The sequence below is a fragment of the Amblyomma mixtum genome, chromosome 3, assembly GCF_055824585.1.
Source record: "Amblyomma mixtum isolate Tamu chromosome 3, ASM5582458v1, whole genome shotgun sequence".
Classification (NCBI taxonomy): domain Eukaryota; kingdom Metazoa; phylum Arthropoda; class Arachnida; order Ixodida; family Ixodidae; genus Amblyomma; species Amblyomma mixtum.
This window is the reverse complement of record NC_143014.1, coordinates 331,618,676-331,685,111: the sequence shown is the minus strand read 5'-3', so window position 1 is coordinate 331,685,111 and position 66,436 is coordinate 331,618,676. Positions and strand designations below refer to the sequence as shown.

General features: G+C 47.7%; 1 protein-coding gene across 2 annotated transcripts; it reads left to right on the top strand.

Annotated features, from left to right (window-relative positions):
* The first annotated feature begins 6,259 nt into the window (after positions 1–6,259).
* LOC149355954 (uncharacterized) lies at positions 6,260–36,784 on the top strand. 2 transcript variants are annotated; one of them, XR_016291586.1, is made up of 4 exons: positions 6,260–6,597; positions 8,423–8,540; positions 24,744–24,954; positions 36,624–36,784. XR_016291586.1 is itself a non-coding variant. In XM_089584053.1 (3 exons), exons 1-3 carry the CDS (start codon positions 6,342–6,344, stop codon positions 14,327–14,329), a joined length of 435 nt encoding a protein of 144 aa, XP_089440179.1. In that variant the 5' UTR covers positions 6,260–6,341; the 3' UTR covers positions 14,330–14,402. The 2 variants fall into 2 exon arrangements, 1 of the variants encoding a protein (XP_089440179.1); XM_089584053.1 differs by lacking the exons at positions 24,744–24,954; positions 36,624–36,784 and adding an exon at positions 14,269–14,402.
* The last annotated feature ends 29,652 nt before the right edge of the window (positions 36,785–66,436 follow it).

The window sequence follows — 66,436 nt, the reverse complement described above, 5'->3', positions numbered from 1 at the left end:
ATTTATGAGCCAAGTTCTTAATGCTCTAACGTTCTCCTAAGCAAATAAAACTGAAAATTGTGATAATTTTGATAATGCTTTATGGAGCAACACTACCAGGACGTGGTAAATAAACAAAAAATAAATTCTTTGATAAAGGCCTGTACGCTGCACTTGTGCTGCTCATTTATTTCATGCTGTCCATTTTCTCAGTGCAGTGTCTTCTTTGATATGCATATTTCTGGCTCATTACATACTTTGCTTCGGTTCACAATTCTTCTTTTAGCTATATTTCATCCACTTTCCTGCCATAATCTCTATTCAAACGTAATTTGTGTAATTTTGCTTTGTCCGGGCTCCTGCAATGTTCTTTTTATTTTTATTTTATTTAGAACATACTGCAGGCCTACAGTAGGCCCAAGCAGGAGGGGCGAATGCATAATATATGCAAAAAAGAACAGGTTTAGCAAAATTGAAAAATGTTAAATACAAGTTGTAACACAAAATACAGCAATAAATACAAGGCTCAGATGCAAAAGTATATATGAATGATGTGAAGACCTGTTTCAAGCTGTTGCACTATAATTCAGTCTAACCTCCTCGATCACGATCACCTAAGCCTTTCCTTATCTGTTGCCATACTTTTTTATGGAAACACTTAAAAACAAAGCACCATGGTCTATTTCAGTATTGTTTTATTTGCCGATCTAACTTTTTCGAAGATAACATGGGATACCAACTCCCCTTTAATGTCCCCGTTCTCGTCTCGAAGTCGCGAATTTTTAGATGTGCGCTCAGTATTCTCGTTAGTGCATTTGTGCTCACAAGGGACTATAACAGCCAACGCGGCTAATACGCTAGATTTAATCCTGACAAATCGATCTGACATAGTCTCACCTATTACATACCTGCCAGGCATCAGCGACCACTTGCTAATGCACTATGACATTAATCTAGCCACTCCGAACACTAACAAAAAGAAAAAAAATAATAATACGAGACTACAATGGAGCAAATTTTCAGGCGATAAATAATGAACTATTTTTTTTTATCGATGCTTTCCCATAGCTTTGGTGTCCGCAGCATTCAAACCAACTGGAGCATGTTCACAGCTATAATCACCCAACTCACAGAACAATACACTCCTGAACGCACTGCTACCACCCACTCAATAGCTCCCTAGTGTAATAATCACATTAAACGTTTATCTAACAAAAAGAAAGCCTCTACCGCATCGCAAAGTTCTCGCCAACTAGTGAGCGATCGGACTTCGTATTCAGCGGCTTCCAACATGTATGTTCAGGCGCTCAAAAGCGCTAAAAGCACTTCCACTCACATGTAACCACCAATGTCAAAAATTCTGGCGGGTCATTAATCCTTCCACCGACGATAGTTTTGCGTTATCTGACCCGTTAGGCGACCTCATCCCTTCCGACGTTCGCGTCACGATTCTTAACCGCGTAATCACTGACAACTTTACACCCATATCTGATGTATACATATGCCTACAACTCACCACTTCAACTATGTTTTCATGCCACCTATAACTGTTGCTCCTACTGGTGTGAATAAGCTTATTGATGGACTCAGTGTTCATTCCGCTCCGGGTTATGACTGCGTTACTTAAAAAGCACTGCAGCTTATTCGCCCATTATACTAACCAAACTTTTCCAGCATTGACCAGTCAACGCTGCTACTGAGTGGAAGATCGGAAAGGTGGTTACAGTCTACAAATCCGGCAGCAAAGCATCCCCTATTAATTATCGTCCCATATCCCTTACCAATACTTGACCCAAAAGGTTCAAACATATAATATTCACCAACCTTGTTAACTTCCTTTCATTGAACAACTTTTTATGTCAGCGCAACATTGTTTTCGAAAACTTTACTCTTGCGAAACACAGTTAATATAGTTTACACATGCATTGCACTGTATTCTAGACCTATCATCACTAACTGGCTGTATATTTCTGAATTTTTCAAAGGCTTTCGACGATGTATGTCACAACCTTTTGGCTCACAAACTAAAACATCTTAATATTGACTGTAACTTATTGAAATGGATTGAATGTCTACTTAATCGCTCACAATTAGTTATTGCTTACGGTTATAACACCTGTTTTACAGAGGTGTCTTCCGGAGTTCCACAAGGTTCAGTTCTTGGACCCTAGCTACTGTTCCTGATCTAACATTAATGATCCCCGCTCTCTTATGGATTCTCATATTCACCTATTCGCTGATGTTTGCGTCATTTTTAGAGAAATAACCAACACTAACAACCTTACATTACTTCAGTCAGTGGCGGTCACAGAGAGTGGTTTTAGGGGGAGCGGACAGACTGCTGTATATAAAAAAAGAAAAAATAGAAACAACGATTTTTCATTTTATTTGCACAAAAATTTTTTTGCGCTTTGTTATTGAAAAATAAATGGCGAAAGGTATAGACGTTATACCATTACTCAATCTTTGAATGTTAACGCTTACGCGAGCAATATTCATTTCGATACCAGGCGAAACGAGTCGACGTCTGAGATAATTGCCACGACATGTCCACTAAGGTCAAAGCACCTGCCCGGACATTTCACCAGTGGGGTTAGCGGCCTTCATTTATCAGTTCTGGGAAGTGGCTTAATTTGTTCTGCCCTCAGTCCCCAAGGCGGCTGGTCGGCGCTCCTTGTCAAGCCAGAAAGGGATGGTCCCCTCGCTTGCGTCTCTGTGTCCCTGGTGGGATAAAGACATGAATGGGTGGCTCCCCCCCCCCCCCCCCCCCCCCCCCCCCCCCCCCTCCCGCCGACGAGGTTGTTGGCCACCGCAACCGCAGGTAAATGGCACCGCCGTCGCCGCCGCGCCGGCGGCATGGCAAGACAACGGTGGCGGGAACTTGATTACTTTTGTATTTTGTAAATAGTGTACAAAGCTCTCCCCTGTCCTTTCTTGCTGTCGCTCCCCTCTATACTTCTCCTTACTATCCTCTCCCTTTCCCTGTCGTTTCCGCCGGCTGCAGCTCGGGTGCTTAAGATATTAGATAGCAATTGCCGCAGCCGGCAACACTCTTTTGCTTCCTTTTTTTTTAAAAAAATAAACCACTACCGCCAAGGCAGGAACACGATACCTATCAACGTGTAGAACGTGGAATTGTGTGAAATAAGACAGCCGCTAACAAGGTGAACGTACAAAGCAGGGGACTACTTGACGAGACCGCCACTGACTTCAGTGCGAAGAATGGTGAATGCAGCTATATATGAACAAATGCAAAGTCATGCGTGTATCTAGAAAAACTTCCGTCCCACCTCACTACTACATCGATAACATTTCGTTGGAATCAGCCTCATCATATAAGTGCATCGGCGTCCACATAACTTATTATCTTAACTGGTCTCTTCATACCGAGAACATAATTGAAAATGTTAATCGCATGCTTTGCTACTTACGTCGCAACTTCTTTAACGTTCCTTCCAATTTGAAACTACTGCTTTATCAAACACTAATACGATAAAAACTCGAGCATGCAACACGTGTATGGCACCCTGCTCATGACTTCATTAATGATCTTGAGCTGGTGCAAAATAACTCTGTGCGTTTAATCCTTGTTAACTACAACCGCACAGCTATGAAGTCTAATATCTGCCTCCCATAACTGACATCGCGTAGAAAAGTGTTTCGTATCACCCTGTTCCACAAGCTGTACCATCATCCCGCTCTTCGTGATCACCTCATCCCCCGTACAATTTCTGTATCCCGCCGCATTGATCATGATCACAAAGTTGGAAGTATGTCATGCAACAGAAAATGCTGCTCGCAGTCATTCCTGCCGCGAACCTCATGCGACTGGAACCACCTTACCGCAGAAGTTGCCGGCACTGAAAATTACGAGCAGTTCCGCGTAGCACTAGCTAACATTGTATATTCAGGCGCTGTTTAATGTTCATGTAATCAACTGTATTTTTCTCTCAGTTTTAGTATATTTACCATTCCCCCTGTGTAATGCCACTAGCCCGTTGTGCTCTAAGCGGTGCGGGCCGGGCTCTATTATTTTACTTTCCTTTTAGACAAGCCCACCCTAACATCTGTGTAATGCCACTGGCCTTGAGGGGTAAATAAATAAATAAACAGAGTAATATGCAAGCCTCTCACACAACATTCACTAATATTTCTTTCTTTCTGTAATAACAATTTGTAGACAGCCTAAAGGCTCATATTTCACTGACGTGAAGGTTCATTTTTCAGTCACAGTTCCATACTGTAGAGCGCAGGATAGCGCTTGTGCTGCATAGTTATTCTTCTGTGTGTGTCATTGTAGGCGCTATTGTTTGTTTTCTCAAGTACTATGCACCGTGTATCCCAAACTGAAGTTCTTCTAAATCTTCTTTGATATTAGCAGTTGCAAATTCAAGCCTTCTGCAGGATTTGAAGGAGGCCCAAGGAGACGAGGACTAATTTTATGCATATGCAAATGTAAACAGCTAATCTATCTGTACTATTGTAACTTGCATTCTTTTTTGCTTTATGTGCTGTTCTTATATTTCGTGCCATAATGCTGAATGTCGTGATTTTTGTATGTATTATAGTGTAAATTGATACTGTATGTCTGCTGTCAAAGTGTTTTCTTTTTCTTTACTGTAATGCGCGATTGTAATGTTTATCTCTTATATTGTTTGGTGTACTTTCCATGTTCTTTTAAAGTACCAACTTGTTTTTCCTACGTTCAAAACTGTCATCTAATGGTCCCCTGGGCCTTGTCAAGCTGTGTGCACAGCTTTTAGCCCAGGGTGACCAGCGAGATTTTTCTGGTAAATAAAGTGCATTGACTGATTTATTAATTCATTGATATGCAACTTACAAATGATTGGAAATGAGGGGAACATGTGCACAGGGCGGAAAGCGCGTGGTCTGCCAGGAAACACTGAGGTGGCCCCGAGAAGGGCCTTTAGTAAGGACGACATCCGTTTTGTGCCTCTTCACTAAGCAGCGACGACACGGCGTGCGCAGTCCTCGTTTTGCACGAGCTGTCGAAGCAATCCTTGGTAAAAAAAAACACGAGGGAACAAAGTCGTGCTGTGTATGCAGATGCGATCGCCTCGTGGTTCCATTCACGGCGAACAACCATCCGGCAAGCCTGGCTCTTTCGACGGATTCAGGAAACGACTGAAAAGAACAAAAGTAAGGAGCGAAGAAAGGTGCACTGCTTACAGGTTAGAACACAAAAACAAAGCTAGGCGCTGCACTCGGTTAACCCATTCAACGAGGCGTGGCGTGAGCTTTAAATCCGATTTCGACAAGGCGTGAGAAGTCGCTAAAGAAGCAAAGGCACACTGCACTGAATGAATGATATAGATAGACTAAGCGCAAGTCATAACTTCTCTAAAGCCACACTGCACTCGTTTAACCCTGCAACGAGGCCTAGCGCGGGTTCTGATGTCTGGCGCCGATTTCGACAAAGAGAGGGAACACGGCCGCGAGATTGATGCCCGCAATCTTCCAGGAAGCAATGAAGCGGCCCTGAAAAGGGCCGTTTGGAGCAGCTCTTCAACGTCAACCTACAGCGGCGTGGCGGCGAGCAGTAGGCCCAGCGTCCGCGGCGAACAATGACATCGGCTTCCGAGAAGCATATCCAGGGGACGACGCTGCAAAAAAAAAAAAAGTTTCGTTACAAGCACCGCAATTTGGTGAGTCCTCAATGCACGAGAAAACTTGCGACAATGTAGTTCAGTCCTTACCTCAGGGTTGAGAATGCGCACCCCCGACAAGCGCGTCAGCGTAGCTGTCAAACGGCGGTCCTCAAAGCGCGCCTGATGCGGATCCTTGTAGTGCCGCGGCAAAAACTTTAAATACGAGCACGACACTAGCCACGTGCTCCTGGGGAAACGGCGAAAGCCGCAAGCAAAAACTGCACAGAAATTTCAGCTGGCTGTCGCCGCCGAGCGCACCACGCACGAACGCCATAGCTGCACACGCCTCGAAACGAGCGCGCCGAGGATCACGAAACGAATGCGGCATGCCCGCTCACCACGCACGCGCGGCGCGGCGGGTGCACCTAGCGATTCCCCAGGCGCTCTAGGGAGAGGTCGAGAAAGGCGCGCTGACGCCACGTCCGGTTGAGAACGAGGGCGAAGTCAAAAAACGTCACGGAGAAGCGCATCCCATCGACCAATCAGCGTTTCCAGCCTGCCGTCCCGCAAACGCTTCTTGCCGGCGGCCATGCCGGCGGCGCTCCCGTGTGTCTCCGATTCCGGTGCTGCGAGCGTTCGTCAGCGACGCGTCGCGCGACGCGTCGCGCCACAGTTCGCACATGTGTTCCCCGCTTAACGGTCGCTACGCAGAACTAAAACTCTCTAATACTGCTCTGCTCAGACCCAGACGCAATGGACGACGAGTCTGACATGGACGAGAACTACAGCGAGCCGGGGCCAAGCAACGCCACGCTTCTTGACTTGCGTCCGCTAGTGTTCAATCCCGATGATTTTGACGTCGAGGAGTTTGAGAGCGATGAATTCGACGAGCCCGGTTACGATGCCTCCTCAGAGTATGTCGTCGGTCGCACAAGCTTTCTGCCAGAGGACAGCAACGCCGAAAACGCCGACAACGACGTTGAAGATGGTGAAGATGATACTCTCCTTGGTAAGTATTTACATTGAACTGTCGTCAAGAGAAAAAATTCTTGGTAAGTATTTACAATGAACTGTCAAGAGAAGAAAAAAGTAACTTATGAGAAGTTGTAGGAAGTGTGAAGCGCGCCCTAGTGAACGCAGCTTGCGGATAGCCCTTTTTTGACTACACGTGCGTGGAATGTAGCATGACGATACCATTCGTGGGAGATGAAAAACCCCGTCATACGCTCCCTAATTCTCTTAGCACAATGGATAGACTGGGTGCCAACAGGCATCTATTACGTGTATTATGCCACTATAATGCACGCGTTGTGATGCGCGGCTGCTTATTGAACAACTTCGCTACACCGCGCGATTTTTAAATGAGCAGTAATAAGTATAACATTTATCAAGGGCGTCTGCAGAACTTTTTGCAGGGTGGAGGGGGCATCCGATGTCCGGGGATGGTTAGGTTAGCATCAGAAAGGCTCTATTTGTGGTTCAAACTACGCACATGAAACAAAAATTAGAAACAGCAGATTAGTGTTAGGCTAGGAGAACATGCATTAGATTTTATTAATGAAGAAAGAAATAAACCTAATAAGCGAAATGCGAAAAGTTACCTTCACCTAAGCGTGCTAATCAAGCAGCAGCCCCCCTTCCGGATGCCCATGACAACTATACTACAGTATTGTGCATCTTTATCGTGAAATTTTTTCAAAATTTTCTAGCCCGAACCGCTGGGTCGTTTGCGGTGAAACTGCGCACAGAGCTTGCTTGTTCTGGTAACTTTTGTCTCGTAGCAAGTTTAACAACGGTGCTTACCTGGTTCAGCCACGCAAGATGTAAGCCTGTAATCATCTGTGCTGAGAACGAGGAACCCAAAGCCGCAAGCGTCAGGTTGCCGCAGAGGGGAAGTATTGGTGCCATCTCTTGTCTGCAGAGGAAAGCGCCACAGCGCGAAAGGCGCCAAGGTGAGCGTTTCTAGGTATGCGGGTCATTTGATGGTGCCACCGCTGTCCTTGAAACCCAGCGTTGGCTGCGTTCGGTTCCCCGATATCGGTGCAGCCGATTACGGGCTTGCATCATGCGCGGCTGAACCAGGTAAGCACCGTTGCCAAACTTTCTGTGAGACAGAAAATTCAGGGCGGCACTTTGTTGACCTAAAGTGCGGTGAGGCGAAAGTCTTCAGCGCGGTGTTGCTGCTTGTGTCACCGATGTATGGTTAAGATGTTAATTAAGTACACAACTGTTTCTGAATCTTAAATGCTGGAGACATTGGAGGACTTTTGGAGGCATCTGTCTGATTTGACACCTTTCTGCAAACACTCTCCAGCGTCCTCGACAAGGAGAACTGCATATGCGTTGGCAGGAAGTAGCGTAGCCATTAGCACGCTTGGCTGCGAACGGAAGGATGGTGATTCGAATCCCATCGTGCACAAAGATTTTTTTTCAGGTCTGACTAGAAAAGGCGTGACACCTCTGCTGACAACCTTCTCTCGACAACGATGAGGCGTTAAAGGCTTGCGCCTTGGAAGTTACCGCAGCACGCAACATCTGTGCGGAGTTTCAGCGCAAACAAGCCAGCGGATGTAGCACGAAAATTTTTACAAGTCTTCTCGATAAAGATGCACAACACTGTATATGGCGCGAGCCGGTGATGGTTTGTACGGACCGTACCGCATCACATTGCGTCCGAAGGCAAGCGCATCTTGCCACCGAAGGTTGGGATTTTTGGTTGCCTTGAATGTGGCCGCATACACAGAGTTGTCGTGTGCTGGTTTGTACCCTGCATTTGTTTTTGTTTTTTAAACTTGGGAAAACAAGTTTGCATACTTTTTTCACTCTTTTCTCAGGCTTGAACAGTACGGAACCACCTTCTGGCTTGGAACAGTGCCTGGATGCCAACCGTGCTTATCTGGAATCGATCTTAATTTTTATTGAGGAGCTCATAGAAGCCCTTGAAGAGAACAGGTAATTCTTTTCACTTCGCTGCGTAGAGGAATAGGGCGCATGCTGTCATCTCGTCTCGGGTGAGGTGCCATTGGCATACCACATGAAGCTGGTCCCGCTGATACCACGCTTAACATGAACGCTCGAGCGCGTGTCTTTTATTGACATTAGACATCTTTGCATACCATGTTACCGTTAGTGTTGCCAGTGTACCGGGATCCTGCCCACTGCCAGAGAGCACGCGCTGATTGGTCCCGATGTGGCAGGAGTGCGTGAGGCTGTCAGGTAACCGGCCCCATCTGGTGTCCTTGAGGCAATCTGCGCATGCTCATTGGTGGTGGGTGGGCTTCCGGTATTCCGGTAATGCTAACGGTAACACGGTACACAGTATGCTAAAGGTGCCTGTTAGCACCGCTGGGCATCGGCCGCTGGTTCCGAGACAATGTTAAGGTTGAAACGGCACTGGCAACCGCAAAGACACAGTTTAGCATGTTCTCGGTCTCAGCGGCTCTAATGTCAGTGCAGAACTCGCACTCGAGCATTTGTGTTGAGCTTGCTGTCGGTTGGCACAGCCTTTATCAAACAGCCCTCCTGTTTTGCATTTGGGCTTCGAGGCTCGACACTTCTGGGAGTGCGGGAGAGCCCCACTGCACAGTTTAGAAGCAAACCGCTTGGGTTGTGCTTTTCTGACATAGGCTGTGCATTTTCAGACTGACTAGTATGGTGGCCAAGAACATTTTGCCACACTGCTGCCCTGTGTGACAGACTCTTCCCATTACACTATTCGGGGCGAGTCTGACCGTTGCCACTGGTGGCTGAAAAATTCAAGCCGCGTGTTGAGTGCATTAGCACCCAGCTTATTGCTCAGAACTGCATCGCCATTCTGCATCTACATCAGTTGCATGGCATGAGACTGGTATGGAAATTGTGGTCGTATGGTTAGTGCTCTACTTACAGTATTTGGGCGAAACTGGCCATGGCGTCAATCTGTGAAGCACGTGTGTGAAGTGTATATATGCACTGCTTTGCACACTGCTTGCATGAAATGCCCGCCTCTCAGGTGCACATTAAAGCGGCATGTGTTGTGTGCGCTCGCTGGTGTATGTGCGGATGTATGCATTATGTGTTGGACACTGTGTGCAGGTCATTGTATGTGCTTAGTTACGATAAGAGTTGCACTTTTAAGTTTTGCCACGCGTTGAAGGATCATAGGAAGTTGAACACTGATTTGAAGCCTCTCCATTGACAGCATCCGCTGTGCTCAGCGGTCCTACTTGATGTGAACCTTGTTATCCCGACTGTAACTGGGCTTTGCAGCAAAAGTGTGCAGTTTTTTGCTCAGCATTGCACTACTTGTGGGATTGTGAATGTTTTGGGTGCTCTCCAGGGCCATGATTTCTGGAACTTTTTGAACACTGGTCTGGGTAAGTGCCAAGTGCTTTGTCTTCAAGCAGGAGGTCTTGTGCTATCAAACGTTGCTGTTTCAAAAAGTGGAAGCTGTCCAGTGAGCACGGCTGGCACTCTGCAAAGTCCTTCGATTGATAGGGGTTGGGTTCTTTCCACTTGGTGATGTTGATTGTGGTGGACCCTAGTATGCTGAACAGTGAAGGACTTCACATCTGTGGTCGTATCTTCATGTAAAAATTATCGGGTCCCAAAGTGAAGTAGCTGCTGTGATACCTTACCCTTTTAGGGTCTCGGTTTTAAGGTGCTTGTGTTCTGTCTTGCATGAAAGTGTTAGTGCTGGCCAAGGTTTTTCTTCCAAGGAGGTGACAATAAGTTTCTGTTTAGATCAGTAATTACTCATTAGAATCCACCTGAGTACATCCATTGGTGTGCAAATGAAAGCTCTGCAGCTTTCACAGAAACATCAAAGTTGAAGAAAAATTTACTGACGATTACGCTACTCCCTAATGTGAAATTTGAGTGCAGCCTGATTTTGCTGTATTTTGAGACAGAAAACTTGAACAGTGCTTAAGCTATCCATAAAGGGACAGTGAGGAAAAATTAAAGTTTGCTTCATAGAAGCATTCAACGATCTGGTTATCATGCCTGAATGTAGGCGCATAGGCCTGCACCACGTTCAGCTTTTACGTATCCGCACTAAGCCCCATGACATCCCATTTAATAGCCGCTAGTTCCTCGTACATCACTGCTAAGCTAGCCTCACTGGATAAGGTTCTAGCATTAAGCGTTGCCAGGCTCAGTTTCCAGTGGCGGGCTGTGCGAAGCTGGAGATTCTTAGTACCCTCTGTTACGTCACATTTCTGACCAATGCCTTGGTCAGTTGCTCCACAGCCGCTGGGGACTGAGGGTTGAGGGTTTATTGGGATGTTCACAGAAGGTTGCCATTAGGTGTTACGAGTCCTAAGGCCAGAGTGCTCATGTGATAACATACTCGCAACGCGCGTGTTGGAACTTCCCGAGAGACCGACTTCCCTAGCACGTTACCCGGCTCTTGGGCACTGCACCAGTTACCAAGCACCACCAATTTACCTGTACCCCAGGCCACGAGGAACTGGAGGGAAACAAGGGGCACATGCTTTAGCTCGAGGCATCATCATTCGAGTGGGGCCACAAACCGTGCCCGCTTTTACCCCTCTAGCTTCCAGGTACAACGAACACCTTGAGTTTCAGCACCTTCAAAGTAGACACTTCCCCCCACCTTGTAGGAAGTTAGACACCCCAGATGCCATCTCTTGGCAGCAGGTAAAGACGAACCCTTTTTGAGAACCTCCATTGAGTACATCTCATACACCCAACATTATACACCGATACATGTCCCTGGTGCCAGGCCTGCCCTACACTCTTCCACATTTCGTGGGGATGTGCGGCCAAACCAAACAATCTGCCGATGGAAAGCACGTCTTTTGAGTGATGGGAGGCGCTGCTGAGCAGCGACAACCTGGATTACCAATGGGCACTCATACAGCATGTCCACAGGGGAGCTCAAGCCAGTGGAGCCATGGAATAAGGACCCCACCCATAAGCTTGCACAGCTCCCTTTCTTTCCAATAAAGCTTTTCCTCCTCCTCCTGGCCAAGTACTACACCAGGGTGTCCAAATCATGCTCTGGCGAGGGAGTGCGTTGTTGGTTCTGGTCACTGAGATCATGCCGCACCCCAGGCCTGGTTGTGCAATTCCATCGACACATGGAGTTTTTCTCTTTTTTTTTCGCTGGATGACAAGTGAAAAATGTGTGTCACCAGCTGTGCGAACAAAATCAGTTGTGACCAATGCAGTAGCGTTGAACCCTACAGACAGAATAGAACTGGCAGAGCTATCAGAGTAGTAAATAAGCACAAGGTAGCTGGCATTAGGAAGCTTAGCGTGGAGAAGATCGAGCATGCTCTAAATAACAGAGGTAGCCTAAAAGCAGTGAAGAGAAAACTAGGCATAGGCAAAAACCAGATGTATGCGCTAAGAGAGAAAGAGGGGAATGTGATTAGTAGTATACATAAGGTAGGTAAAGTAGCCGAAGAGCTACACAAATCTATACAGCAGCCCATGAAATCTGAACGTTAATCGGAGGGGTATTAGCACACAGCAATGAGACATCCCGCCAGTAACGAAAGTGGAAAGCAGCTGGTGAGGATCACGTAGCAGCAGATATATCAGAAGCTTGGAAGAACGCTAACATCTTAATTCATGTCAAGATGTCAAGGACATGAAAGATTAGACCAGTCAGTCCGTTGCCTACTAGGTATTTACTAAGGTAATTGCAGATAGAATCAGGATCACCCTAGACTTCAGTCAAGCAAATAATCAGGTGATCAGGTAGGCTTTTGTGAAGGATACTCGGCAGTAGACCATATTCACTATCAATCTACTGGTAGGTGAATGCGCAGAGTGAAGGCTACCATTGTATGTAGCCTTCATTGATTACGAGAAAGCATTTGACTCATTTGAAACTTCAGTAGAAATGCAGCATTGTGGAATCGGGGTGTTGAAGAGGCGTATCTGAAAATACTGGAAGATATCTACCATAGTCCTTCTACCAGCTTCACTGTCATGAAATTCCTTGCTTGGTCGAGGGAGGTCGCGCGACCTTGTGACCGTAAAAAGTGGCAACCTGCCTGCCAGATTGTGAGCAGACTGCCCACCACTGCCAAATTCAACGCATTTACAACCTGCCCACCGTGGCGCTGCTTACGAGCCTTACGGGAGCTGGGAGAACAGCCCGGCCTGCGCAATCCCAACCGGTGGCTCTGAAACTGTCCCCTACCAGGGCAGTCGCGCATCGCTTAATCGCACTAGGAGTGGTACGAGTACACGCCGCGATCTATGAGTGCGATTGAGAGGGTCGCGACATTAACATCAAGTGACCACAAGTGGACCAATCATAGAGCACCACCAGATTTCAAAATCTGAGGACCCCCAAGGTCTTGAAATCGGCCCACCCTCTAAAATTCTGAAGGACCCCCGAAAATTTGGAAGTACTAAGCCCACTCCAGAAAATTGATTAAGGTGGATTAGTGAGTCAGATTAGTATTATCTCTTGTGATAATCCAATGGAAGGTACTTCAACATTTTGAAATGTAAAAACTGGTGCTTACCGTGTAAGGGCAGTGGAACCCCAACCGTAGTTTTGGCGGGAAGATTGCTAAGCCGTTAGACACTCGTTATAGATACCGCAACAGGCAACCGAAATGCTATGGCATTTTCTTCTTTAAGAATGTGCTGAAGAAGGCACCCAAGTTTTTTAGAGCAACGACTATATAAGGGGCTTTCCTTGGGGTAAACTATGTTTGTCTTAAAGTATGTTGTAATCAAAAACTGCTGCATGACATGATAGCCCAGGAACGAGAACTCCTGATATTGTTCTGTGTGGTTCAAGACTGGTTCTCGTACAGGTCACGTGATTCCGTAAGATGCATGGTGATTGAGGCCCATATGGGGCCTGGTTTATATGGGCCTTAGAGTGGGTGTTCAGTCATGGGATGGAGTTCAGTACAACTCTTGTTGTCACTGAATGTTGCTGGGCTTTTTAGTTCGACATGAGGAGAAAACAAGAGCAGGAACCTAACAACACACGAATGTAAGGAGAGGTTAGCACTTGTCCTGTCCTCTCACCACATACGTATCCTTGGTATTGCCGTCCTGTTTTTTCCTCTTGTCGTTTCTGGGCAGGTACGGATTTGCGGGGGATCCTTTTAGCAATGCATTTCTGTCTTAGTTGAAAAATTAATTCCTTGATTAGGCAGCAAGGGGGCCACGCCCCCTTTTGAATCAACCATTGCTTATGGAGAGAAAATTTGGGGGGTTTTAGGAACCTTGGCTAAAAGTGATCTGCCCTTCAAATCGTTCAGAGAGGTTAGCATTTGGTCTCATCTACTTTCTTTCTGTGTTGTCTTGGTTGTGCTACAGTTTTTGTAAGGACTGCAGACAGACTAGCCCACCGGTACTGTTTAGCTAACTTGCGAGTATTAAAGCGATGTCCTTGCCCTGTACCACATTATGTGGCTAAAGCGATCCTTTTTGGTGTAGCATCACTACTAATCCCACTTTACGGATTTCGGGCATAAGTAAATACGTCCCTGAAACTACTGATGCACGAAGGGTTGCAACTGAGTCATACCATGTCATATCACAGTCTACCATGTCATGACATACCATGACTTTACCTTTGACCTTGTCATGACCTTTACAATGGCATGTCTTGGACTGTTCTGACATGGCAGATTTTACTTCATGATATTCCACTCTTAGCCTTGCGAAACTATATGCAAATATTTTTTGCCTGCAATAGGTCTCTTGCAGCAGCAGCTTGGAGCATATCTGGAACGTTCCTGGCAACAGCAGAGGAGTGATCAGCTATTGAAACGCTGGGGGCCCAGATGACATGCAGGTCCCTTCATTCAGTTAATAAATTGTTTCGCTTCACTGGCTGTGCTTGCTGCTTTGGTTGCGCTGCCTCGTGAGGTGGCCCGTGACGGTACAGTGATAGCCCAATAAGATACGACCAACTAGTATTTTAAAAAAATTGGCGGGGGCTTAACTTTGGTTAAGCCTGGTAGGTTGAGAAAGCAGGTGTTTTATACTGCATATACAGCGCCTCTAGTGGGAAGAGCGCGGCGCTCCGTGGCAAGCGGCTGCTGTTATCCGACGAGCCGAGTTGGTAGCCTCCCGCTCCTGGTATGACGTCACGCTGTGGCGTCACTATATATAGGCATGGTATGATGTCAGAGGTCATTCTAAAGGTCAAACGTGGCAAGTGGCCGCCGCTACGCGAAAGGCTGTTCTTGGGAGTAGTATTGCTTTCGCAATAGAATACCGTGTTCACTTACGTAATTTGCACCCGCGTAATTTATTGTCCAGATTTATATTAAAAAACATGCACGTGGGGGCACAGGGCACGCTTCGGATTACCGGTGCTGCTGCGAAAGGTGAGTGAATGAATGGTGAGTGAATTTGTAGAATTGCTTCCGGTAAGAAAAAGTCATTGCGCGCCGTTTACCCGGCTGGCTCGCACCGGCGGTCGCTTTCCCGAGCGAATTACTTATGCGAGTATAAACTTCCGGGACCTCTGTAGCCTGCGTCACGGAACTACCGAACCGTTGGCTGTTCTGTTTGCCGCTACTCATGCGGGCCACATGCGATGGCACCGATTTATCGCTTTTACATCCATTTGCCACTGACTCCTGTCTTTGCTATTGTATCGCTCCCCGTTTATTGCCTTGAGCTGCGCTTGCGCCGTCATGCCATCAAGCGGCGAACTACATAAAATGGGTCTACATAACCTGGTATATAACGAGGGTTGACTTATATGTTTTGAGTCATATTTCTTTTGTCTATTGAGTTGTCTACCGAGGACCGCCACCCAGGCAGCACAACAACATTGGCCGAACGTCGGGCAACTGTTGGCAAAAATTTGCACGAACATCGGTCCTACACTGGCATTTGGGCCGAGCGCTACCACTTTACACATTGGCCCTACTTTCATGGCCGTTTTGGGCCAACGTTAGGCCGATCAAGCGGCCAACGCAGACCCGATGTTCGTTCTGCAGCATGGGCCAGCAAAGGTCTCATACTGGCATCCAACTTTCAAACATTGGTAGCCAACTTTCAAGCATTGGTAGCCTGCTTTCGAATAATGGCATTCAGCCTTCGAATGATGGTTTCCAGCTTTCGAATAATGGCATCCAGCTTTCGAACGCTGGCACATGCAATTAACCCACTCGCCAATGACCGGCACTGTGGGTGGATGTACATACTATTCTACCTAGCAAATATTCATAAATGAAGGTGCGAAAGAATTCCGGAAAAAAGACCCGTTTATTGCTTTGAGTTACAAGAATTACAATTTTAGCGCACACAGGATGGTTTGCGCTACCACCAGCCACCCTGGGGAGTAAAGAAAGGGGGCTCAAGAGCATGGTGGCAGAGGCTGTGGGAAAACAATTTATTTTTGAAGTTTGGTGCGTGCCGATCAGGTTGGACAAAGCATCTCGGCAAGCTGCTGCGGCACGGCTATGGCATCCATAAAGTGCTCAACGGAGCTGTCATCCAGTGAACTGATCAGTCGTATCCGAAGTAATCGTTGCACTCCACTTGCAAGAGGGCTTCTGGACTGCATTCAAACAAATTCCTCGTCCAGCTCTTGCACGATGGCCTCACGAAGCGCCAAGCCTGCAAATAGATGCATGATGTCATGGTAAGTTGAATTATGGCCATCACAGAACAAAAACAAAAATGATTAAATAACACCGAATTTTGTGAAACACAGTGATCGTGAAGACACTAACAACATAATTTGCAGGATAATTTTTAATTTATTCTTAAGAACCAGCACCACATTAGTTGCACAAAGTGGAATTTAATTTACTAAACTTCCCTTATACCAAATGGTTTAATTTAGTTTAATGCGTCGTGTCGCACTCCCAGTAAATATATTCAATGCGAGATAAGCAAATTAATGTGATATTCAAAACAGATTAATGTATTATTTTGTTTTATTATCATAACTCGTATCTCTAAATTGGGAGCTAATTTTTTATTCAAGTAAATATGCACAGGTTGTAGCGTCTCTTCCACATGGACATCAAAACATTTTTGATTAGTTTTTTTTTAATGGGGTTAAAAATACGGCTTACGATTTTTTGCGAAATACGCTGAATGCAAGGAACTCAGGGCACCTTTGTTTTACCTTAGTCGCTTCGCATGCATGCATGCTATAATTGGATTCGAAACTGCGACTTGAAAACCACACAAAAATGCTAGTCTGATAGTCCACAGTAATGCCCTTTTTCATTGCGAGAGAACTTGGGCAAAAGCTTTAACCAGAAATTGCGGATTTTCTATTGAGTCTGCAAGTGTAGAAGGCAAAAAGAAACAGTACGGAAGTATTAAACATATTCTTACCAACTGGTCTGCAGTGGAAAATTAATTAAGCGGTTCTGATTTCCGTCGTGCATAAGCGGTAAAGGACATATTCCCGAATGCATCCTATCTCAGGTCATATGAGTTCAAACCCGCTGTTAGCGAAAGTAGTGAATCTTCAGTGAGTTCATCTCACCAAAGACGAAAAATTAAATTCTCACCATTCGGCCACAATTCCACTGCACACGACGTCAAGCAAACCATTTCGCAATGAGAGTGGGTACACAGAAGTCGTCCTCGTGCTTTTTGGCTCGCTCTCTTTTCCTGCCGAAAAAATAAAAGGCGCATGTAGTCAAAGCAACGTTTACTACAAAAACCACTTTAACTTCTGTCTTGAAAATAAGCGATCGAATGTGGATATTGCACTCCCACCCCCCCATCTTTTTGTACTGGCACTGTTTGTATAGTAAATTTGTATAGTAAAAGGCTAATTTTTTCTCCATTCCGGGGAATGCGGGAAGTCAGAGCTATACGCACCATGGTAGTCCTCTAGCTGATGTCCGCAAAATCAGTGGACTTTTGCTTTCACGTCACTTTCCAACTGAAATCTCTTCTGCTGCTCTGTTTCGCTATGTTTGCTCTAGCATAAGAAAACATTTTGTGCTCACGCTGAGGTCTGGGGCGAATCGATCCTTGCACAATTAGTGAATTTCGGCGATAGGTAGCGGAAATTCGCAGATCTGGCCTCCAAGTGGTCTGCATTGTCCAGGAGCCGATTCGAAATATTTGGCGGTGTTTCAGGACAGCGCTTCTCAACCGATGAGCCATAGCGCGAGGCAGGGGTGCAAGATCGTGTCTTCGCCCTAGGATAATCATCTCTGGCCGCCTCCTCTCTCGCTACTCACAGCGTTCCCTGTGCTCCTTCTAACATGGAGCGCCCGGTAGCTCTCTCGCTGAAAAAAAAAATCCTTTAGAATAGCTGTGGAAACTGCGCAACTCAAGCGCATCGGAACCGGTTGTCAGAGCGTCAGCCAACACAGGGCATTCACAAGGCCATTCATCCCGTGGATACATGAGCCGGACAGAATTCGAGTTGAGTCCGCATTTTGAGGGAATGTGAAAAAAAAAATCGCGGAAGAGAGTAAAGGAGTCTCGGTTTTCCTTCTCAAAAGTTGCTCTTTCGAATACTAAGCTCGACCTGCACTCTGTTCGCATTTCTTTTGATCGTGATAGTACGTTCAAAAAAGCGCTTTAGTAAGAGGCCTCAAGGGTCTAACTGCAGTCCAACTGCAAATTTTGCAGTAACACTTATTTCATCTGTCGTGTTCAAAAAACTGCGCGAAAAAATACCCAGGAAGCGAGAAATACATACGCCGACTGGCAGTACCGTTTCTTTTTTTACTTTTTCGCGAAGTGTTGCAGTCACATCATGCGCTAACCCCTGCGCTACACTGTACTTGCGCCTTGGCAGCGACACGCGGTACGCCAGAGTCTCTCACGTGATATGCGAGCCATCTTGGGCCTGCACAGCAGCATACTCGATATCCGTAGCGGCAACTATTTTTCTGAAGAAACATGTCTGTCCAAAAGAAACAACAGTGGAGCAAAGGCATAAGTCTAAACACATCGTATCAACATTTTGAAAAAATAACATCATCTACCAACCACGCGCACGGATGTCGAACCTACTTCTTCAGCCACACCTGACTGTAAAGTTGTTATAAAGGTTATTCACGTGACAAAAGCGTGATAAGCCAAATGCCCAGAAAATTTGATAATGGCATCCACTGCAGAGGCACACAAGGGGCATAGTTTGTTAGTACCCTCCAGCTGATGCCTTCTGAAGAAATGAGCACTGTTAGGGCACCCCTGTTGGGACCCTCATTTTCTGTACGATGTGCACGATGATCGGCTACCGGGATACAGGGTTGCCACAAACGAGCTCCTGGAGCCCTCAAATCCTCAATAGTCCTGGAAGCCAGGCTAGTCGAGGAAGACTGCATACTACATGTCTACTCGAAACGCTAAGCTCAGCGTAGCAACTAATTTCTCATGGTGAGAGCTGTGCCCGCTTCAGCACTCCTGTGTAACACAAGAACTGCAACAACTAAAACTCTTTATTATTAGAAATAAATAACCAACCAAAATACAAAAACCGGAAAAGAGAAACAGACAATAAAGTGGCTGAACTACCAATTGTTTATTCCCAAGTTTGGGGCTCAAATATATACAGGGCACTCAGTCACTCGATCCGCGCACAACTGCTATCACATCAACCCTCCTTCGTGGAATCACAGTGTGCAACGACTTCAACATCTTCAATCGTACAGTCGATCCCCAAGTTCCGGTTTCCTGCTTATTGTACAAAAGTATATTTGCAGAAGCAGCGTCAGAAAATGGCAAAATACAGTGATATACAGTAAATCAGCAAAAAAACAACAAACAAGAAACAACAAAAGCGACAAAACGCTTTCAGCGCATAACAATAAATCCACAACATGCAGAAAGGACTTCTTTATTAGAAGTCATTTACTATCAAGGCCTGGTGATTATGAAAAACATATAATGAATGCGGGTTACTTACTTCGAAGAGCAGCAGAACAATCACTACAACATGTTCGACGGTTAGGGATTAGTCTAATTTGTCTGTCAAGAAAGATTTTTATCCGCTGATTATGGGGTAAACCACTCCTGCCGTCACGACAGCAAAGCCAGTTTCTTTTCATTTCCTACCTAGCCTCTGCTGCCTTGCTACAGAAGGTCGGCTGCGAACCCCTAAATTGTACTATTGTACTTTCTCGACAGCTCCCTAGGAGTACCATCGAAGTTACATGGCGACATTTCAAAGGTTTTTCATCAGCGGAAACATGGCTCTGTTCGTTTAGCAATTACATCTGCTATGAAATATTCTCCAAGTATTTGCGAAAACAAACTAATTTTCACAATGTGCTGCAGCACCGATCGTCACTACCTGCAACACCCATCGTCACTATCATGATTTTCAATTAGCACTTATTTTGCCATGTGACAGCGCAATGAAAGTGCTATTCGTTCATGGGGAGTGCACTTCGTGAAAGTATCACTAAAGTTGCCCGTGTGACAGGGGTATAAATCCCCCCACGCACGCGCACAAACGTGGAAAATGGTACGTTTTCAAAAATAGCTTTGCCTTGTGTGATCATACACGGTAAACCATTTTTGAAAAGTCACTAAATTGCATTTGAAAACTATCAAAATGTAGTATTTACTACTCAAACATGATGCCACTTCATTTTCAGAAATTAGGGTTTAAAACTGTTGTTAATTATCGTCTAGTACGCTGGACGAAGTTCCTACGGTAAACTCAGATTTCTGGATTTCCTGCAGCGCACACAGACCCCCCACCCCGGCGGTGCAACATGTAGGCTCTCAGCCCTCATTTCTCTTCACTGCTGCCGAAAAAAAAAATCGACTAATTTCCGGGTGGACGGTCGCTTTTAGATAATGGGACTCTGTCAGATAGGGGGATAGGGGAAATGAACAATAACGCCCCTGCACACTGCTTTGTTTTCTTTCTCCACATGGACTCAACAAACGCACTCGCGCAAGGCTCGCAAGGCCTCGCGTATTTGTGTGTGTGCAGCTATTTTATGTCCGCAGCTGCATCCATGAGCAGGCATACCGGGGAGGCTAATAGCGCAGAGAAAAAAAAGAAAAAGCTGCTGTGTTGGTACTATCATGTCAGCAGTTCGGATACTCGAGCCTGTACTAACGGCTTACTGTATTGCATTATGCCAAGTTTTCCATTAGCGTACCCTCCTAGCGGCCGCCAGGCGGAGCACGTTTTATGTTAGGGGTTCAACGGCGATACCAGACACTCACAGAGAAAAAGGCGACGTACAAGGAGGCTCCTTCTGTGGGTCTCATCTTATTCTCTGTCAGTGTCTGGCAGGGCTGTTGAACCACTATAGATCAAGTCCACTCAACCCCTATGAATCAACTCCAAGTAGCCCAATCTGCCGTTCTTCAGAAACGCGTTTGCAGGGTTGCCTGAACGCCCTTGAATGTTTTCTGCGAATATGCATTTATAATTGTGGGTGCAGGTGGTCTCCAGAGCAGTAACGGGCAGTGCTGGCTTCAATAGCCAGAAATGAAAGGGGTAAGTCATCTGTGGACACGCCTTCCCCGGTGCACTTTACAAGGCTACGCTGGCGAACCTGACCGCGTCTTGTCGCTGGAGTCTGGTGACTGTCAGGACCACGCATGTAACTGCGAGCGCCTAAAGGCTACTGGCAGTGTACATTCCCCCCACCCCCCGCAGTTGTTGACCGAGCAAGCGTCGTTCCTGGAAAGAAACGCGCAACGCACCGCTTCACCACGACGGTGAGAGCAAGGGTTGGGTGCCGCGCTAAAGATTTTTATTACAAACCCCACTGCTCCCAGGTTGGGTGCACCCTGACAACTTCTACCCACTCCCCGCAGCAGAGGCACACAGGTCTGTCTCCTCTTTCTAGCCTGGCCTTGGCTGCAGAAGCTTGGATTGGAACGGCCGCATTTCAATCGCCTTCGCAAAACATCAGCTTCGCGGAACTGTGAAACCCCTCCCTATTGTAAGCAGCATGACGTCAAAAAGTTGTGGCCCGGTGGGCAAAATTGACAACTTTTGGCTCTGAGCGGGTGTTGCTGGTCCCAAGGGCTGCTTCCCCGCCTTTCTACCCCGATTCGAGACGCCTCGCCGCCCCTCACAGGAAAGAAGAGGGGAAACGCTTGCGCTGAATGACTTACGACGGGGGAAATTCCAGCCATGACTAACAACGAGGGACACCACCCCTTTTGAGCACCCGTGAACAGGTTGGCACGTGCACATAGAGGAAGTGCCAGCGGTGCGAGCAGCAAGCACACCATAGCAGACTTCCATATTTATGCAACTCACCTACTCCTATCTAGACACTACACGCGCATTCGTGCAGGGACATTCGCACCAAATGTAGCTGTACTATTGCGGAGCAGATCTTCCAGAAACCGCGCCATTTACGAGAGCTAGTTTTGAATCATAATACCCTGTAGCCGAGACTGACAACTAATTGCATTTCTAACGATTTCGGTATCCGTGGTTTGCACACCGCTGAGGGAAGGTACTGGTATTTCATGCAGTGCAAACAATGGCAAGAGATGCTGGCATTGTTTTTGCTGCATTGTGCGCATGCATATCCCTCAGTGCCCTCTGTGACTTTTAAAACTCATCGCTTATTTCTAAACAGAAGCCCCTCAACTCTCCAATTTAGAGCCACTTCTACAGGCCCCCAGCTAAAGAACAAATAATATGCAGCAGATTTCTGCTCTCGCCTTACGAAATGTCACAGTGCCGTGACACTGGTTATCTTGCGCACGCATTCATGAAAAACCGCACTCGATAACACACACTACGAGGTAGCTCACGCACGCGACACAGGTACAGTTGCGGCTTCAATGCACATACTAATAACAAAATTGCGGTCCGAATGGCTCACCTGCGTTTGGCCCTGACATCAGCCATGCGCGTACGAAGCTTTGTCATCGTCGACCTTTTGCGCTGAAGATATTTCCGCCGATTCCCCATTTGACACTTTTACGCACACAAAAGAACTGGCAAGATAAAGTGATAAAAAACGGCGCTACACACAAATACAAAAGCACAGTAAAAAAAAAACACCAACAAGCAAAACAGCACGATACGCCGATGACAGCCTGCTGAGCAGCCGAAGAAACGACCGAAAGGCAGGACAGGTTTCAGCGAAGTCAGTCGTCTGTCTCGTAAGTCTTGCTTCAAAATGTTTGACAGCGCCACTGTCGTTGACCGGCGGAACTCCATTGTTGAGTCAAAACGCCCGCGAGATTCAAATGCAGCAGCCCCGTCGACCAACAAAGGGGCGAGTGCGAGCTAACATGAGTCGTTTATCATACCCAAATTTACATCACTGGTAGTATTAAGACCAGCGACTTCAGATCCTGTGAAAAAATCCTGGAATATAACAGTGATCTTTCGCGCTGGATGTATTTTGCGGAGGTTACGGCGCACCAAAAAATGGCGCAATTGAATGGCGCAGTACTACCGTTCTGTTTGTCATAGCGAAATTCCGCCTTCAGAGGTTCTGGAATATTTCCTAGATATTTCGCGTGCCGAATTTGTTCCCTATACGACGTTTACTTGCTTCTAACATTCTGTCAAAAAAAAGCGCAGTTTCCAGGTTATGACCAACTTTGAACAATGAAAACTAAAAAATTATGAAATGTAGCTCAATGAAATTTTCAAGAATTAACAACATGGGCACTATCTACAATCTTGCTAAATATGTTTGTGATTTATGAATTGGACTAGGAGTTATTAATGCGTCATTCTTTTAAATTTCACACTTATTTATGGCACCAGTTCTAAATAACTACCCAATATAACTCAATAACTTGCCTGTAAAGTTCTCGAGTCACACTTCATCTAAAAGCTGCAGAAGCAGTTTTCTTTTCGGAGCGGTAGTTTTCGTAAACAGCATGTCAAACGCAGGCAAGTCGAGCAAAATTATCGTTTTATGCCCCTCGCTCTTTTGCTCACTGCTATTATACTAACGTGAATAGCTTTTAGCGACACATACCATCGCAAAGAAGATACAATTATCTTTACAATGCGCTCAATATCATTTTTCTAACGCAAACGGATGAGCCACACCGCGCACACAAACATAACGAAAACCGGCTGCAGACCGCTGCTAACGTGGTACCGCCGCCTTAAAGAACCCCAGGTGGTCGAAATTCCAGAACCCTTCACTACGGCGTCCCCATAGCCTGAGGCGCTTTGGGGCGTTAAACCCCAATAAACCAAACAAATTACCATGATATGATTTTTTTTACGCAGCCCCTCATTACTTTCGGCACGCAGTGCCGACTACTACTACGCCGACGGCTTTTCGACCGAACAAGCTGTATATGCTTTGCGTAAAAATTCAGTTATAAATTATTTAGTGCTTGTAGGCGAAATGCCACATATTCTAATGTCTTCGCTCTGGCTTACCGCTTTCCACGAGAGACGGCTGTAAAGCGAGAAAGCCACCTTAGCTGCCCCCTTAACCTGTGTCGGCGTTGCGTGCCTGCGGTGCTGTGCGGGGAAGCCAACATAACTGGTGCTCGGTTTTTCGCGGTTTTTGAAATCTCTGCGAGTGCCTTCGGAACATCGCTGAAATGCGTGAAAAGGTCGGTCCGTTTCGCTAGTAAGGATTGCCTGAGTTGCCTTCCCTTCACTGACTAAATTGCACTGCTCTTATGTTCATTTCGGACGAAATATTATATGGTGAATTTCGGCTGTACGAACTATTTCTCTATTTTTTTACCTCTTTGTTGTAATAAGGTTTGACTTCAGCAGTCTGAATATGGCAGTTGAGCGACAAACAACTGCAGAGAAAGTGATGCAAAACATGCTCGGAAGTTGCAACAGAAGCTGCGACAAATGTGGAATCTAATGGTATTGCAACCCACTGTTAAGTGACCCCATAGTTTTTTGTAGTGAATGGCTTGGGGTTAAATGTGGGTTCACGCCATTAATTTCATACCTTTATGTCTGCTGGAACAAAGAAAATATCTGGATATGTTTTTAAGGCCAGGAGCCAGGAGCAGGTGATGCACAAGGTTGTCTTCCGATCTCCCTACAACAGTCGAATGGAAGCGAGGGAGTTTGTAACGAAGGAGAGAGCCTCTGTGTTTGATGATGTCCAAACCATCTCGTTGAGGTCACACAGCTATTTGTAGGCACCTTTATTCGGGGATAGAAGTGAAAATGATGGCACGTAGTGCATGGAGTGCAACACTGCGTGTGTAGGGAGTACGTCTTGTGCCTGACAGGCGAGAAACACGTGGCCAGAAGTCTTGCAGGATGTCACACCCTGGAAACACACTGTGCAGGGTGATAACGACTCTGTGGACCGGGAGACCTGCCTGCGACTGTACCAGCGGATGCTGCACCAGTTCCAGAGTGGCCGCTGCTCCAACTATGCGCCCGCCCAGGCCAAGTTCCTGAACAAGGCCGTTGGCCAGTACGCCCAGTCCCTGTATCGGCCTCTCTGGCCCAACATGGCTGCCTACGAGCGTCAATAGTGGGAGGCTGTGACTAACGGTACGTGTGACTGTGTGCCAGCAGCTTGCCCACTTGCCTCATTGATTATATTCATGCGTGCATCCCTGTGTGCATCGCTGTACCTGGTGGCGTATGATTGTTCAGCACCTGCCTATTGCGTTTTGCATTAGGGTCTTGTTGGTTAGAATTAGCTTTATCGAGCATCCGATCTTTTTGACATGGTACTTTTGTTCCCTCAAATTATCTTTCAATAACGGAAAACCGACCTGTTTGACATGGTACTTTTGTTACGTCAAATTATCTTTCAATAACGGAAAATCAATCTGTTTGGCATTGTACTTTTGTTATGTCAAATTGTTTTTCAATAACGGAAAACCGATCTGTTTGACATGGTACTTTTGCCCCGTCGAAATTATCTCTCAATAACAGAAAATGTTCCGTAATTCAAATGCTGCATGCATGTATTGTGCTCGATGCTATACACAGTCTTTGTCAAAAGCCTTCGAGCCTCGGGGTTTGCTTTTGGGTTTTATATAGTGGAACCCCGACTATGCGTCCTCCGTTCATGTGACGACCCACATTTTACGATGAATTGGCGCAGGCTCGGCGAGTCTCCCATAGGAATGATGCGTTAAAAGCCTCGATTATACGTTGGAAAGTCATGCCCTCCCCCCACCTTCGTACGGCGGCTGACAGGAACTGTCCAGAATGAGAGACGCTGGTGGAGCACTTTATTAGCAGACGCCACTTCAACCCAGTTGGTTCCAGATTGGAGTCAACATGGAGACGTGCACACAATAGCCTGTAATGACGGTTTTTGCCGACGGCTCGGGCTCTGACTCTGACTCCACGCGTGCTACCTGTGGCCGTTGCTGCGAACTAGCTCGTCTGACTCATTTTTATGCCGCTTCTGTGACAAAGGCGGTGGGAAAATCACTTGTACATTCACACCACTGCGGAGGCGACAACAAAGCCCTTTTTATGGGGGGTGCTTAATGGCCGGCAGGAAAGAGTAAGAGTGCATAGGAATTAACTGCATGCTAGCGATAAATCTATTGCTCGCTATTAACCAAAAAGGTTTTTCTGCGATGGAGCACCAAGACGGTAGTAATAGCATGAGCGTGTGCTAAGCGCTAGTACAACTGACGTTAATGTCAAGCTAAATGTCATGATTAACACATTAATTCTATCCCTTTGATAACCCAAAGACTACCTGCAACACCACCACGCTGTGGAAGTATGCTCGGCAATGTTTCTTTAGCACCCGGAGGGTTGTAAATCGCGGTTATATGTAGCCGTGGTCGCGGAACTGCCGCAGCCCCGCAGTCCCCAAAGAAATGCCCGCACCGGGGCGCTCCAGTCGGCGAAAAATGGTCGCGCCGGAGAACGGCTCTGGATACTGGTCTATACTGTGGCCTTGGGGACCCTTATCAAAGGCTGTGTGTGCAGTCTGGCTTGCCGTTACCACCCGTGACCATGTGCCGTCAGTGCATGTTGCTCTTATGCAGCTGTGCTGTTACTTCCCTGTGTGGGCTACGCAGTTGTCCTGTCAAAGTTGTGGTGAGCCATAGCATAGCATCCGTAGTGGCATTTGTCACTGGGCTCTCTTCTTGAGGCCCATTCACGCTTGGAAGTTTCAGAGGTTGTGCAACTGCTTCGATCAACGAGCGACAGTCACAAATGGTTGCACTGGCCGAAATCAATAGACCGAATAACTGAACCAGCAGTTCTTAATCCTTTTTATCCTCGGGGGAACCTCGACAGCTCTGAAAAGGGGCTGGGGAACCCAGTGTATCTTGGGTTCCATTCCACACTGACCAATGAATGAATCAGCTTAGGGAATCATTCAGTGCGAAATTACAGGATTGCACTTAAGCCTGCTTAAGAGTGGAAATGCAAGAGCCTTTCCCTGTCCTCTTTTTTCCCTGCATTTTTATTTTCTTTTGTTTTTTATTTTTTTCATTATTTGTCCTTTTTGTTTTTAAATTTTTTGTTTTAAGATCACTGCGGCGTCCTGCATTTGAGCAGCGTGAAAGCAAAATGTCCACATACTATATCGACGCCATGGCTGTTCTGATGTCGAAGTGCTATATCGACATCCATGGCTATTGCAACGCGTCTAAGTGTGTTTTTGGTTTTTAATTGACCAATTACTCCACATTGATCAAATTTGGAATTTGGTGAGATTTTTTTCACCCACTACCTAATGCAATCAATCTTTTTTTTTTCATATATCTTTTAGAACGACATGTACATGCGGACAAAATTTACGGACACTTTTTGATGATGCGTACATAGCCACATAATGCTCTCGCATTAAAATTTTTGAGTGTTGCTGTGCCCGCCACCAGGGTGGAGCATGTCTGGAAAGTTCCCACTGGGAATATGGTTGGCTCAAGGCAGGCAGATTTCAGAGCTCGTCCTCATCTCCTGTGCTTCTTCCTCTGTCACGACAGTTGGACCTTCGTTATGGGATGATTCCTGCGAGGACATTTGCTCTTGCTAAAACATCATCCTGCTATTTTGGTTCCCACTTCTGCCTGGACTTGCATGCAGTAATGAAATTAACAACTCCCCTTTTTAAAGTCGATCCTCTATAAATGGTAAGCGCCAAGCTACTAACAACTTTTGTGAAGTGGTTTCATGCCGCCTCTGCGTTAGACACACACACCTTAAGCTCAACTTCATATCTGGCTGAAAGACGACAAACAAACCTCTTTGTGAAGCATGTAGAGGCATAGTCACAGTAAACCACATTTTGTGTTCATGCCCAAAAGTTGAGAAATCTAAAACAGCATTTCACATTATTTTATCATGAACAAGTCTCTTTTCATCTTGGATTGCTTTTACAAGAAAATTCAGTTGTGTGGTTGTCGTGAAAAGAAAATTTTTTTAACAAGCTGTACCTTTAAGATTTCCATTTAATACAACAGACATTTTTTAAATCTGTGTTTGGCACATGATGGCCTGGTCACTTGCACACCATAAAGCCCAACACAACACGTCTCAAGAACGGACAACTACAGGATTCAAGGTTTGGTTTGGTTTTGTTTATGGGGTTTAACGTTTCAAAGCGATCCCCCGGGCTATGAGGGATGCCGTTGAGAAGGGCTTCAGAAATTTCGACCACCTGGGGTTCCTTAAAGGCCTACTTGACCGAAAGTTTACTTCGGCTAATTTTGCGCTCGATATAGTGTGCATGTTATGAACAATATTTATATTTAATATTAGGGCTGTGAACGTCTTGAATTTTTTGTTAGAAGCGTTCAAAAACCCCTGTAGCAGACGACGCAGTCCCCTAGCGGTGAGCTGGGCAACTAACAAACCTGACCGGAAATGACGCACCATTGAGGCACCGGCATCGCCGGCTGAAGTGAGCTGAAGTGAGCGAGCGCCCCTTATAAGCCCTTACTAGAGAGTTATAGCATATCGTTACCGTGTTTACGTTACCGTTTGCCGTGTTACCGGACGCCGGACTTTCCGGTTAGCGCTGCGCACGCTAGAAGACGTTTTATCATACCGTCACTCCCGTAACAAGTTACCGTAAGGCGAAAACGAATGATGATGATGGTAGATGCCCCAGCATTAATTACAAACAGAAATACGCATGCATTGAAAGCATTTCTTTGCAGTGAAGTGCTACATACTCTTTAATCATCTTTTTCTCTGTATATAAAGACGTGCTCACTACTTTTCTGCTAACGGCCGGCTCAGTGGCTTCAAAAGTACCCTGACAAGTAGACAAGTTTACTACACTGAACGAACTAAGCTTGTGTACGCTGCGCTTACTGCGTTGCGAATGCTGTAAAAACGCAGCTACAACACCTTCTGTTTGCCGCGCGCAGCGTCGCTTTTTTGGATGTTTGGATGCACGACTTGGATGGATGGATGGATGGATGGATGGATAGGAGCGCCCCCTTTGAAACGGGGTGGTGGCAATTGCCACCATGCTCAGCTTTTCTTTATTTATTATTTTTTTTTTGTTTACTGTGTTGGCAATTCTCATTAAGATTCTCCATCAACTTTTCCTACGGTTTCCTACTATTCTAACCTTATGCCACATCTCTGCTTTTCAGCCACCAATCCTCCAATCGCTTTTTGCTGACTTTCACTGCAGATTTATTTACATGACCATTGTTATCTTTAAACCCTAGGGCCTCAGAAAGAGTGACTGTGCCTGCATCGACATCCGGATGGATACCATCACATTTGATTATGAGGTGTTCAATTGTTTCCACAGATCTACCACACACTGCACATGTGTCATCTTCTTCGTTAAATTTCTTTTTGTAGCTGCGCGTTCTAAGACAACCTGATCTAGCTTCAAAAAGTAGGGCACTGCCTCTTGAGTTATCATAGAAAAATTCTTTCCTGATCTGCTTTTTCCAGAATCGATATAGTTCTACACTATGTTTCTTTTCCATTGAATTCATCCAATTTTTAACTTCCGCGTTTTTAACCTGTCGTTTAATGCTCTTTCTTTCTCCGTCCTCATGACCGGCATACTTACTGGTTAGTTTTCTAGTTCTTTTCCGCCACTGTGAGTCAACGTTCTTTCTGTATAAATATTTAAATACCTTAGCTGCCCATCTGTTATCGTCCAATTTCCTCAGGCGTTCTTCATATAGTATTTTACTCTTAGCTTCCCGTGCCTCGAACGATGCCCAGCCCATATCCCCTTGTACTGCCTCGTTTGTGGTTTTGCCGTGGGCACCTAGTGCTAATCTTCCAACAGCTCTCTGATTTACGTCTAATCTCGACTGAACTTCTGCCCTTAAGCACAGAACCGCATTGCCGAAAGTAAGTCCCGGCACCATTATTCCTTTCCAAATACCTCTTAGTACTTCATATTTGTTGTACCCCCATAATGCCCTATGTTTCATTATCCCGGCGTCTCTTCGTCCTTTTGCCCTAAGAGCCTGTTCATGCTTTTCCGTGTATATCTGCCCTTCGTTTAGCCATATCCCAAGGTATTTGTATTCGGCCACTTTGGGTATTTCGTGGCCTTGTATTGTAAGCACCTGATCAGTTGTATCGTTAAAAATCATCACACCTGATTTAGTTGCGCTAAAACTGAATCCTAGAGCGTCTCCTTCGTCTCCACAGCAATTAACCAAAGTTTGTAAATCTTCCTGGCTATCTGCTAACAGTACAATATCGTCCGCATACATTAAACCCGCGAGTCGCTGCTCAACTACATTTCCGCCTAATCTGTACGATAGATTATAACCCAGATTACTTTCTTCTAGCCTTCTTTCCATATTTATCACGTAAAGCATGAACAACAGCGGTGATAGAGGGCAACCTTGCCTTAATCCTTTGTGCACCCCTACAGTTGTGGTACTTTTTTCCCTTCCCATGTAATTTCAACTTCATTATCTCGGTAGATTTCCTGTAGAAAATCAATTACCTCATCACCAATACCTAAATCTTTCAATATGCTCCACAGGAGTTCCCTGTTCACGTTATCGTATGCACCGCTTATGTCTAGAAAGGCTATAAACAGAGGTCTATTTTCCGCCTTAGCTATTTCTATGCATTGGGTAAGCACGAACAGGCTATCATCTAACCGCCTACCCCTTCTGAACCCATTCTGAAGTTCTCCGAGTATCCTATTCCCTTCTACCCATGACTGCATTTTTAATTTCACCGCCTGCATTGCCAGCCTGTACATAACAGATGTTATCGTAATCGGACGGAAGGATTTTATGTTCATCTTATCTCCTTTCCCTTTATAAATCAAATTCATTTTACTCTGTCTCCAGCTGTGCGGAATTTGCTGATTTGTTATGACTGCCTGCAATGCTTTTATCAGCGCGGCCTTGCTTCTTGGGCCAAGTTCATTAATCAGCTTAATTGGAATTTCGTCTATCCCTGCGGATGTGGTTTTAGGAATATTCGCTTCCGCCTTTTCCCAGTTAAGACTAGTCAGTTCTAAGCTGTTCTCTTTTGTGCTGTCCTGTGTTGCCGCCTCACTTGGGGAGATTACCCCATTGGCGTCGCTAAAAGACGCAGCTATAAATGACGTAATGTAGTCCACAGCATCGTCTCCCTCCAAACATTTTCCCTCAGCATCTATAATCTGTTCCTGCTTTCTTTGATTTGTTTTTCCCAACCAGCTTATATGGTTCCAGAATTTTCTTGGCCCCCCTTTATTTGCCTCGCGAACTTCAGCCAGCCATTTATCAGAGGACTGCTTTATTTTAGCCTGGACTAGGACCTGAACTTGCTGTTTCTTTTGTCGATAAGATTCCCATTTTTTTCCTATTTCCTCTACAGATAACTGCGCCCTCTTTGCTTCTCTGTGTTCCCTTGAAGCCACCCGTCGTTGTTCGATGGCCTCCTTAATTTCCATATTCCACCAGCTTCGTGGCTTCCTCTTTCCTCTCCAGCGGTTAACTCCTTTCACTTGTTTCATTTTTGTAGCGATGAGCAGTTCCAACTGATTATAATCCCAATTTTCCATGTGGCGTTTCTCAATTATTTCTTCTATATCGGCTGATATTAGCGCTATTTGTTCATCATTTAATTTTGCGTTGTCTTTTGGACTTCGTTGCATTTCTCTTTTGACTAGGGCTCCCAACTGTACACTAATACGTTTATGATCACTTCCTAGGCTGTCCTTCCCCTCTTCGTCTATTTCCATTATTGCGAGCTTGCTATAGATGCCCTGCAACATTAGACAGTAGTCAATGGTTGTTTGCCTGTTACGGGATTCCCACGTGATTTGTCCCTCACATTTAGTTTCTCTATTGACAATAACTAAGTTGTGCCGCTCACACAAGTCTAGCATTAACTTCCCGTTACAATCTGTGTATCCATCCAGATCCTCGATGTGGCCGTTCATGTCTCCAAGCAAAATAATATCGACACCGTCTCCAATCTGCTTTATATCGTCATTGAGGCACTTAACTAGATCCTTGTTTTCTTGCCTGCATTTGTCCCCGGTCCCTAAATAAACTACCCCTAGCCATGTCCTTTTGCCAGCAATTGTACCTGATACCCAGACATGTTCTTTGCAAGTTGATTTTATTCTTTGCCAATTTGTTCCTTGATGTATCAGCATACCTACTCCTCCTCCCTTCTTCTCCGTTGTTGTTCTGTTGCACCCTTCCCAGACATAGCCATCGATGAAAGGTGGATCTTCTAGATCCCTCAGATGTGTCTCGCATAGAGCGTACACACCTACTGCTTCGTCCTTTAACTGCTGTTCTATTTCTAGCCATTTCGCTCTCTTTCTACCCCCTTGCATGTTTATGTAACTGATCCTGGCGTTAAATTTCTTTTTCGTAGTTTTCTTTCTGGGCCTCCTAGTGGCCACTTTGTTGGGATCAGCCGCCATTGTTACATTTACATCGCTTCTACCTACACCTACGCCCTGAGCCACCGTGGACCCCCTAAAAAAGCTACCGCTCGGCCTCCCAGGCGCCTGCCTATCTCTTCTCCTACCCTTCCACTGAAATGGATGCCATCTCGTCCAAAGTCTCTGCCCGAACCAGCCCTGTGCACTTCCTTGTTTATTTCTACCACCTCAAAGCCTTTCTCGAGGCCTAACTGCCTTATCTCGCGATTAAGATTCACAACGTCTTTAGCAACCTCTGCATTCCTTCCTTGTACCTCAGGCACTGTACACACCACGATCTGCGCTTGCTGTGCTATCGCCCTTATACCGTCAACTCCCTCAGCTAATGTTTTCCCTACTTGTGCGGCGTTACCATTCAGGACATCATTTAGCCCCGCCGCTACCACTACCAAGTTACGCCTTGCAGCCTTCTCGGAAAGTTCACTTTTAGTCGCTGTCAGGACATCGTCCATTGTCTTTCCTGGAAACACCCCGACTGCTACCCGCCTATCACCCTTCACCCGGTCCAGAATAGCTCTTTTGCAGCGCCCCATGTTTGAGTCACCAGCGATAAGCACTAGGGTACTCTGCCACTCCCTCCTAACTTCCGGATCTCGCTGCCTCTTATCAGCGACTGTGCCCTCATTTCCTGGAAGTAGCCCGGACCCCTTCTCAGTACCGCCTCTCGAATTCCCAGCGGCCACCTGTGCATAGCTGTTCCTGCCTGAACATGTCTGACCTACTGGCCCCTCGCTGTCCATGCCAGTGCAAGCCCCATCCACGTGGCTGGCGCTGGAATGCCCGCCATTGTGACTTCCAATGGCGGTGTCAGCCGTTTTTGACTCGATCTGAGATAGCTGTACTTGAAGCTTACGCTTCTCTGCCCTCTCTATCTGTAACTCTGTTTCTAGAGCATCCATCCTTAGTACTAGTTCGCTGTTCGCCTGTTCAGCCCTGTCCAGGCGTGCACCTAATACGCAGAATTTGCACATAAAATCTGCGCCTTCGGCCTCCTCCACTGAATCGAACCGCGTTTCTTTTAAATTCACCGATTCCTCACACTCCATACATCTAACCTTCAGTAACTTAACCATCGTAGCAACACTCGATTATTGCTTGCACCAAATGCCCAGATATCTACACGCTCAAGACGAAAACACTTGAAAACACGTGCAAAATCAAATAAAAGTCTGGCTACCGCAAATGCCGATCAATCACTTGGAAAAAATAGCTATCTCTCTAAAAGTTAACGCACAAAAAAAAAAACACTGAGACAACTGTCGGCCAAATAGTCCCGGCCGAAATTAGGTCACTGACCTAAATTCTATTCCTTAACCTGCACTTCCCCTAACAGCCTAAAAAACTAAACGCGCTTTTAAAACTATTAAAGGAAAGTACTCATCTATTTTACGCAGACGCTCTCGCAGTCTGTCCGGTCCCGGTCTCCACGCGTGATCCGAAGAGCACCAAAAACGCACGTCCGCACAGCACGGCTGTCAACTTGGATGTAAACATAGTGGCGCCATCTGGTGACAGTAAGTCAAAGCGCTTGAACTCTGGACTGGAGAAACTTTTTTTTTTTCTGAATTTAGTGGTGAATATGATAAGTATTACCAGAATGTTTTTGTTTTTCCAGGAAGAAAACTATGAAAATAGAGAGAAAAATGTTAAAGCTGGCACAAAAGCTACAGTGTTGTTGCTTACTTGGCTACGCGCTTGGAGGAAGGAAAATTTGCGACGCGGATAGCTAGGCTTAAGTGCTCGAAAATCACAGAATTATCTCAACAACATGGGCTAGTTGTCACTTAAACCTCGACGTATGGGTGAGAGTATGCGAAATAAAAGCGAACCGCTACCATTTGAGTGAGCTGTCGCATCAAAGAATCCAGCGGTGACATGCATTTATTCCGAAGCGGGCGAGCAGGGCGCCGCCATGTTTGTTTACAAGAGAACGCTAACTCTCTCCGCAACGCTAAAGAGTTTCGGTAAAGTGTTACCGGCCCGGTAATGGGCGCGCATGCGCAGATGTCGCCAGCCGAGCCCGGTAAACGGTAACCGAGCCCGGTAAACGGTAACGTAAACACGGTAACGATATGCTATATCTCTCTAAATCGTTTCTGGCTGTTTTCACCGCGAAGCTCGATGGTCTCCGAGAAAAAAAAAACTGCTGGCATCATGTCGACGAAGTGCGTGGCCGCGGAAAGGAATACGAGGAATGCGGAAAGCACATGGTGTACCTCTCGGCCACTGCCCTTCACCCCCGATCTCGAAAGCTGGTGTCATCTGTCTGGAGCTCAGGTTTTAACATGAATTCCCCTCTCTTCTTCAAAAAAGATAATGATGGGTGACTGACGCTTCTGCCTCGCGCTAACCCCTTTTGTGGGTTGGGCTTTGTCAATAGACCTCTCCTGGTCTCCATCATGCGTCAGAGCACGCACGTGTTTCTGGCGCCCGATCGGCATAGCATGCCACGAACCGAGAGGGTTATAATTGGGAGAAGAAAGGCTTCGAGGCGTCTCTGATCCCAAGAATAAAGAAGACGTGGGACCACTCGTCACAAGCTAGCTTAGCCAGTTCAGAAGCTAAAGTGGACGGCTTTGCTCATTGAGCAACGCCCTTTTGACGTCACGTTGTTTACACCAGGCAGAACTCTAAGGAGAGGTCTGGTTCTTCTGAAAAGGAATCAACATATATGCACGCGTTATTGCAGGTACAGCTCTGCTCAATGCGCAATATGCCGTCGTGCGCCCAGTGTATCTGCTGCCTCGAAGATTTGCAGGCCGGGCTGAGAATCCTGGAATGCCACACGAGCGTTACTGAAAACGTCGAATTTCTTACTACCTCACGCCGTTCATACTTGACGTCGATTAGAGGAAGCTTCAGCATTACGTCTCCAAGACCTCAGAGACCTGAACGCATGTTATCTGAGTGATAATAGTTTCGTACGAAGATAACCCGTAATTTTGATTATATGTTCTGCATTATAACTCAGTCGATACAGATACACTGCATGCCTACCGGCAATCTGCGTGGTAGGCGTATACGGTCGACTGGGGTCCGGCAGCCACGTCGTTCTGTCCAGCTGTGTGGTTTGAAAAGATTAGAAAAACTTTTCCGTCTCTGCAGTGCACGGCCTTTAAGTGATTCTAGGTAAATACAGTAATGAACGCAGCGCATAAGTCTTTGTTCATATGAACCGGCATGTATTTTGAAACGCGCAGTGGTTCGCCCGACCGAGGCGCGCAAAGATGAAACAGCCCACCATCGGCACCACATTGATGCCACAGTCCTCGAAGAGAAAAATATATATTGATTTTACTACACAAATTTTGCTTCCGAAATATTCTTTCGCTTAACACAGTGCTTAATTCTCTTGAGCTCCCTTTTTAGACATCAAGCTGTTTTTATTGATTTACCTCGCGTTCATAGCACCTGTTCCAAATTCCTATGCACAGGAAGGAATACCTTTCGACGGGGGAGAAAAATGAGAAGGAAAAGGAAAACGAGAAAGCAGCTGGGTCATTTTTTTGTATCAAGACAACAACCAATTGCACAGCAGAGCGCACATGTGCTGTTGGCACGTGCGTGCCCGCTCAAAAAAGCCGACTTGATAATAAAAGCACTTCTACTTGGCCTTCATTTGAATATGCCTGCTTCCTTCCTCCGCTATGTCCCAACTTTGCACAAGCTGTAATTGAATACTGCCAGGCAAACAACGCTCACTAGCATGCGGCGCAATCATCTTCGCTGAGGTTGAGCGAGGAGTTTCCTGGTCTACTACAGCAAATAAAGCACGTTTAAAACTTTTTCTGGGGTGTTTCATCCGATTTAAGATGTGTGTTTTCATATATAACCAGTATTTATTGCGCAAAATGCTGCACGCGCTACCGGTACCAGCGCTTTGCACGAGCCGCAACGAGCAGACACTCCGAACCTGTCCGGACTCAAGTCTCAAACATGCGTCACTTCCGGCGGGTGGCAATGGCGCCCGTTTTTCCAGTTTCGGTATTGAAAACTCTGATTATTGCGTGCTGTTGGCAGTGTAACTGCCTGAAACTGGAGCGTAATGTTTTGTGGGTAGCATAATACGGGGTGTACTATGAAAAAACAACCTTTTTACGGTTTGAAAAATTTCGGTCAAGTAGGCCTTTAACGTGCAGTGACATTGCACAGTACACCGGCCTCTAAAATTTCGCCTCCATCGAAATTCGACCGCCGTGGCCGGGATCGAACCCGCGTCTTTCGGGTCAGCAGCAGAGCGCCATAACCACTGAGCCACCGCGGCGGCTACACGATTGAAGGGATGTGCTGAGCACGAGTGGCTGGGTGCCATTTCATAAGGTTGAATACTCTCTTTCCCCGGCAGTTCTGCATGACCTGCACGGCGTGGAGAGGCCTCCTGGGGACCCCGACATCGAGAAAGTGGACACTGTGCCCGTCTTCGAGGAGTTCTTCCTCACGGGTGTGCTGGGAGTGCCTGCAGATTTCCAGCCAAGCAGAAGCCACCAGCTCCCCCTGGTGCCTCCAAACGAGGTGCGTGGGCAGACCTCGCATATGTGTCATCTGCATTTTGCAGCTTTTTTTAAATTTTAATGCATAAGCAGTAGAGGGGTCGGTACAAACAGAAATGGCGACCACTGTCTGTCAGTAGCCGTGGCAGGTGGCAACCTGCCCACCGGGCTGGAATGAGTTTATAACCCTAGGAGCACAGGTAAACCGGCCCAATATTGAAAATGAATGGTTTTGCTTTGGTCTTTTGTAGAACCAACCTTCGCCAATAGAATTCCAATATTGGGCCAATTATTTGTGCTGCTGGGCAAACCACCTATACGATCTTAGAATACTACCTTGGATGTAACGAACCTTAGCGTGCCGCATCGGATGTAACGATCTTTAGTGTGTTAACCTTGGCTATAACGAGCTATTGGGTGTTACTTCGGGTATAACGGGCTTTAGTGGTTGAACCTCAGATGTAACAAATATAATACCCCTGTCAAGCCCCGTTTAAGGGCTTCGCCGCGGCTCAGCTGCTTCATTCTGCAGCACTTTTCCAATCTGGAGGTCTTCACGTGGTCCTTGGTGGTGGTAGTGGTTTATTTAAAATAAAAAAAGTGAAGCAAAAGAGTGTTGCCAGCCGCGGCAATTTCTATTTAATATCTTAAGCACCCGCGCTGCAGCCGGCGGAAATGAAAGGGAAAGGGAGAGGATAGTGAGAAGTATAGACGTGGTCCGTAAGCAGCTGGCCATTTGCTGGTTTGCGCACCTGAAGTCCTAGATCTTTTACAAGTAATTGCATGTTGGAGTTGCGAACTCCATGCTCGCAGGCGAGTTTTCGCATGCTCCTCAGGGGATTTCGCTTGACTTTCTTGCTGGCAGCCAATTTCAGTTCCCTGGTACTTGCAGTTCGAGGCCTTCCGCTTCGCAGCCGGTTCTTGACACCTCCTGTCTCCTCGAATCGTTTGACGTCACGATGCACTTGAACTCGGTGCAATTTAAGCATCTTTGCAATTTTCGGAATAGGCATCCCCAGCTTGTGGTGGGCAACAATAGAGTACCGCAATTCTTCAGAAACCATTTTTCCTGGAAAATATTGCACCAATGGCAGTAAATATAGTAGTTCTATTTTAGAAAAACACAAGTCACATGAAAAAATCAGTGTCGATGCTCAAAAATGCAAGCAATAATAAATAACATGAAATTCAACGCATGTTACAGTATTTTCCGGTCACCCTGTAGACATTCAATTCATATAAATAAGTTACACTCAATATTCAGGTGTTTTAGTTTGTGAGGCAAAAGGTTGTGACATACATTGTCGAAAGCCTTTGAAAAATCCAGAAATACGCAGTCAGTTAGTGATGATAAGTCTAGAATACAGTGCACTGCATGTGTAAACTATATTAGCTGTGTTTCGCAAGAGTAAGGTTTTCGAAAACCATGTTGCGCTGACATAAAAAAGGAGCTCAATGAAAGGAAGTTAACAAGGTTGGTGAATATTGTATGTTTGGACATTTTGGATCAAGTACTGGCAAGGGATATGGGACGATAATTACTAGGGGATGCTTTGCTGCCGGATTTGTAGACTGTAACCACCTTTCCAATCTTCCACTCAGTAGCAGCGTTGACTGGTGAATGCTGGAAAAGTTTGGTTAGTATAATGGGCTATTAGGCTGCATAACAACTTTGCGTTAACGCAGTCATAACCCGAAGCGGAATGAACACTGAGTCCATCAATAAGCTTATTCACACCAGTAGTAGCAACAGTTATAGGTGGCATGAAATCATAGTTGAAGTGGTGAGTTGTAGGCATATGTATACATCAGATAATGCTGTAAAGTTGTCAGTGAATGCGCGGTTAAGAATCGTGGCGCAAATGTCGGAAGGAATGGGGTCGCCTAATGGGTCAGATAAGGCAAAGCTATCGTCGGTGGAAGGATTAATGACACGGCAGAATTTTTCACATTGGTGGTTACATGTGAGTGGAAGTGCTTTTAGCTCTTTTGAGCACCTAGACATACATGTTGGAAGCCGCTGAATACGAAGTCCATCGCTCACTAGTTGGCGAGAACTTTGCGATGCGGTAGAGGCTTTTTTTTTGTTAGATAAACGTTTAATGTGATTATTACACCAGCGAGCTATTGAGTGGGTGGTAATAGTGCGTTGAGGAGTGTATTGTTCTGTGAGTTGGGTGACTATAGCTGTGAGCATGCTTCAGTTGGTTTGAACGCTGCGGACATCAAAACTATGGCAAAACATCGACAAAAAAAATAGTTCATTATTTATCACCTGAAAATTTTCTCCGTTGTAGTCTCGTATTATTATTTTTTTCTTTTTGTTAGTGTTCGGAGTGGCTAGATTAATGCCAAAGTGCATTAGCAAGAGGCCGCTGATGCGTGGCAGATATGTAATAGGTGAGACTATGTCAGGTCGATTTGTCAGGATTAAATCTAGCTCGCCGCGTTGGCTGTTATAGTCGCTTGTATGCACAAATGCACTAACGAGAATACTGATCGCACATCTAAAAATTCGCGACTTTGAGACGAGGACAGGGACCTTAAAGGGGAGTTGGTATTACATGTTATGTTCGGAAAAATTAGATCGGCAAATAAAACAATACTGAGATAGATCATGGCGCTTTGTTTTTAAGTGTTTCCATAAAAAGTATGGCAACAGATAGGGAAAGGCTTAGGTGATCGTGATCGAGGAGGTTAGACTGAAATATAGTACAACAGCTTGAAACAGGTCTCCACATCATTCGTATATGCTAGGACATTGCAGGTGCCCGGACAAAGCAAAACGTCTAAACACAACCCTAGTAGCACAGTATGTTACCGCAACGTTGCAGCAACATTGCCAATGTTGTACTATGTTGCGCTAACATTCTTCAACATTAGATAATGTTGCCGGAATGTTACCAAGCAACATGCTGATAACGTTGCTCTAAAGTGGTCTTTTCACACTGCAGCAATATTGTAACGTGGCGGCCAGCCGAAGAATGAGGCGTGGTGAACGATGGCTATGAGATGATTTAATGGCCGCTGGCCTAGCGCGGGCGCTCCGTCCCGCGCCACTGCCAGCTTCGTCTTCGTCACACTACCCGGGGCCTCCGAGCGATCGTCCCGATCGGTGACGAACAGATGGCGAAATGGCGATGGTCTTGAGTGAAGGATCGAACAATATGTAGAAGATGGTGCAGTGCTGGCCGCCGCGATGAGAAAGATGAGAGAATGAGTCCCGGCCCACGAAGCATCCGGGCCGGAGGGTGCCAGGTGCTGACGGCCGAGGTCCGTGGTCGCACCGGACGGCAAGGGCAGGGGGGCAGTGTCTTCACGTGTGGGTCTTGGGCCTTGGGTCGCTCGGGTCTCGGGTCGGTGGGGTCTTGGGTCGGTGGGGTCTTGGGTCGTCGTGTCTTGTGGTCCGGGCGGGGGACGGGGCTGGGGTGAGCGGCGAGGTCGGTTCAGGTCGGGCGGGCTGGGGCGCGGCCGTGCGGCGCTGACCAGGTACTCACGGCCGACGTCCACGGCAGGCCCAGGACGCCGAAGCTTCGTGACCAGGATGGCGATGAAGAGACCCCCGCACCTCCACCAAATGTAACGTGGCGTCCAGGCGTGGTGAACGATGGCTATGAGATGATTTAATGGCCGCTGGCCTAGCGCGGGCGCTCCGTCCCGCGCCACTGCCAGCTTCGTCTTCGTCACAATTTTGTCAAATGATGAATAAATGTTGAACCACATACGATGGCATTGCTATAACATTCATGCTATAGGCTAATTGTCTGCCCTCTCGGGCTATTTCTGAAGCCCAAATAAAAAAGCCGGTACCAGATCACTTCTCCTCATCATGACAGTATTAATTTATTTATTTATTAATTTTTACTTCGAGTGCAAGTTTGCATGTGGTGTGTATGCAAATAGTGAGCAGTGCAACACTAAGGTAGAAAGATATATTTCTATGTAAAAAATTTTTAAACAGCTGGAATTACTTTGTTTTTCAATAAAACACGCAGACAAAATTAAAACTGCCGAAGAAATTTAGTTCTGGTTTCACTGACGCCCCGCAGTCTAATGGCCATGGAGATCACTATCACAGCGGTGCATGGAGGAAGCCTTCCTCCATCACAGCGGTGTCTGCCAACGTTTCTAGATAAAGACAGTTGGGAAACTGCGCCGGCGAGCCAGGGAGCAGAGCGGCCCCACGCGATCGCTGTCTAGGCCAACGTTGGTCTAGGCGGTGGCGCGGCGGTCGCTTTAGGATGAGCGCGTCGTCTGCTACTCCCAGCTTGAGGGTTGCCGGAAAAAGATGGCTCGCGTCCGTTAAAAAAAACAACGTATTTAAGGAATATTACCCACCCGAGGAATATTATCAACATAAACTACTAGGAGGCAAGCGGTACGGTCATGTTTCTCTAAACCGCGGAAAGAAGGGCTTCCAGTTTTCTCCGATATTTACAGCCAAAAGCTCAACCTCGAGCATCCTGCCCGCACCTACCCCAGACGTGGAGCGCACGCGGACTTCGCAATGCGTAGATGAGCGCGGCTAGAAGCAGCCGCCCCCGGCGCAGACGATGCGAGGCGCGAATTAACGTTAATCATTCGCGCAGCAAACAGCACGGTGGCAAACAGTGACCAAGCGCAGTCAATGGGCGCCGCGGCGAAGAGAAATCGTGGCCTCTGAGATTAAGCGCGGTGTTAAAGTACCGATGCTTTAGCTGGTCACGGAGGCCATAGAAAACAAACGCGGTACTCCCACCACCCAAGAGATGACGCTCGCATCTCTTTGAGATGAAATCGGCGACAGAAAGGGGCCGCATACCCGGAGAGAGTTTTCCAACTGTCTTTATCTAGAAACGTTGGTGTCTGCTGTACTCTGGTATGTGCACGCGCTGGCTTTTCACAAATTCCGCCGCGCCACCAGGCGGCTGCGCAAAGCACTCTGGGAAAATGGAGCGCCGCGGCGCCCGCGGCGCCGCGCTCGCGTCCTTTCGTCTGTCTCTCCGACTGCGCCTGATCACCGGAAAGCCTTCCTCTGCCATCTCGTCGCCATCGCTATTTCTTATACCTGTGGTACACGGGAACGTTCGAATGACATCTGAGTCTAATGACATTCGAGAATTGGAATGAAATTCGGACACAAAACGGATGTCGTCCTTACTAAAGGCCCTTCTCGGGGCCACCTCAGTGTTTTCTGGCAGACCACGCGCTTTCCGCCCCGTGCACATGTTCCCCTCATTTCCAATCATTTGTAAGTTGCATATCAATGAATTAATAAATCAGTCAATGCACTTTATTTACCAGAAAAATCTGGCTGTTCACCCTGGGCTAAAAGCTGTGCACACAGCTTGACAAGGCCCAGAGGACCATTAGATGAGTTTTGAACGTAAGAAAAACAAGTTGCTGCTTTAAAAGAACATGGAAAGTACACCAAACAACATAAGAGATACACATTACAATCGCGCATTACAGTAAAGAAAAAGAAATCACTTTGACAGCAGACATACAGTATCAATTTACGCTATAATACATACAAAAATTGCGACATTCAGCACTATGGCACGAAATATAAGAACAGCACATAAGGTAAAATAGAAAATTCAAGTTACAATAGTACAGATAATTAGCTGTTTACATATGCATAAAATGAGTCCTCGGCTCCTTGGGCCTAAAATCGGCTGTGCGCTTATATAAGCATATGTTCTTCAAATCCTGCAGAAGGCTTGAATTTAGAACTGCTAATATCAAATAAGATTTAGAAGAACTTCAGTTTGAGGTAGTTGGTGCATAGTACTTGAGAAAACAAACAATAGCGCCTACAGTGACAAACACAGAAGAAGAACGATGCAGGACAAAAGCTATCCTGCGCTCACAGTATGGAACTTTGTGGCTGTGAAAAATGAACCTTCACATCAGTGCAATATGAGTCTTTAGGCTGTCTACAAAGCGTTATTACAGAAAGAAAGAAATATTAGTGAATGTTGTGTGCGAGGCTTGCATATTACTCTTGTAATGGGTTTTTCGGGTACAACGCACAAAGCACAGCTCGACACAAAGAACAAAGCGCGGAACGGCGTTCTCCGACAGGCACTGGTTCCAACGGCACCAAAAGGAAGCGCGCGCTCGCCGAGAGCAGTCCGGCTGCCGCGCGGGCACTTCTTCTTCATCACAATGGCCCCCGGCGAAGGAGGAGCCATCCTGGCTACTCACGGCGTGGTACACATCACGGGTTCGTGGTAGGGCTTGAGGCGGCTGATGTGAACGGTTTCACGGCCACGGCGGCGGTGGTCAGAGGAGGGTGTCAAAGGTTCCACTTCTTCGTCATCACACTCTGTATTTGCTTATTTATTTACGTTACCCTTCAAGGCCGGTGGCATTACACAGGGGGAATGGTAAATATACAAAAACTGAGAGAAAAATACAGTTGATTGCATGAATGTTAAACAGTGCCTGAATATACAACGTTAGCTAGTGCTACGCGGAACTGCTCATAATTTTCAGTGCCGGCAACTTCTGCGGCAAGGTGGTTCCGATCGCATGAGGTTCGCGGCAGGAATGACTGCGAGAAACATTTCGTGTTGCATGACACACTTCCGACTATGTGATCAGGATCAATGCGGCGGGATACAGAAATTGGCTGGGGAATGAGGTGATCACGAAGAGCGGGATGATGGTACAGCTTGTGGAAGAGGGTGATACGAAACACTTTTCTACGCGATGTCAGTGATGGGAAGCATGTATTAGACTTCATAGTAGTCATACTGGCTGTGCGGTTGTAGTTAACAAGGATTAAACGCACAGAGTTGTTTTGCACCAGCTCAAGATCATTAATGAAGTTGTCATGAGCAGGGTGCCATACAGGTGTTGCATACTCGAGTTTTTGTCGTATTAGTGTTTGATAAAGCAATAGTTTCAAATTAGAAGGAACGTTAAAAAAGTTGCGACGTAAGTAGCAAAGCATGCGATTAGCATTTTCAATTATGTTCTCGGTATGAAGAGACCAGTTAAGATAATAAGTAATGTGGATGCCGATGCATTTATATGACGAGGCTGATTCCAACGAAATTTTATCAATGTAGTAGTGAGGTGGGATGGAAGTTTTTCTAGATACACGCATGACTTTGCATTTCTTCGCACCAGCTCCCTTATTGTGTTGAGGTTTGGCTGAAGTCAGTGGCGGTCTTGTCAAGTAGTCCCCTGCTTTGTACGTTCACCTTATAAGCGGCTGTCTTATTTCACACAATTCCACGTTCTACTCGTTGATAGTTATATGAGCACAATTCGTAGTGATTGTCGAGGTATCGTATTCCTGCCGTGACCCCACCGTTGTCTTGCCATGACGGCGACAGCGGTGCCATTCACCTGCGGATGCGGTGGCCAACAACCTCGTCGGGGGGGGGGGGGGGGGGGGAGCCACCCATTCATGTCTTTATCCCACCATGGGACACAGCGACGCCAGCGAGGGGATCATCCCTTTTTGGCTTGACAAGGAGTGCCGACCAGCCGCCTTGAAGGAGGGGACTGAGGGCGGAACAAAGCCATTTCCCAGAACTGAGTAATGAAGGCCGCTAATCCCGCTGGTGAAATGTCCGGGCAGGTACCTTGACCTTCGTGGACATGTCGTGGCGGGATATCTCAGCCATCGACTTGTTTCTCCTGGTATCGAAATGAATATTGCTCGCGTAAACGTTAACATTCAAAGATTGAGTAATGGTATAATATCTATACCTTTCGCCATTTATTTTTCAATAACAAAGCGCACAAAAATTTTTATGTAAATAAAATAAATAAAAAATTGTTTCTATTTTTTTTTCTTTTTTGATATACAGCAGTCTGCCCGCTCCCCCTAAAACCACTCTCTGGGACCGCCACTGACTGAAGTAATGTAAGGTTGTTAGCATTGGTTGTTTCTCTAAAAATGACGCAAGCATCAGCGAATAGGTGAATATGAGAATCCATAAGAGAGCGGGGATCATTGATGTTAAATCAGGAACAGTAGGGGTCCAAGAGCTGATCCTTGTGGAACTCCGGAAGACACCTCTGTAAAACTGGTGTTATAACCGTTAGCAAAAACTAATTGTGAGCGATTAAGTAGATATTCAGTCCATATAAATAAGTTACAGTCAATATTCAGGTGTTTTAGTTTGTGAGGCAAAAGGTTGTGACATACACTGTCGAAAGCCTTTGAAAAATCCAGAAATATAGAGTCAGTTAGTGATGATAAGTCTAGAATACAGTGCAATGCATGTGTAAACTATATTAACTGTGTTTGGCAAGAATCAGGTTTTCAAAAACCATAATGCGCTGACATAAAAAAGGAGTTCAATGAAAGGAAGTCAACAAGGTTGGAGAATGTTATATGTTTGGACATTTTGGATGAAGTACTGGCAAGGGATATGGGACGATAATTACTAGGGGATGCTTTGCTGCCGGGTTTGTAGACTGTAACCACCTTTCCGATCTTCCACTCAGTAGCAGCGTTGACAGGTCAATACTAGAAAAGTTTGGTTAGTATAATGAACGAATAACCTGCAGTGCTTTTTAATAACTTTGCGTTAACGCAGTCATAACCCGAAGCGGAATGAACACTGAGTCCATCAATAAGCTTATTCACACCAGTAGTAGCAACAGTCATAGGTGGCATGAAAACATAGTTGAAGTGGTAAGTTGTAGGCATATGTATACATCAGATATGGCTGTAAAGTTGTCAGTGGATGCGCGGTTAAGAATAGTGGCGCAAACGTCGGAAGGAATGGGGTCGCCTAATGGGTCAGATAACGCAAAACTATCGTCGGTGGAAGGATTAATGACACGCCAGAATTTTTCACATTGGTGGTTACATGTGAGTGGAAGTGCTTTTAGCTCTTTTGAGCGCCTGAAAATACATGTTGGAAGCCGCTGAATACGAAGTCCATCGCTCACTAGTTGGCGAGAACTTTGCGATGCGGTAGAGGCTTTCTTTTGGTTTTTGGTTTTTATGGGGTTTAACGTCCCAAAGCGCCTAAGGCTATGAGAGACGCCGTAGTGGAGTGCTCCGGAAATTTCGACCACCTGGGGTTCTTTAACGTGCACTGACATCGCACAGTACACGGGCCTCGAATTTCTCCTCCAAAGAAATTCAACCGCCGCGGCCGGGATCGAACCCGCGTCTTTCGGGACAGACGCGGGTTCGATCCCGGCCGCGGCGGTTGAATTTCTTTGGAGGAGATTCTTTTTGTTAGATAAACGTTTAATGTGATTATTACACCAGCGAGCTATTGAGTGGGTGGTAACAGTGCGTTGAGGAGTGTATTGTTCTGTGAGTTGGGTGACTATAGCTGTGAACATGCTCTAGTTGGTTTGAACGCTCCGGACATCAAAGCTATGGCAAAGCATCGATAAAAAAAATAGTTCATTATTTATGGCCTGAAAATTTGCTCCGTTGTAGTCTTGTATTATTATTTTTTTTCTATTTGTTAGTGTTCTGAGTGGCTAGATTAATGTCAAAGTGCATTAGCAAGTGGTCGCTGATGCCTGGCAGATATGTAATAGATGAGACTATGTCAGGTCGATTTGTCAGGATTAAATCTAGCGTATTCGCCGCGTTGGCTGTTATAGTCGCTTGTGTGCTCAAATGCACTAACAAGAATACTGAGCGCACATCTAAAAATTCGCGACTTAGAGACGAGAACGGGGACATCAAAGGGGATTTGGTATTCCATGTTATGTTCGAAAAAATTATATCGGCAAATAAAACAATACTAAGATAGATCATGGTGCTTTGTTTTTAAGTGTTTCCATAAAAAAGTATGGCAACAGATAGGGAAAGGCTTAGGTGATCGTGATCGAGGAGGTTAGACTGAAATATAGTACAACAGCTTGAAACAGATCTTGCAGGAGCCCGGACAAAGCAAAATGTCAAAACACAAATTACGTTTGAATTGAGGTCATGGCAGGAAAGTGGATGAAATGTAGCTAAAAGAAGAATTGTGAACAGAAACAAAGAATGTAATGAGCCAGATATATGCCTATCAAAGAAGACACTGCACTGAGAAAATGGACAGCATGAAATAAATGAGCAGCACAAGTGCAGCGTACAGGCCTTTATCAAAGAATTTACTTTTTTGTTTATTTACCACGTCCTGATGGTGTTAGCTTCATAAAGGCATTATCAAAATTATCATAATTTTCAGTTTTATTTGCTTAGGAGAACGTTAGAGCAATAAGAACATGGTTCATAAATGCACTTCAAATATTGCCATAAATCATCATACTTTTCGTCCTAGGCCACAAGAGCTGGGGCTTCATGATATAATTATTACGGTGCATTAACAAAAATTTCAACATGCCGTCAGCATGTAAGGATTTTATACGGGGGCTGAAAAAACTGCAGTTGTTAAATTTTCACTGGCAAGAAAAAGTAACTTTCTTGACTGCGGTGCTTTCTTCCTAGGTAAATGAAAGACGTGTATGCTGACCTCTTACACCTGTTTTGCTGCAAAAACAATTCGAAAATATGTAGCATACGATATAATACTAATGCACTGTGAAGCTTTATGCCTTATTGGTCCAGTAGAGTGGAGAGCTGGGCGAGTTAATTGGTGCACGATTGTAGAAAGAAAACCAGCGCAAAGGAAGGGGACACTGAACTAGGAACACAGAATACAGGAACACAGAACACAGCGTCGTCTTGTGTTCCTGTTCTGCGTCTCCGTCCTTTGCCCTTGTTTTTTTTTTTCCTTAATTGGCCATGCACTTGTGGCAATTTAAGTGCACTTCCTGTGAATTTTGCACAAAAGTAGTGTATTTTTGCATTCACCATTTTTACACACTGAGTTGTTTTATCTTTCGGTCACTTCAGAAGAGAGGAGTTAGTATAAAAGTAATTTACTTGGAGAATACAAGGAAATATATCTTGCGATGAATTTTCTCATATTTTAATTCTGCCTGATGGGAATGCATTACGCGCCATACGGTGTTACTCAGAACCAAACACCCAGGGCTCTAAGTTGGGCAAAGCATGTATCATATGTGGAAGTGCGAATATGGCTGTGGTGCGCTGGGCGTCTTGCATGCACAGCAGGGATTGCTTTGTGTCTAGACCATCCAGGAGGGAGTGCACAAGGACGGGAGTATAGTACAAACGCTAAGAAAAAAAAAGCTAGCTGGGGCTGGAAACGCATTTTTGGTTCTAGCAAGTACCAACGTTGGGGAAAAGCAACAAGTTTTGGGCGCCATGTAAGAATAATGGAAGGTTCTGGAAAGCGGAGGCAGGCAGGGCTGCGTACGGCGCACGCGAGGTCGCGGGGTCACGGTGTCCCGCGAGGTTAAATTCTTCCACTCGCCACTGTCGGTATCCAGCGAAGATAACGATGGGACGCTTTGCGGTTCCGTTCTAGGAAAGACGCTTCGCAGCGCACCGCAGAGGCGGCAGCCTTCTCTCTTGTCCGTCTACCCGGCAGGAGCTACTCTCTCCGGTTCCGGCAGGGGAGATGGACAATAGTCGCGGGCGAGAGCGAAGGGGGGCCCCCACCCATCCCCACCACATGAATGGCATTAGAAGAATGTCACTGGTGCCTCCACTACGGCTCAGCTCGTACTATTCTGGCGCAGCCTTGGTTGCTGCGTTTCGGCGTAATCGCTTGTCAGCGAAGTGAACACAGCACCGCGCCTTCCCGTGAATAGTAGAAACAGGGACGTCGCGGCCACATCGGCATTCGCAGGATAGCGCCGCGCTGTCGCTTATTTGCTCGCTTATCCTCTGACAAGTCAAATAGTCTTCCTGTCGTGGCACGCCATCCATGGCTTACGACACCACGCCTGTCACTCCCCTTCGTACTTCAAGCGTTTCTCTTCTTGCTATGAAAGTATTAGCCGTTGCGGCCACTAATTCAAACAGCGAGAAAAATTTCAGCGCCGTAGGATTAGTAATGAAGGAGCGCCGCTCTAGTTTCGATCAAGCCATCATCAATGAACTTTTCCTTGCATATTAGCTTAGAGTGATAAATCTATACCATTATGCGTTGTGTCTGGTGTATATTCGCCAACAGTCATCTGGAATGCGAGGTTAAAAATTTTAACGTCATTGAAATAAACTCATTTTCCTGAAATTCTGTTTTTGTGTCGTCGCCGCTTTGCAGGTCGAGCCCGAGCGGGCTCGACGTCCTTCAGTGTCGGGCCGGGCTTCCTGCCGGTAGGGTAGGGCCTGGGCTGGGCGCGGGTTCGAAATTGCGGCCCGTGCACAGCAGACGCACAGTTTTATATTTTTTTCTTAAGACCCCTCCACTTGTTTTCAATTTGCCAGTAGGTTAAATGGCATCCGAACTTTGAATTCGCCAAATCGGCCATATTTTCCCAGAGTTGTCTTTTAGTTTTTAGGCGTTTAGAAGGGTCTGTTTTGAAATTTTTATATTCTTCAATCAGGAACAGAACATCGCTCGAGGAAAACTCCTCGGGCTCGCTGGTAGGTGGTGCAGGGGGCTGCCGGCGCATGCAGCCAAACGTGCACGTTGTCTGCAACCAAAGGAAAGCATGTATGTTACGCACTACATGCATCAAATATTGCACATTGAGAAAGTGGGCACGTACCTGCCGTCACATAAAGGCGGTGGTTTCCATGGGCACCTTCCAAGAGGATTCTCAGCGTCGCGGTCATCCTATCTCCTCCGAAATGAACGCATGCGTCGGAAGGGAGCTGACGTAGAAATAAGGGACGAAGCAAGATGCAAAAGATAGCATGTGAGAGATCTCTGCTAGACATACGCAAACCGCCAAAGAAACAGAATTAGATACCACCGGTAAGCTTGCATCAACACAGGCGCGCGCACGCATGTCTGCACCAAAGAGATGCCGCACGGATGCCGCGCAGAGCTGGATACCGAAACGCGGTCCGAAGCACAGGCATCAGAACGATATCGGCCAAGCTGCAAGAGACGAATTGGTTTCGGGCCGTATTTTATCTAAACACATACAAGCGCGTGTCGTCGCTTCTCTCTAAAACTCCTTAGCGCGCGCGCTTATTTATCTTTTCGTTTGCGCGCGGCGCGTCAATCTCGTGGTGTTATCATTGCTTTTTTTCGCCTACAGGCTCGGCGATCGCTTCCGACACCGGCGATCCGTCTGTTTCGTTCACATTGCGTGTTTCCGCGTTTCGGCATCCAGCTCTGCGCGGCATCCGTGCGGCATCTCTTTGGTGCAGACATGCGTTCGCGCGCCTGTTGATGCGACGGCTTGCTTCTACTCGATCGTATCGGCATGCTCGCGCTCCGGGCGTCTCGTAGAGAGATAACGAATGCATCGTACCGTACCGTTATCTTTCGTGAGCTCACGGAGTTGGTTTCGGCTCGCGTTTTATTGCAGCACATACGCACGCGCGGTGTCGGCGCATCCCTCTGATGTAGGATATGCATGCAGGCGTTGTAGCGCCTTTTGCTGCTGGCTTAAGTGGTGTCTAATTCGTCCTTTGCGGCGTCTTATCTATAGCTTTGTTCTGGTAACGACGTATCTTTGCTGCGAAAGTAGTCATGAGAGATAACGCCGCCCCATTTGAGACGCCGCGCAGAGCTGCCGAAATATGTCGCTGAACCTGCAAGACATGAAGCGAAGATAGATACGGCTAATACAAGATGGGAGATGCAAGAAGAAGATATACTACCCGCAAGCAAGCGCTCTCATGCATGCATGCATGCAGTACGTCAATGCGATATGCCGACGCTCACGTGCATGCAGTAAAATAAAATACGTGAAACCAACCCATTTCCGCGAGTAATCACGCACGAGACGCTGCGCAGAGGTGCCGAGATAAGAAGCGAGAGTTGAAACGAGTAAACAAACAAGATGCGCCGCGGAGATTCGATTATAAATGAGATACGTATAACCATCGGAAACCATGATTTGCAACCACAATTCGGGTCACCACGCGACGTGCAAATGTTAGGGAAACGGCAGAGATACGAACGCGAACGCCGTTTCTCCACGCTGTTAGCCCCACTCCCGAGCTGTCGCGAATGCGCCTGCCTTCATTTTGTCGTCTGCTAGCTGCCACAGCGGAGAGCCGTGTCAGCTAGCAGACGGCGCTGCCAGCACAAAATCGTCCTGGCGAGTCTGGCTTCCCGCTGGCATCCCGAAACGGGCCAGCCCATGGGCCAGCCAGAGAAAAACGAACGCGTTCCGGGCAGCCACCGGAAGTGCGCGGAGCAGCCCGAGAAAATCGAGCGCCTGGCGCCGCGGGTAATAGAAGAGGCCCATTGGCTGCCGCACTTGGCGAACGAGTTTCTTGCCCTGAATGCACGGCTTGCGGCTTGGACTACAGTGCTGAACTGATTGCATCTTCCAATTTTTGTTTATCTGTGTATCGGTATTATTCTTCCCATTCGAGCAAAGCAAGGGCATGAACTGGCATCACCGACCTTTTTGCTGTGAAAGCACCAGCAGGTCAAGTTTAATTGTCGTTCCGGCATGTGTAAAATGAAGTTACGCGTGTGCTGCTCTTTTTTTTTCGTTTTTGTCGCGCAGGTAATTTTGAGGCAAGAAATGCGCGCTCAACGGTTGTTTTCCTTGCGCTGTCACTTCTCATCATCATCATCATCAGCCTGACTACACCCACTGCAGGGCAAAGACCTCTCCCATGTCTCTCCAATTAACCCTGTCCTTTGTCAGTTGCCGCCACTGTATCCCCGCAAACTTCTTAATCTCATCCGCCCACCTAACTTTCTGCCGTCCCCTGCTACGTTTGCTTTCTCTTGGAATCCACTCCGTTACCCTTAAGGACCAGCGGTTATCTTGCCTTCGCATTACATGCCCGGCCCAAGCCCATTTCTTCCACTTGATTTCAACTAAGATGTCATTAACCCGCGTTTCTTCCCTCACCCACTCCGCCCTCCTCCGATCTCTTAACGTTACAGCTATCATTTTCCTTTCCATAGCTCGCTGCAGTAAATTATCTGCATATTTTTTCGTTTCACACGACGTTCCGTTTTTTCCAGGCCGAAAATTGATGGTTTGATAATACCTTTTGCTCGATATGTTTTTCTTCCGCCTCCTGTCCTTCGCTGCCTTCGCTCTTCCCCGTTTATTTTTTGTAATTGTTTAATAGTTTTTCACAGGCTTTGAAATTTGTTAAAGCCTCCGCCAAGATTGCTCAATAACTATAGCGTTCACAACAACAGCATGAGTATGTAAGGACATGAGCAGGGTTAATTGGTTTTGCGTTATAATTAAGAAGGCAGTGCCTCGTTCGTATTCAACAAAACGTGAGTCAGCAAACGACACGTATAAAGTCGTCAGTGCTGATGTCTTTTTCCAAGCGATTGTTTGTAAAATAAAAAGAAAAGAAAACACAGGACCTAACAGTATGCCGACAAGAGTCTATGGATTATGTTTCCAAGCTACGTAGGTCACCTTTACAAGGCTGAAGCGCAGTAACATAGGTTAGTGACATTTAGGCGGACGGTAATGACGCTCAAGCGGACTAATTAACCTTGAGGCTTTAAAAATGCTGTCCCACATATTCAACAGTGCAACCACGTGGAATAAAAATCTATCTATAAAAATCGATTCATTACAAAGCAGAAAACTTGCGCGTCTGGAAGAAAAAAAATGTGCGTGTCTACTATCGCGATGGAAAGAAACGCGAACAAGGCGGCGCCTACGCTCTCCGCGATTCGAATTTCTTTTCATGGCGCTTTTACCTGCTTGGAGGTGTCCTAGAATGCATCACGGAAGAATCTAGCGTATTTCTGCTACCACCGAAGTAAAAGCGCGATGAAAATAAATACGAATAACGAATCGCCTATACTACTCTGCTTTGTTCACATTTCTTTCCATCGCCCATGTACAATACAAGAGCATTACATCACTTGCTCGAAACGCTGTTCTTCCATGGCTATGCACAGCAAAAAAAACGATCTTTCATCGGGCGGACAGAGCGCTGAATCCTGTCCTGCGGAACGCTTGTCAAGGCCACAGTAATTCTAAGCTTCAGGTCATCAAGGCTGGAGGGCTGCGTCGTATAAACCTTATTCTTCACGTATTCGCGAAGAAAAAAGTCCAGGGGAGATAAGTCAGGTGACCTTGGTGGCAGGAATGCCGGAACAGGGGGGGGGGGGGGGGGGAGAGGGGCCAGAGCTCCCCCAAGTATTCTCATAAGGGGGCTCAGCCCCTCCCCCACCTGAATTCCTGCCTTGTTTACATTTTTTTTGCTGTAACCTACAACCTCCGCGTTCCCATGACGTCCTAGTAGGAAACTACACGTTAAAGACACCCCCAAGTCTCTGGAACAGGTATGAATTAAAGTGCTAGCCCTCATTTTGGTTTTCATAGAACGGCAATTCTAACAATAAAAACACTCTAGTGCAGGTACCACGCCGAGCGCCACTTGCTCGCTAGTTTCATTCAGCGCTGAAACATAAAAGTAAAGAGCGGACACTCGGGCCCTTTCGCGGCCGAGTTCGGCGCTTCCCCGTTTCCGCCAGATGGCACTGAACGTGCAAATAAAAAAAAGAAAAAGAGTATGGTCTTGGCATATCTTGGCTTGCAGTGACGTGCGCTGCGCGCCTACGGCCGCAGTTACGTCAGCAACAGCGGCGTCTTTTAAGTGCGTCAAGCCAACGGGCAAGCACGCCCAGGCGGCAGTGTGCGACGGACCGACGGTGTGAGCGGCTGTATTTTTTTGCGGCGTCTGCAAGCTTCGTGGGCACGTCCGTTTTGTGTACTGCTGTGGTGCTGCGACGGTTGTTTCTTCCACCCCGTGAACTGTCCAAAAGCTCTTCCTAAGCACTTACAAAGAGGCAACAAAGCTGCGTCAAGGGCAGATGCCCACCACCAGGTTTTGACAGTAGAGCCTCCAAGATTCCTGTTTAGGCCTATCATCTCTGAGGCCAGTGCGTTTCCCCGGGTTCGCTAGGTGCGCTGTGCACAAAAGTCGGCCGCTGGGGCCTACGGGAGTGTCCGCTCTTTACTTCTATATTACTCTATGGCTGAAATGCCAATAAGGTAATAGAATGACCGAGACAAGCATATCTCATGGCCTTCATGTAGAAAACCCTTTATTTGCAATCCAAGGTTCCAGCACCAGCTCCATCCCTTCTTTGGGAGTGACTGCAATTCGCAGTATGCGAAGGGAAGTTTTCCCGGAGTCCCAATCACTGTCGTCTTTGTGAGTCGGATGTGTCATCGATCAGCGTGGCGCATGAAAAGGGTCTTTGTCGTCGCGAAGTGGCTGGTAGGCTGTATGGCTGTTCATTGTTGTTTGGGCTAGGGGTACGGAGGGGTGAAGAGGGGAAGTTGACGCGACGGTGCGGGCCAGTCTAATTTGTTCAGCAGAAACTTCTAAGTAAGTTTATTATGAGCAGAGTTCCCGTATGAGGTAGCCCACTTTTGCCGTCACACTGGGCGTTTACATGAGCCCGACAAAAGTCGGGTTAAGGGGGCTGTCGGGCCGAGAACCGGTTGTCGGGCTCATGTATACGCTAGGGGGTCAAGCTAAGGGACCGTCGAGTCGAGCTGGGCCAGCCCGACTGCAGGGGGTGGGTTGACTCTGCCCGACCCGGCTGGAAGGAGCATGTATACGCTGCCGCATCGGCTTAGCGCCTCCTCTCCTGCCTCCTCTCTTTCCTCCTCTCTGGTCTGGCTGGCGCAGATCAGGAACTCGGAGATATGTTTTCCAGATGCGCGCCGAACACCGCCATGTTGCTTTCCTCCTCTCTAACTGGTTCGGAAAGGCGGTATCTGTGCGTCCCGTGCGTTCTCTGCGGTTCTCCGTGTTTATTGTATGCGGTTGCTTAGCTGTAGTAGCGCGATTTAAGCTGAAACGAGGCCTTCAGGAAACCACTGCGCAGTCGTCTGCTGTTCAAACAACTACAGGAAGCGAAGGCGGCTTGAAGCGGAGCAGTGCGAAGAACACAGAGAGCCACGGCGGCAGTGCGTTTGCGGGCTGTTTCAGCTACACATACCTTACACGCGAGCACCTACTGCTGATGTCGCTAAGATATGTGTCGTCTGTGAACCTTGCAAAATCAAAACATAAGTAATAATTCGGGGAAATGATGCAGCAGCACTGCGGGTTGCGTGAAACATTTCTGTTATAGCTCTTCTGTAAAAATTTTTGTGCACGCTTGTTTGTTTTTCATCAGTCCCCCCCCCCCCCCCCTATGTAATGCCCTGCTGGGCCCTTAGGGTATTCTGAATAAATAAATAACTGCCGACACTGGCGACTGATTATTAGCGACAACGGCACTGTAAACATAGCTATTTGACAGTACTTGAAAGCCATGATGCATTGCGCAAATGCCACAGCTGTTTGCTTGCAGTAAATATCCGATAAACCAGCAGGACTTAAAAAACTCAAGGCCGCAGCTTTGACGTGTCCGCCTTGCATCGTGTCACCTCATGCTTCGACCAAATACTATTTTCAACTGACGCCATAATGCAAAGTGCCGATTGTTTAAAAAAAAAATGTGCCTATTAGGGACGTGCAATCAACAGGCACGCAGTGCCCACCCGACCACACGCACGCACTTTTTCGCTTTTTCGGCATTAATCAGAGGCCGCACCCGAGACCCCTCAGGAACTGTCACAACATACATGTGCACCAGTTTCGAGTGTATAATTACATCGCGTTCGAAGGCCAGATGCCTCTCTGCTACATCCTTTTCCGAGTTTAGCGAAATGTCAGACGACGCGAAACTCCACATCCAATTTCCTCTGCATGCGACACTTTGCTTCGACGCGCGGCGCCGACGGATGCACTGGCGCTCCGAAGAGCGCTGCCACACACTCGCATGTTCACGCTAAGAGTGGACCACCCTACATTTGCACGCTTCACCAGTTATTTTACCGTTAGTACGAAGTAATCAAGAAATTTATGCAAAGCCAAAAGCCGCAACAGAATTCTCTGCGCTTATGCGCTCCAGCGGTGCCTTCTCCATGTAGCACTACAGAAAGTACCGTTTTTTAGGGCAGTGCAGAGGGAAAATGTAGTGAAAGACGCGGTCGAACGCAGTTTCAATCTGTTCGTGTCACCGGCGCAACGCAGGGCAGACCGCTTGAGCGCTTGACAGCAACACTGCTGTTAGCCCGGAACGGAGCGGTTTTTCTTTTATAATTGTAACTACAACATAGAAGCGCTCAGCAAGTTTCGTGCTCGCATTGATAAATGTCTCCTTTATAGATACCAGAAAGCCGTTAAATGAATTTCGCACACTTGAGTAGAAGCGCACCTCCATTGTCGATTTTAAGCTTGCAGGGAAACATCCGCGTTGCTGCTCACCGAAGCATGGGCCATTTTGTTCACAGTTGCTGAGTGCATACAGTGCAACACTTTGCAGGTCAAAGTCATGCAAAAATCAACACTGGGATAAGGCTGAACAGCGCGGTGAGTACTCGCTGCCTGTATTGCAGCGGTGGCCACCCAAGCCAACATGGCGGAGAAATCGGCCAGACGCAAGATGGCGCTGCTGTAGAAAGATGGAGCGCGCACCTGAGCGAAGCACTCGACAGCAAGCGACAGCGAAATCAAGACGTATATAAAGAATTGGAGCGGGAGATGCGCGGTATGGGTAATAATTTTACATGGGAACAGCTGCGCACCTGCTGGAAGAACATGAAGAAAAGGTTTACGCTTGTAAATATTGAAAAAGTCGTCCTTGTGTGACCTCCCGGGTAATTTATTCGCGGATGTTAGGAGCTGTTCGGATCGGACCAGTCGTTGCTCAGTCTTGAACGAGACCATTTTGACGTGAGGCTTCGGAAGCGGCGGATGCGAACGTTTTGACGTTGCATCGCCACGGCAAGTACCATGTTGTGCACATTCATCCATGAAACTAAAATCTCCATGAAATAGAGCTGATTCAAACATAACACGAAGCTCAACGCAGCAGCGGAGACACCTATTGTAAATCAAACCGAGCCGCTGCCGGCTTCGAAGAGCGCGCACGCGAACGGGCGAACCAACCGACCGGAAAGAGCAGCAGTCGGGAAAGGGAACTTTTCGTCCGCGCGTTCCTACTCGTCTACCATGCGTGTGGTTTGCTTGCTCGACGCTAGGGGTAGCGACGATCTCTGCCCGACCGAAAACCGGTTCATGTAAACGCGGTGGGGTCGGGCTGGTTAGCCCGACATCTGGCGCACCCCGACCCGACCCGCAACGTCGGGCTCCATGTATACGAGGCTACAGAAGCAAAGCCCGTTTCCTTGCATTTCCTGCCTAACCTCTACTGCGGTGCTGCAGGAGGTTGACAGTGGTCCCCATCTCTCGGGGCCATCTTGAAGTCGAATGGCGATATTCCGGAAGTTACTCAGAAGGGGCAACGAGCAGGGTTGCCAGATGGTTCCGACCTCAGGTAGCCAAATTGGCCTCCGTAGTAGCCCAAACGTAGCCAAAAGCGAGATTTTTGCGTAGCCCAAAAGTAGCCAAAAATACTTGTTTTTGGGACGACATTTCTTAAGCATATTGAATTAATTTTCGGCAAGAATATTTACACATTAGATTTCTTTCCCGCACATAATGTCTGAGGGGGTGCGCACGGCGTGTTCTTTCCGTTGTTACGTTTCGCCTCCGTCATGCGCGCTAACCAGTGCGGCTAACCAGGTCCTAAAGATGGGGCCGGAGTTCCACTTTGCAGGCGCGGCAGTAGGCCATATCACCTGAGGCGAGTGACGACAGCTAGTCTGCACGCGGAAAAGAACGGCGGCGCTATATAGCGCAATCGCAGCTCTAGTTTAAGAATATTTCACCTTTTAAATGTTCGCGCGCAGATTAGACACATCGACAGTGAAAGTACCTTACTGCATACTTACGCAGCCTCACATTTCAATTTTATGCTTTAAGAGAAAGGTTCTCACTGAGAGCGTCACCTCAAAGCATCTAGCATGTGCCTTCTTGAAGCTACATTCTACGATATGCATGAGCTCAGAATAAATCAAGGATATAGGCCATTAGATGATATTCCATGTCGATTTTATCTTCAGTCTAACAGCACGTTCACAATAATGAGAAAAACATACATTACCCTTGAATTCCGGCTCTTTTTTGCATTTCTTTTTGTAGTTCTGGATGTACATCGCCCACTTGCCCATTATGAAAGTTTTCGTAGCGACGGATCTAATGCCAAATCATGCCACTAACTTCCGCCGCCTTCATGGGTTCCGCGCCGCGCCGAAGGATGGCTATATGGCTCCGCATGAGTGCATGCAGATTACGCAACGGACACGGCGCTCTCGCGTCGCTCGCAGTGAATCGCGAGGGCTGCACGTGTGCCGCCTGAGGCTGCAGAAAAAGCGTAGGCTCTTGCGAGTGGCGCGCTTGCTGTGCCCACCATGAGAATAAGAAGAAACAGAAAAATATCTTATTAATTCGTAAGCATTACTTGCCTCTGAGCAGAATGTGTCCGCAGAACCAGAATAAGCATTACAAGAAAACAACATGCCTGGCGGTGGGTATCCAACCTGCCACCTACCGCAGCCGAAGCGGACGCGCAAACCACTAGGCCACGTCTACGGTTAACGGTTAACATGAGAGGATCACGAAACCAGGCAACAGAAGCGAAACAGTAGCATTTAATGCTTACGCATTCACACCACGTAGGGAGACTTAAGTTCTCTCACAGTGTTTTCCTTCTATTCTGGCGCCAAGGTCACCCGTGGTGCACCGTCAATGGGAGAACGCTCGCATGTGCAGATGGGGTGGCGCGCGCGCGCGGGTGGCGTTAGTTCGCGGATTAAATGGAATCTATAGGCCGTGAAGTGTTTCCGGGGGCAACTTTTACGTAGTGGCCACTTTTTATAAAAGAAATTGAAAGGCCATGATCCTTGACCGTCTGAAACACATGTTTTCTCGAACACAGCGTTTACAAATTGTCATTTTGTTGCAGACGCGCTCAATTCCTTTAACCTGCTATAGCCTGCATTTGGATTCCATCATGCCTTTTATTTCTGTCAGTGTACAATTATAACAGAGCACATTATAACTACTTTAACTTTTTTTTTCACGCATGAAAAAGATGTAGCCCAAAAGTAGCCACATAGCCAAAACGAAATTTCTGACGCCAACTCGGGCAGAAAGTAGCCCAATTTGGCTATTAATAGCCCAATCTGGTAACCCTGGCAACGAGACTGCACAAAGAATGCGAGAGCGTCGTCTCGGAAAGCTAACTTACAGATTTCCCCAAATGGTCCATTATTGTGCAGGGGTGTGTCGCGTCGAGGGGACGTCGTGGAAAAGCACGTTCAGCGAATTCCTGTCCCATTAAAAGATTCAGTCTTCAAAATTGGCGGACGAGGAGGCTTTGGGCATGCGCAGGACGTTACTGGGAAAGTGGTCCATTCCAGTGGCTCTATATAAAAAAGCGCTTGGGGAGGGTCTTGGGAGTTGACCTTTAGGGAGCTTGGCGGAAGCTTGCACCGCGATCAAGGAAGGCCGGCGCCGTTTGTCAGCCTTTGTGGACAGTTCCAGCCTTTTTGGGGGCTTATTCGGGTATGTACCGCTCTATCTACGCTTACATTATTACTATAGTTGAGTATGCCAGCTTAGTCTTGCTCCTTTTGAAATAGAAAATTCGTTAGACATACAGGTTAAATTTTAGAATTTTGCTAGTGCTGTCGGTGCAGCTATGGTAGTCGTCATATCTGAGGCAGTGCGCCGTGAGCCTCTTCATAGGCTCCGCCCTCCCCACGTGACCGCGCATACCGCACAGACACACGCACTGGCAAGGAGGAACTTGGCGCCTCGCAGTCGCGAACTGTTTAGTTTGCAGCGGGCCGACCAGGCCCAAAGGTCGTTAGCTGCTGTGTGGCGATCCTGATCTTGGTAGACACGACTGCTGACGGCTCACACCGGTGGACTCTTCACGAGGGAAGGACAAATCAGCCGTGACCATCCCCGCATTTTCGGCTGCACAGGGCGCACGCGGGCAATGGGTTGGCGCCGCCGACACCTCCGCCGTCGCCGCCATTGGGTGTCGAGTCCGTCGGTCCGCGGAAATGCGCAGCTCGGGAGGCCGCATTCAGCATCCCCGGCGAAGGGGATTAGACGCCTTCGTTCAGTAGCCGCCCCCACGCCGGCGTTTCTTGCTCTTCCTCCGAACAGCAGCGCTTTCGGTCACCACGATAGCTTGATATGGCGCCTGCCTGGCTCGCCTGTTTCCCCTGGCTGGGACCCCGATCACAACACCGCCACCACCTCGAAGAGCTCTTATTCCCAAACGCCCGGCGCGACAAAACACGGCGCGCTCTGAACCAGCTCCTTGAATTATCTAAGACGCTCACCCTTCAGGCGCGCCTGTAGCAAACAACAAATAATGTGCTGTCCATCAACCAATTTGCATGCTCCTTTCCTTCCCCCTGCTTCTCTCCCCCAAGGCGGACCCTCTCCACTCCTTTCTACTTTCAAATCACCCCTCCTCGTACAAAGCATTATCGGGGCGCTGCGACCATTTCTTCCTACAGAGATTACTGCAATCGTCGCGTGCCGACCTTTCCCCTTTAACATCAAGGATCTCACCTCCTCCTCCGAAAAGCTTCCGCTGACGAAGAACAGAGAGCGGGTGAAGGTTTTATTTGACTTGGCAATATACCAGGTGTTCCAGCTAAACTAGTCCCCGACTGAGTTTCGTGTTTGCGCTGGTCGCGGGATATGCGACAAGGAAATAATTTTCATCTGGGGCGGTCAAGTTGCGCCACAGTTATATGCAGTGGATTTGGAATTCCGCGCATTTTCCTTTAGATTTTGTGGGAATCTGGCTTTCCGCCGTCGCCTTTGCGCGGCTGTGCCGGCCGAACCCGCGGTGGGCTCGAACCCGCGGTGGGTGGTGGCCTGTGTCCACTTAGGAACCCACAACTGGCGCCCAACGTGCTAAGTCATTGGCGCTTACGCCTTTGATGGCACATTAGCCGAGCAGGTCGCCTTGACGATCACGCTTGCGCACCGTGTCTACCACCCCCAGCGCGGCACTCGGCAGCTACATGTCGGCTCCCTACGGAGTTGTAGCGTCGTTTGATGCGCTGGCTGCTGTTCCTTCGAATAGCTAGACACCGTGCTTGGCCGCGGCCCCCATTGGGGTTTACGGTGACACAACCCAAAATGTTGACCACGTGGCTCCCATTGGAGCTGTATCGGAAGCACCCTGCGGTGCATCCGCTGGTCACATGCCTCAGCTGTGCACGCTTTCCGCCCAGTGCGAAAGGAGTTCGTGTCACGCTGCCGCAACCGGCAGTTTCGAACAGCAGCAGCCGTGCCCCGCGAGCAGTCAATTCTGCTCTGGGAACGGCGAGGCGCTGGCCGGTTCCCTGTGGAAACCGCGCCGCTCATCGAACTAGGAGCCTTGCCTCCCTCGTTCGTGCAGCCCGCCCAAGCCTCCACTGAGGCAGGGGTGCAGTGCGCTCAGTTGGCTGATGCGGCTCCGCGAGCCTGCGGGTCGGCTGGCGCGCTGGGCTCTCCTGATACAGCATTACGACTTTTCCGTGCAGTGTCGAAAGGGGAGCACAAACGTGGTAGCTGACGCACTATCCCGTGCCCCACTCGCCAGCGGCGCCTTGACGCCTGTAGGCGGAGGGGGCGAAACAGCGGACGAGCCGCCGGGCGGCAAGGAGGGGGAACCCGCAAACGGGCTAACCCATTCCGCTAACCAGGCGAGCAGCGCTTCGCAAAGCGGACGAGAGGCAAAGCTCTTCGTGAGTGCCTCGGAGGTGCCGACGCGAGCGGAAATTTTGGCTGCAAACCTGAGTGGGGACGAGATCATGCTCCCCTCTGGGATGACTGGAATCGTTTTCAGCCGTAAGAGCTACTGAAAGCCCAGCAAAATGACCCCTTTTGTCGCGAGGTGAGCGACGGTCTCAGGGAGACGGAGCGCCGTGACGCTACTTGTATTGTAGCGGGCGCAGGGGGGCAGAAGCCAGCGTGTGTCGCGGCGAACCCCGGGGAGTCATATTTGCTGGACCATGACGGGCTCGTGCTGAAGTACATAGCCACCGATGACGAGTCCATCGACCCGTTCTAGGTGGTTATCCCCAGAAGTCTAAGAGGCGCACTTTTGCGATTCTCTCATGACGAACCACTGGCCGGTCATCTGAGTGACTCCAAAGTTTTTGCAAAACTGAGTCAATCGGTGACGTGGCCCGGCATGAAGCGTGACATTATCCGCTATTGCCGTTCCTGCCATGTCTGTCAAGCGGTGAAGTCACGGGGTGGCAAGCCGCCTGGAATGATGAAACCGATTGACAGTGTGCGTCCGTGGCAGATGGCCACCTGCGATTTGATGGGGCCTTTCCCCAGGAGCAAGCAGGGGTTCATTGACCTGAAGGCCTACGCGTCACGGTCTGATGAGCTTGCGCCGGTACCCATTGGTATCAAAGGCAAGTGTAAAGGCACAACTGGTGCTGCGGAACGCAAGCGTACGGAGCACCGGTACAATCTGAGGCGACGGTCACCTGTGTGATTGATGCCGGACGGCGGACTTTTCCGCAACCGAAGGCACGCAGCCTCAGCTAGCTGGCGAGCTTTCTTGTCAGGCCCTACCCAGGCGAAGCACGGTGTGTTATTTTTTTTTGTTGTAGTTTTGGCAGCATGATCAGTTCCAGCCTTGTGTGTTTATCAGTTTATTTATTTCTTTGCTTTAGTCAGTTTTTAGCCACTTTCGTTTCAAGCTTGTTCGTCTGTTTTCGTTCTAACGTACCGAGATGTACATAGGTAACATGCGTTTGTGTTGGCGTTCAGTTTTTTTTACCAGACTTGTACATAGGCAAACTTCAGCCCGCTCGTGCTTGCTCTTATCTTCTAGAAGCAAAAGATGGGTGTCGTTTGTACCGCGCCTTTCCTCATTTCCGGCCCGACTGTGGGTGGTTGGCTCGTTAAGGAGCCGTGTGTCGCGGTGCGAGTTTTGTGCGGCCCGTATGGACGGGAAGTTGGCGGGGCGTTTGGGGCGATGGCTTGCCATGGGGGGCGGAAAGTGCACCCTTTGACCCTCGCCGCGGCGCCTCTGGACGCTTCTGATGAGGGGATCGTTGTTGCCGACCAGCGTCCGCGCACGTGCCGGTGTATGCGTGTTTGTGGCTGTGGCTGAGCCAAGGCGACGCCTGTGAGTTGTGCCGTTGTGTGCTTCTGCGTGAGCGCGAGGATGAGAAGGACCCCTCACTGTGGCCAAGGTTACACATCAGGACGCCGCCGAACGTCCTCGCCCGTTTCAGCCGGCGTGAAGGGGGTGCACTAACTCTCTTGTGCCGAACGTGATGTCGTGTCCAAGGGCGCGAGGTCAGTGCTCTGCCGCGGCCCCATCGTCATCAACGCACCATACATCAACGGAAAGAAGACCGCCATCAGTCGTCGGCCCTCCCAACCCGTTCAACTTGAAGTCTGCGAGCGGTGAGTCGCCGACCGGCCCAATTTGCCGCGCCATCGATCTTTGAGGCTGGCATCCACCTGTAACACAGCTGTACAGTGGTATTCACATCTCCTTGTGTACCGTGTATATAATCTGCAGGCTGCTTTGATTTACTGAAGCGTATGCCCGTGTTTGTTTGTTTGCCTTGTTTTCCTTTGTTTGTGTTGTTTTTTTTCTTACGTTGTTGTGGCTGGAACTGAAGTGTATCTAGTTTTTTTTGTGTATTCATTTCTTTATTTTGGAACTGAAGTGTAGCTTATTTTTTTTGTGTATTGATTTCTTTATTTTGGCCGCGTGCTTTGCCGATGGGTAGGAGGGCATTTAAGGAGAGGGGGATGTGGGAATCTGGCTTTCCGCCGTCGCCTTTGCGCGGCTGTGCCGGCCGCCCGCGTTGTTTCTCCTCTTTCCCTTGCTCCCGCCTCAGGCGGTGGAGAGGCGGCTGGGTGACTAATCACTGTCATTTAGCCACAGCTCCGCCCCGGCTCCCCAAGGGCCTTTGCCATTGGCGCCTTTTGGCGGGAATTCGGGACCCCGCTTTGGGCGGCCGCGCGCCGCGCGACCGTCCGAGCGGGGCCCAGAGAGAGAGATCCCTCGAGACAGCGAAAGGTGCGTACGTTACTGTTTGTCCGTGCCGGCCTTTGCCGTTCGGACCAGTGCTTACTCGAGCTCGCCCGCACGTGTCCTCTGACCTGCAGCGGCTCGAGCCTGTCCAGCGGGGTCCAGCGACCTCTGACAGGCGTACCTTGCGTTGAATGCCCACTCTCTCTCGCAACCGGCCCAACGGTCGACACGAGAGAGAGATCACAGCACTGCCGCGGGGACATTCTCCTGCAGCGGCGTGCTAGCGGCGCACATTGCTCGAGTCGCTTCGTGCGCGCACCGGAGCCTTGCTCCTCGCGCGCCCCCGGGACGGGGTGACTATTGAGTGCGTGTGTACCTGCTGAAGGACGACGTGAATAAACGTCTCCTTTGTGAACTTGGAGGCTTATTTCTTTGCGGCGAATCGCTCTCCTCCCAGCGGAGGTTGAGTGCACCGCATCGGTGTCCCGGTGTGTGTGTGGTGACGGCTGATCGGGGCCCTTGGCTCGCGCGAAGCTCGAACCCGCGGTGGGTGGTGGCCTGTGTCCACGTAGGAACCCACAATTTCTACAATAAAACTGCTTAGACGGTGCCTCGCTAAAAACACTTCAGCCGGCTGTTTTCCAAGGTGACCTACAACATTCGGAATGGATTTTGTGAAGACGTCAGCGCAAAAAAAAAAAAACGGACGAGGGACCGAAGAGAGGACACATAGGACGTTCACGAGCGCTGGACTTTCTTCCCGAAGCCAATATTTAAATAGCTCGCTAGTTAATTTAAATAAATAACCAGCTATGCACAACGAAAAAAAAATACTCTGAATATGCCACCCGACCCTCAACAGCCCTGAGTTTGTTTTACGCGCCCAGAGCACACCATCCTTTTCAAAAACGTGTTTACATTTTGATGGATACCTGGTATGTGCATATATACATGAAGAGAGAGTTGTGAGGCAGAGAATGATGAAAAAGCGTGTCAAACGCAAAACATTACAAGAAAGGCGCAACCAACCGTCCAGGCAGACACTTTTTGCCGGTCCCTGCGATGAAAGCTGCGATGAAATGGTGCTCAACCCTTGATACCTTTTGAGGGTGCATTGTTTCCACTAGCCGGCACTAGTGAAATATTCTTTTAATTTTTTTGATAGCCTAATTCTGGAATGGTTGTATGAAGATTTCGTAAACTCTGGGAAACAATTGCTATATTGATAACAAAGTCATGTATCGCCGTAGATATCTTCGATTTCGCTGACTGGCCAGAATAATTTGAGTGCCATGCGTATTTCTGTAACGCTTTAATACTAACTTGCTTATATTCGTATCGATTAGTTGTAGCGCCACACCAAGCCCAGCTTTGCGGGACATGACCGTTTAGTTCGGCAGACTGCCACCACGGGCCGCTTCACCCTGAACTCCTCCTCTCTCTTTTCTTTTCCCCTTAGGACCACCACCATAAAGAAACATACTTACGTATGTTTCTCTATGCCGCCACTGCGTCCTGCCCTCGCCACACAGCGGCTCCCAGTATGCTGCGCGACCGGAATACGCGAGGCTTGTTCAATCCCGGCCGCGGCTGCTGGGTTTTGATGCAAGCTAAACACAAAAGAAGCGTCCGCGGGCTGTCTGATGTCAGGGTACTTTAAAGAACGTAGGTGGTGGAAATTTATCACAGGTCCTCCACTACGGCGCCTCCTTTCCTCTGCTTCCTCTCGCAGTCCCTCCTTCCTACACTCACGGCAAGGTGGAGGCACCAGAGAAGTCAGATTTATTTCGCGTTTACTCAAAAAAAGCAATGTCCGGGTGCTAGATGTTGACAGCCATGACTAAGCATAGGTCGCGAACATTCACCTCAACTGCTAGCGCTCGAAAATAATTAAGCAGCGTAAGCTCCTTGCAAACTTCTTTCCCTCTCAGCGGCCAGCAATAGCCTCCTATGCAAGCGTCTACTGCAACATCCGCTTGGGCGTACACCTGCATCAGAGAACTACAGGTGGTACAGTCGGCAGTGAAATTTTGTGAATAAAGCCGCGCGGAATAAAAGCCTCGCTCCGTAGCTAACAAAACAAATACCTACAAAGTATAAAAGGGCCTGCATACTCCGTGCACTAGTATTAACACCAGGTAACTGGGTCGCCAGAAAGCGCTACAATAAACTGGTCTCCGAGCACACGCATCCTGTAAACTTTTGGTACCGACTGCACATTCTCGAGAGCGCCTACTCCTTAACCCATCTGCTGACATTTTCATGCGAGTGTTGAGAGAACGAGGCAGTTTCTGGCTGGACGGCCACGCGGGCGTGCTTCGCTGCTTACCGACTTACCTTGTACAAAGTCCCCAGCGCAGCTGTTGCCGAAATCCCATTAAGGTGCGCGACTGCCGTAATGTTCGCGACCATTCCAAACCGAATGAGGAGTCTGTCGCCAGGCGATATTGTCGCAAAGCCCTCGGTTTAAGTGCACTAGGAAGGTGTGCGACCTGGGCGTTTTTCGATGAAAGGGTGCTTACGTATGCTTGACATCATCAGGACGCACCATCGGAACCATCCTGATATCAGAAGCATTAGCGGAACATGCTGCCTTCCCGGCTGTGACGTACACATTTATCTGCGCTTTCTTGAAGCATACAAAAATGAAGTCTGCACAGACTCTTAAGGCTGCTTACGTGTGAGAAGCCCTAAGCCCGCTAACTGAAGTTTGAAAACGCAGTCGCCGCGCGGCGTGAGTAACCCGGTATCGCGCAGCTGGCAATTCTACCTCTGCA

Bases quoted from the DNA above. Each gene is read 5' to 3' on its own strand.
- LOC149355954 (XM_089584053.1), top strand. From the start codon at position 6,342: ATGGACGACGAGTCTGACATGGACGAGAACTACAGCGAGCCGGGGCCA. The intron at 6,598-8,422 runs GTAAGTATTTAC...CTCTTTTCTCAG, and splicing joins TGAAGATGATACTCTCCTTG to GCTTGAACAGTACGGAACCA. The intron at 8,541-14,268 runs GTAATTCTTTTC...TGCCTGCAATAG, and splicing joins GAAGCCCTTGAAGAGAACAG to GTCTCTTGCAGCAGCAGCTT.